This window comes from Budorcas taxicolor, chromosome 21 (assembly GCF_023091745.1).
Source record: "Budorcas taxicolor isolate Tak-1 chromosome 21, Takin1.1, whole genome shotgun sequence".
NCBI lineage: Eukaryota > Metazoa > Chordata > Mammalia > Artiodactyla > Bovidae > Budorcas > Budorcas taxicolor.
This window is the reverse complement of record NC_068930.1, coordinates 31608917-31679842: the sequence shown is the minus strand read 5'-3', so window position 1 is coordinate 31679842 and position 70926 is coordinate 31608917. Positions and strand designations below refer to the sequence as shown.

The following is a 70926-nucleotide window of genomic DNA, read 5'->3' as shown; positions in this document are numbered from 1 at the left end:
ACACAAGTGGTAGTATCTTATAGGTACTATTTGACATTTTACCTTAAAAAAAAACATACACACACACACACACACAAAACTTAGACCCTCTAAGGCTAGCTATTCCCATCTGTGCCCTGTTTTTTTTTTTTTTAAATTGTTTATTTTTTTGGCCACACCGCAAGGCATATGGGGTCTTAGTTCCCTGACCAGGGATTGAACCTTCGCCCCCCTGCATTGGAAGGCAGCATCTTAGCCACTGGACCACTGGGGAAGTCCCTGTGCCCTGCTTTTTGATGAGTGCACATACTCCCTGGTGGGGGCGAACACCCAGGCTTGCCTGTGGCTTGATTCCCCAGGGAAGGTGCCCTGATCTGAGAGTGTACTCTCCCCACTGTGGCCACGGAACAGGCTTGCTCTCCTTTCAGCCATGCAGATGGTGTTTGTCCAAAGACAACTGTTTCTTCTCATTTGTAAACCGGCTATTGTGGGAATCAAGCTTGTTGGCACAGGTCAGGGGTGTAGAACAGTGTCTGGGACATAATGAACATGATTTGAGTGGGATTCCAGAGGGTAAAAGTAAAATGTTCGCTGCAAAGGAGCAAGAATCACAGTGGGACCAGACTTCCCATCAAAAGCACTGGGTGTAAGAAGATAGTATTTTGAACCCAGTTTTCAGTATAGGCAGATTTCAGAAAGACTGAGTGTTCAGACCCAACCACCACAGTAAATACTGCAATAAAGCGAGTCACATGAATTTGTGGATTTCCCAGTGTATATAAAATTTATATTTATACTTTAGGAAGTGCGCAATAGTATTGTCTAACATTGTACACACATAATTAAAAATTGTTTGTTGTTTAGTTGCTCAATCGTGTCCAACTCTGTGCAACCCTATGGACAGACTGTAGCTTGCCAGGATCCTCTGTCCATGGGATTTTCCCAGTAAGAATACTGCAGTGGGTTGACATTTCCTCTTCCATAATTAAAAATACTTTATTGCTAAAAAAAAATGCTGTCATCTGACAATGCAGCATTGCCACAGACCTTCAACTTGTGAAAATCAAAATATCTTTGAGATGCAATAAAACGAGGTCTGCTTGTACTCGGCCAAATTACCAGTCACGTATGTGGCAGAACGTCAGTATCGTCACACCTTCAAGGATTCAGAAACACCTTCAAAGGATTCACATCCTTTATTGGACAGTTACTAGAGGATGTTTTTCAGCAAAGCGATAAAGAAAACAGAAAAACATGGTATTTGGACTCCAAAATTACTGTCCTGGGGCAGGAAAGAAAGTCCCGGAGTTGACAGCTCAGCACAGCCAGGTAGGGGCGAGAGTAGGGAAAGGGCTGGGGAGGAGGTCTTAAAACTGAGGCTCAGGCCAAGGCACCTTTATTAGTTTGCTAACAAGAAGGAAGAAAGGCATTAAACACTACAGAGAGGGACTACCCTGGTGGTCCAGTGGTTAAGAATCTGCCTGCCAATGCAGGGGATATGAGTTTGATCCCTGGTTCAGGAAGATTCCACAAGCCACAGAGCAACTAAGCCTGTGCACCATAACTACTGAGCAGTAGCTCCCACTCTCAGAGAGTGAGACTGCATGAGCAACAAAGACCCAGCACAGCCCAAAATTAAGTAAAAAGTTAATTAAAAAAAATGAAAACTACAGAGAAAAACAGGTATACTACAAAATTAAGTTCCAGATACAAGGCAAACTAAAATGAGATATGATTTTTAACTACTGTTTGTGTGTAAAATGTGCTCACCCAATTTGCCCTGGGTGCTAAAAATATCTTCCTGGAATGGTCCAAGATGAGGATGACTGTAGGTTCACAGAGAAGACTCTGCCTTCATATCAGGAAGCCCATTAATCACAAAAACCTGAGGACAGATAAATGTTCCCCTGAGGCTTTAGGGAATAACCAACAAGATATTTAAAAACAGAAATTATATAAAAGGCTTATCCCTGGAGTGGTGAACTTTCCGGGGGAGGGTCAGGGGTGAGTGGGGAAGAGAGAAACATTTTATCACTACGTTTTGGGAGGGTATTCTTTGGTTGTTTAGGTGGCTCAGTGGTTAAGAATCTGCCTGCCAATGCAGGAGACACAGGAGATGTTAGATTTGATTGGTTGAGAAGATCCCCTGGAAAAGGGAATGGCAACCCACTCCAGCATTCTTGCCTGGGGAATCACATGGACAGAGGAACCTGGAGGGGTAGAGTCCATGGGCTCACAAAGTGTCAGACATGACAGCATTCATGCACATGCGTGAGTGCATACACACACACATGCACATTTGGTTATTTAATCTTGTTCATATGTATTACTTTGATTAAAATTCATAACTGTTAAATAGGAAAGCTATGATCACATGACTCCCAAAGATCACCATGCCATGATCCACAGAGTAAATACATTTTGCTGTTTTACTTTGTAAAGCATTTTCACTGGCACTTTTGCAATTAGTTTTATAGCCCATGTGTAAGGAGCATGCATCCTGTATACCCTATTGTATACGAGAAGGGGAAAAAAGACCAGTTTCAAATATTTACCTAACAGCACAGTGCCAGAGGGGCTGGGGGTGGGGTGGGTGAAGAAGAAGAATAATGATAAGTATAACAGCTCCCCCCACCCCCCAGGTGGATGCTTCAAGGTACCAGAGCAGGTAACAGGACCCCTTCCTGACCTCAGGGCCGCATCTCCCATAGTTTCATATCAATGAATCTTTCTTTTGTTTCTGAGGATCCCAGTGCCTGCCTCCTTTTCTCACAGTTTTATTTTTACTTTTGGTCACTGCTTATGGCTTGTGTCCCAGCCAGTGGCTATGCTCCCGGTGCCAGACCCCCTGGTAGCACCCATATTTCAGGAGCAGAGCTCCTCCTGGAACAGGCACAGCCTGTTGACCTGCTGGAGGAGCCCAAATGACACACATGGGCCCCATCCGTGGACAATGTAAAATTGTCCAACATTTCACACCTGAAGCAAATATGGAGAAGCTGACAACCCCAGAGCTCCCACCACCCAGCTCAACTCCTAAATACATGCTGTGTTGAAGGTACTCGTGAAAGCCCTTTGGGCCCTTCTAAGCCACCTGAGCCTGCTCTCCCCACGTCCTCTGGACTCCAGGATATGGGTACCAATGCTGATGCTCGAGGAACAGGGTCATGGCTTCAGGTGCTCTCCAGATTTCACAAGTTGGCCGCTACAGCAGTCTTCCAGTTTGCAGCTCGCCTTCTTTGTGCAGCAGTGTTTTCGGATATCATAAGGTTAATGTCCTTGATTCTGCATTGGTCACAGCACAGATGCGCAGACAGCCAGTGGACGTGTCCCTCCTTATGTGGATGCATGAGGGGGCCTTTGAGTGTGTCCAAATTTTGCTCTCCTGGAAGGCACTGCTATGAAAGCTGGTGGACATCTCCTGGCGGTGGAGTAGGTGCTCCCAAGTTAGCTTGGGCAAGTTTTTAGCCACACAAAACTGCTATTGAAATATTTTTAATTATGGTTTTAATTGGAGGATAATTGCTTTATAATATCCTATTAGTTTCTGCCATACATCAACACGAATCAGCCATCGGTATTTATATGTCTTTCATTCTAAACATCAGTTCAGTTCAGTTCAGTCGCTCAGTTGTGTCAGACTCTTTGAGACCCCATGAATCGCAGCATGCCAGGCCTCCCTGTCCATCACCAACTCCCGGAGTCTATCCAAACCCATGTCCATCGAGTCAGTGATGTCATCCAGCCATCTCATCCTCTGGCATCCCCTTCTCCTCCTGCCCCCAATCCCTCCCAGCATCAGAGTCTTCTCCAATGAGTCAACTCTTCACATGAGGTGGCCAAAGTACTGGAGTTTCAGCTTCAACATCAGTCCTTCCAATGAACACCCAGGACTGATCTCCTTTAGGATGGACTGGTTGGATCTCCTTGCAGTCAAAGGGACTCTCAAGAGTCTTCTCCAACACCACAGTTCAAACGTATCAATTCTTTGGCACTCAGCTTTCTTCACCATCCAACTCTCACATTCATACATGACCACAAGAAAAACCATAGCCTTGACTAGACGGACCTTAGTTGGCAAAGTAATGTCTCTGCTTTTGAATATGCTATCTAGGTTGGTCATAACTTTTCTTCCAAGGAGTAAGCGTCTTTTAATTTCATGGCTGCAATCACCATCTGCAGTGATTTTGGAGCCCCCAAAAATAAGGTCTGACACTGTTTCCACTGTTTCCCCATCTATTTCCCATGAAGTGATGGGACCGGATGCCATGATCTTAGTTTTCTGAATGTTGAGCTTCAAGTCAACTTTTTCACTCTCCTCTTTCACTTTCATCAAGAGACTTTTTAGTTCCTCTTCACTTTCTGCCATAAGGGTGGTGTCATCTGCATATCTGAGGTTATTGATATTTCTCCCAGCAATCTTGATGCCGGCTTGTGCTTCTTCCAGCCCAGCGTTTCTCATGATGTACTCTGCATGTAAGTTAAATAAGCAGGGTGACAATATACATCCTTGACATACTCCTTTTCCTATTTGGAACCAGTCCGTTGTTCCATGTCCAGTTCTAACTGTTGCTTCCTGACTTGCATATAGGTTTCTCAAGAGACAGGTCAGATGGCCTGGTATTCCCATCTCTTTCAGAATTTTCCACAGTTTATTGTGATCCACACAGTCAAAGGCTTTGGCAGTCAATAAAGCAGCAATAGATGTTTTTCTGGCACTCTCTTGCTTATTCGATGATCCAGCAGATGTTGGCAATTTGATCTCTGGTTCCTCTGCCTTTTCTAAAACCAGCTTGAACGTCTGGAAGTTCACAGTTCACGTATTGCTGAAGCCTGGTTTGGAGAATTTTGAGCATTACTTTACTAGCATGTGAGATAAGTGCAATTGTGTAGTAGTTTGAGCCTTCTTTGGCATTGCCTTTCTTTGGGATTGGAATGAAAACTGACCTTTTCCAGTCCTGTGGCCACTGCCGAGTTTTCCAAATTTGCTGGCATATTGAGTGCAGCACTTTCACAGCATCATCTTTCGGGATTTGAAATAGCTCAACTGGAATGCCATCACCTCCACTAGCTTTGTTTGTAGTGATGCTTTCTAAGGCCCTCTTGACTTCACATTCCAGGATGTCTGGCTCCAGGTGAGTGATCACACCATCGTGATTATCTGGGTTGTGAAGATCTTTTTTGTACAGTTCTTCTGTGTATTCTTGCCACCTCTTCTTAATATCTTCTGCTTCTGTTAGGTCCATACCATTTCTATCCTTTATCAAGCCCATCTTTGCATGAAATGTTCCCTTGGTATCTCTAATTTTCTTGAAGAAAAGAAAATTTTCTGACAGAATGCGGTCCACTGGAGAAGGGAATGGCAAACCACTTCAGTATTCTTGCCTTGAGAACCCCATGAACAGTGTGAAAAGGCAAAAAGATAGGACACTGAAAGATGAACTCCGCAGGTTGGTAGCCCAATATACTACTAGGGATCAGTGGAGAAATAACTCCAGAAAGAATGAAGGGCTGGAGCTAAAGCAAAAACAATACCCAGTTGTGGATGTGACTGGTGATAGAAGCAAGGTCCGATGCTATAAAGAGCAGTATTGCATAGGAACCTGGAATGTTAGGTCCATGAATCAAGGCAAACTGGAAGTGGTCAAACGAGATGGCAAGAGTGAACTTAGACATTCTAGGAATCAGTGAACTAAGATGGACTGGAATGGGTGAATTTAACAAAGATGACCATTATATCTACTACTGTGGGCTGGAATCCCTTAGAAGAAATGGAGTAGCCATCATGGTCAACAAAAGAGTCTGAAATGCAGTACTGGATGCAATCTCAAAAATGACAGAATGATCTCTGTTTGTTTCCAAGGCAAACCATTCAATATCATGGTAATCCAAGCCTATGCCCCAACCAGTAACACTGAAGAAGCTGAAGTTGAACTGTTCTATGAAGACCTACAAGACCTTTTAGAACTAACACATAAAAAAGATGTCCTTTTCATTATAGGGGACTGGAATGCAAAAGTAGGTAGTCAGGAAACACCTGGAATAACAGGCAAATTTGGCTTTGGAACATAGAATGAAGCAGGACAAAGGCTAATAGAGTTTTGCCAAGAGAACCCACTGGTCATAGCAAACACCCTCTTCCAACAATACAAGAGAAGACTCTACACATGGACATCACCAGATGGTCAACACTGAAATCAGATTGATTATATTCTTTGCAGCCAAAGATGGAGAAGGTCTATACAGTCAGCAAAAACAAGACCAGGAGCTGACTGTGGCTCAGATCATGAGCTCCTTGTTGCCAAATTCAGACTTAAACTGAAGAAAGTAGGGAAAACCACTAGACCATTCAGGTATGACCTAAATCAAATCCCTTATGATTATACAGTGGAAGTGAGAAATAGATTTAAGGGACTAGATCTGATAGACAGAGTGCCTGGTGAACTACGGATGGAGGTTCATGACATTGTACAGGAGACAGGGATCAAGACCATCCCCATGGAAAAGAAATGCAAAAAAGCAAAATGGCTGTCTGAGGAGGCCTTACAAACAGCTGTGAAAAGAAGAGAAAGGAAAAGCAAAGGAGAAAAGGAAAGATATTTCCATCTGAATACAGAGTTCCAAAGAATAGCAAGGAGATAAGAAAGCCTTCCTCAGTGATCAATACAAAGAAATAGAGGAAAACAACAGAATTGGAAAGACTAGAGATCTCTCCAAACATTATACCTGAGTAGTTTCGAAATTTAGAGAATTAGCCAAATAAGTAAGCAAAAGTAACCTATGCTTTCCAGTACTTAAAGATAGCAAATGCTTGAGCTTTTTCTTTTACGAGTATTTTTTTTCTGTGATTATAAATATTTAATCACAATTACATAGCTATAAAAAACATTAAAAAAAAAATGTGGGTACTTCCCTGATGGTCCAAGAGCTAAGACTCTGCTTTCACTGTTGGGGTCTAGGTTCAGTCTCTGGTTGGGGAACTAAGATCCCACAAGCTACATGGCATGGCCAAAAAGAAAAATGTGATTATACGTTGCATGTTGCTTTATAACCTGCCTTTTGACTTAATAATATAGTGGATATGGAACATACTGGATGTTACATGGTTTGTTTAACTACCCCTATTCCTATTTATGCTATTTAAAACGTTTTGGTAATTTTAACAAATAACTTTAACTTTTTTATTATTTAACATTTGCTGCGTTCATAAGAGTATGTGTAGTAGAAGGGGCTTTCCTGGCAGTCCAGTGGTTAAGAATCTGCCCACCAATGCAGGGGATATCAGTGTGATCCCTAGTCCGGGAAGATCCCACACATCTTGGAGCAACTAAGCCTGTGCACTACAACTACTGAGCCTGTGCTCTAGATCCCATCCTCCACAAGAGAAGAGAAGAGGAGCCACGGCAATGAGAAGCCTGAGCACCACTGCTGGAGAGTAGCTCCTGCTCACCACAACTAGAGAAAGCCCATGTAGCAGTGAAGATTTATCACAGCCAAAAAAAAAAAAAAAAAAAAGGAATATATATATATATATAATGGAAGTTTCGACCCCCCACCCCAGCGAGATCTCATCTCTGACACTTGCTGGGTGCGCCTCCCTACCCCGTGTCCCCCGCCACAGAGGATTTGGGGTGTGTGCTTCCACTGCCATCAAAGTGGAACACTAGCAGCTGTGTTCCCAAATGGAAAGTTCACAGAAGAAATCCCCCAGACCATGGCTTGGAGAGAGTGGCGGAGTCCTGGATGAGCCACCCTCCCAGATCTGGGTCCAGGCAGTTAACCCTCTGGAATGTGCTTATGGTTGCAAAGAGCAGGAGATGAATGGCCAGCATAAAAAATCTACAAATAATAAATACTGGAGGCTGTGTGGAGGAAAGGGAACCCTCCTACACTGTTGGTGGGAATGTAAATTGGTATAGCCACTATGTAGAGAAGTATGGAGGTTCCTCAAAAAACTAGAAATAGAGGCCATATGTCCCAGGAATCCCACTCGTGGGTATATAACTGGAGAAAACCATAATTCAAAAAGATACACATACCCCACCATTTATTGCAGCACTGTCTACAGTAGCCCAGGACATGGAAGCAACCTAAATGTCCCTCAGCAGAGGAATGGATAAAGAAGATGTGGCACATAAACAATGGACTATTACTCAGCCATAAAAAATGATTAAATAATGCCATTTGCAGCATCATGGATGGACCTAGAGACTGTCATCAAATGTTAAGTAAGTCAGACAGAGAAAGACAAATATATGCTATCATTTGTATGTGGAGTCTTAAAAAGTAGATCAAATGAACTTATTTATAAAATAGAATCAGAGTCACAGATGTAAAAAACAAACATGGTTATTAAAGGGGGGAGGGATAAATTAGGAGATTGGGATTGACATATATATAGTACTATACATAAGATGGGGCTTCCCAGGTGGTTCAGCAGGTAAATATGCCTGCCAATGCAGAAGATGCAGGACACTCGGGTTCGATCCCTGGGTCAGGAAGATCCCCTGGAATACGAAATGACAACCCACTTCACTATTCTTGCCTGGAGAATTCCATGGACAGAAGACCCTGGAGGGCTACAGTCCATGGGGTTGCAGAGTCAGACACGACTGAGGACTCATGCATTATATATAAAACAGATAACCAACAAGGACACACTGCATAGCACAGGGAACTATACTCAATACTTTGTAATGACCTATATGGAAAAGAATCTAAAACAGAGTGGATATATGTATATGTATAACTGAATCACTTTGCTGTATAGCAGAAACTAACAACATTGTAAAATAACTATACATCAATAAAAAATTAATAAAAAGGAAAGAAAGGAAGAGCAGGAGACAGACAGAGAGGGGAGTAGCTTATATCTATCAGGGCCAGAGTTTGATACTCATTTTCCCAGAGCAATAATGGATCACCAAGCGGCAGCCCTTGTGTGGCTGGTGTGTGTGCTGATGACTCTTCCTGGGAGGTCCAAGGAGAAGCCTATTGACTGTGTAAACCATATTGATAATTATTGCTGGTACTCACGCAGGACTCCTGTGGAATTCACAGATAGCTCGTTGCCACGTTGTATTAATAGGTGTCGGGAATGGAAGACACCCTGACCGGGGCAGGGGTAAAGGACTCACCTCAGGGGCCACTCACTCCTGTGGAGCTGCGTTCCTAAATGAGGGTGACCACGATGTAAAACTACAATGGTCCCCATGCTTCTCAGTCAACACCTGCTTTTCTCGGGGCCACTACTACAGGATCTCTGACCCTGGCTGTCACCAGGTCGATATGCTTTCCTCCTGGAAGGCCCTAGGAGTGGTGCTAATGGCAGAAAGTTCCCCAGAGGACAGAAGAGGCTTGACTGGGGAGCTGCTTGAGCCACTCATGTGCCTGGAATAAGTTGCACAGTCTAGCCTGCATCTCAAGGCCCTCTGCCTTGAGCCCAGCTCAGCAAAGGCCAGTCCACATCCCATCAGGATTGCCAAGGCCACGAGGAGATAGTTTTGGATTTTCTCCGAAATACAGTGTCCTCATTTTGCCTCCCGGTCAGGCTCCCCTGCAGAATCCAGATCCCTATCTGGCAGTCCTGGCAGGCTCTGCCTATGCTGGGAACCCCTCCCCCCGACAGTGGGCCACTGGCAGGCCAGTGCTAGGAGATGGGAAATGCTTGGCCAGCCTCTGTCCTCCCAGTCAACACTCCCTCCACCAGACAGCACCCCCCACCCCCCCACTCAAAGACAGCTCTCTGGTCAACTCCCTGCACCAGAGATCCGCTGCAGGCCAGGCTGTCCAGGCTGTGTCCCCCCAGTATTTGGTTGGCTAAGATGGGTCTGTCCCAGTCTGGAGTGGCACATGCTGGTGGCTCCGCTGCGGTCACATTCTCGTTGACATCCTGTTAGCCTGCTGGTGCTAGAATTCTCACTCTGGTAACCAAGTCATTTTCCCAGTGCACACCTATATGCACTTTCCCCACACCCTCAGCACTGCACCTGACTGCCTTCAGTTTGAGCTTTTTACCTGATAAAAATGCAGAGGGAGCGGGACCCGGTGCTGAGGCCCCATCTGTACAGCCCCTTTCCCCATGGTTGATGTGCTGTGTTTGTGGACACAGGCTAGTACATTTGCTTTTCAAGCAACTGGGAAAACCTATTGGTTCCCCCTGACCTCTTGGGGGTCTCCAGGGATCCCAGGTTCCTGAGATGGGGGCTATCTGAATGCCAGGCCCTGCTTGGAAAGGACCGATGTCACAACCTATGGCTGCTTTTTTCCCATCGATATTTTTGAAGCTTTCAGGCTCTTAGCACACGATTGTTTATGGAAGTGGCTCCATCTTGCTTGCTGCTGTCTAGGGAGTTGTGAGCAACCAGGAACTATCTCTGTAAGGCACAACCACAGTCGTCTAGGGAACATGTTCCTTCCCACCGAGACTGGGCTCCAGACTTTTGTTTGAAAATGCGTGCATGTTTTCCTGACAGTTCAGTGTATGCAGGGGGCTTCCCTCCCCACCCCTCCTCCTCCTTTATGACACAGAAAACAAGCTCTCATCAGGAAATGCCTGGAGAGTGTGGATGGAGCTTTAGGAAAAGGCATCTTTGGTCACCTGCAAGGCCTTCCTTTGTTATTGCTACCGTTTGTTCACGGTTTGCATGTAGCCTATGGAGAACAAGAGGTGATCACGGAAAAACCCGTTCTGCATCTGCACCTGATGGGCTGTGACCGTGGGTTGGAAGCACAACTGCAGTCCAGGACCCTCCCCCATCCCTGCCTGGCACAGACCAGGCCTGCTGCAGGGAGCAGCTGGTCAGTTCATGACTGCAAATTCAAGTGGGCTCTGGCATCAACTGGACATCAGGGCTTCCCTGATAGCTGTTAGTAAAGAATTCGTCTACAATGCAGGAGACCCTGGTTCAATTCCTGGGTCAGGAAGATCCCCTGGAGAAGGGATAGGCTACCCCCTCCAGTACACTGGCATGGAAGATTCCATGGGGTCACCAAGAGTCGGACATGACTAAGTGACTTTCACAGGCATCAACAGACATCACCCTGCACCCCATATTCTGGGATCCCTGTCCCTGTGTCCATGGTCCTAGGTTGGCTCCCTCGGTGTACTTCAGGGTCGTCTTCCAGGCTGACCTAGGGGCCGAGCTGGCTGCATACAGAGCATTTTCTGGAACAAGCACTGCACCCTGCACAGGAACCTGCCTTCTCAGAGCTCCTGGGGACTGGATTGGTGAGGCTGAGCTTTCTGGGGTGTGCGCAAAGTGATGAGCCAAGGGCATCAGGGTAGTGGGCCACCAGAACAATTTGTGCTTGTTGTTCAGTCACTCAGTCATGTCTGACTCTTTGTGATGCCATGGATTGCAGCACACCAGGCTTCCCTGTCCTTGACCATCTCCCAGAGTTTGCTCAAATTAATGTCCATTGAGTTGGTGATGCCATCCAACCATCTCATCCTCTGTTGCCCTCTTCTTCTCTTGGCTTCAATCTTTCCCAGCGTTAGAGTCTTTTCCAATGAGTCGGCTCTTCGCATCAGGTAGCCAAAGTACTCGTCCCCTGCAAAGCCTTCTCCCTCTCCCCCATGTAAGGCCTGCCAGTTCTGAGCTGGTGTCTACCCCTTGGGCCAGTTATATCCAACTTCTTAAACTGGGCCATTTCAGTTCCCTCCCCTTCCAGGGCCTCGCCCATCAGAGAAGCAGTTCTGGCAAATAATGAATCATAAATTTTATTTCAAAATGTAAACGTCACTAAACATGCATACACGTTAAAACAATAAAATTTACAGTTTCGTTAATTTTTTTTTCTTTTTGCATAGGACATCATTACAATATAGAATCTATGCCTTACAAAATACATACAAAGTTTTATCCGAGCAAGCCAAGGCCAGATTGGGAACTGTACAACTGTAATACTTCACTGTAGTGATCCGGGAAAGACGAGACGTGGCCTTCGGAAGCATGGTGTGGTGCTGGTTAAAAAAAAAAAAACCAAACAAAACCAAAAGTTCCTACAGAAAAGTGTGCTCGATGGAAATGGTCTTGGACCCTTGGAGTCTACCATGGGGTTTGGCAAACAATCCCAGAGAAGCTCCATCAATGGCTTTGGGAAGAGGAGGCGCCGTCTGTGAAGTCTAGGGTGGCTGAGACCACTAGTGCACCCAGCACACAGAGACTCCCGGGCGGATTCCTGGCCTGTGGGAGCTATAAACGGCCCTGCCCCCAACAATGCACAGCTGCTAAGCTACCCTCCAGCCCTCACGGTCCTCAGTGCTTGGCACAAGGACTCTCCAAGGTGAGCCTCCTGCCCACAGGCCCAGAGACAGGCACCCTGACCCAGGACCCTGGGAGGTGGCCCCCTGCTCCAGGGATGGCAAGGTGGCCTGGGACAGGCAGTCCTGGGCTGAGTAGGGGAGACAGCCTTCACCCAGACCTCTGGTTGCCTGGCAGGCATTCGGCTTGGTTTCCAAACAAATATGTGCAGCAGCCTGTCATCATATCACCAGGAAGACATCCTGGAGCCCTGGGAGAAGGCTGTTCTTGCACCCCTCCTCCACCCCCCATGTCTCCTGTGTCCCCCACAGGGAATGCAAGGTGTTCAGGGCAGGGGAAGCAATTTGCTCTCCTTTGTCCCTCATAAAAGTAGTAAGGTTTTAAAGCTGCACGAGAAGGGGAGAGGCTGGGCGGGGCCAGGGGGCACACTGCAAGCCCCATATGGCAAGAAGGGTTCAGTAGAAACCAAGCACAGCCCTGGGCTCCTGCCTCCTACCACATCCAACTCTTCTAACTGATGAGACAGAGTAGCGGGCAGGAGGAAGGTCTTCTCCCTGAACGGTGTTCAGGCATTTATCAGTAGTAAGCTGGACGGTGCATCTGAGTTCTGATACAATTCTCTGGAATGTGTCTGGGACAAACCTTTGAAGCTCAAGTCTTGGAGTCAGGATAATCAGTTACAGGACCTGGCTTTCCCCAGGGCAATCCTGAATTCAAGAAAAGTCTCGGCCCATACCCTTGGTTTTAGCTTTGGAAGATATACGGTCACCAGAATTAAATGTGGGATCTTTGGACAGCAAAGATGTGGGTGACCTGCAGAGCATTTCTTACAGGCTGCAGTGTGACCAACCCATCAATCTTCAAACCCTTCAGCACTGAGTCTTTGAATGACTTTGTAAAAGGGTTAAGAAAATTAAAAAGAAGAGAAAGTGACAGCTGTTAGAAAAAAAAAATCAGGTAGCCTTGTAAACACAGCCGAAACCAGGAGCTGAGCATCAAGGGGATGCTATTGCTCAGGTCATGCTTCCCTGCTGGGTGGTCCTTCGCTCGCTGAACTCAAGGAGTGAGTCCCTTGGGGTGCTCTGACCCTGCAGCCACCTTAGTCCTGCTTCTGGCAAGAAAAGCGGCCTGATCTTCTGGGGACAGTGGGCTGGGGGGCAGGAGACTTGAATGGAGACCCTGCTTCTGCCACACTTCACTTGGACCCCAGAAAGCCACCAGCCTTGTCCGTATGTCCCAACAAACAGGCTGGGGGCCACTGGTGGCCTGCTGTCTGTCCCTGCCTCTAAGTTGCCTCCCACCCTGCCACCCCGGTCTAAGCTGTGACCAAGAGCGTGGGGAGATCTGGGGACCCCAGTGCTGCTGCTGAAGTGTGCACCTGGAGGCCGCACCCTGGCGAATCCTGCACCTGCCTGGATGCCTAGCCTCAGAGTAAAGGGGTCGCCCTGCACCTCAAGTGCGGTGCATGGGCTGCCGCAGGGTGCAAGGCAGACACCTGCAGGATCACATTCCCATCAAGGGCACCACTACAGCACCCCATGGCCTACTGTGGAAGGGGCTCATCTTTCTTCATGGCTATAGTACAGGGTAGGCGTTTAGCGTGCTGACAACCCTAATATGGCTGATGCTGAGGGCTTCCTTGTTTGGGACAAGGGCCAAACACCAGCCCCCAGGTTGAGCCCAAGGTCACTTGTAGGCCTTCTTGGAGGGGAACCTCGGGCAACCTTCATTTTGAGATCTCTGCCCCCTTGGCCGACAAGAGTCAGCACACAAAGGTTGGAGTTTTCACTACTGTTTTCTAGGAGTTGTCACACTGAAGCCAGCAAGCATGGCCATAAACCAGAAAAATGAAAGACCCTGAAACAGACCTGGGCCGGGAAGACATTCTACTTCTTAGAAAAAAAATGCAGGCTGTTCAGCAGGGTCCTCCACCCACCCCTACCATGGTGCAACCACTTCCCACGGGGGTCTGAGGGAAGGAGGCCCCGCACTCCCTCCTTCCACATGTGATGATGAGATGCTAGCAAAAGCCCAACTGAACCTAGCCTGAGATGCATGGATTTTCCCCACCCTTCAAGTGAGATGAATTTTAGCCTCAGATGAGCCAGTATGGCCTGCTGGCTGGAGCTCCAGGCCAAGTGCTCCGAGTGCCAGCCAGTTCTCTCCAGATGCCCGAAGGCAGAGAAGCAGCAGCCCGTGTCCTGAGCCAGGCCCACTTTGGAAGGTCCGCACCCTGCCATTAGACCAAAACTGCTTTGGGAACGAGGACACACTCATCTGCCAAAAATAGCCCGTGCCTGCATATTTCTGTTTTAAGGCAATGTTACCCTTCCATCTAGCAGACGGAACAGCCCTGGGTCACTTAGAGGAAAAATTAAATTAAGTGCTCTCTTTGGGAACAGCAAACGCCCACTTTCCCTCCCTCCCCCACCCCCCTCCCCCCTCCAAAACAAACCAGCTCTTCTTTTATTCCAAGATGACTGGGTTTAGAGTCCTTTCCCCTCTTCCTATGTGCAGAGAGACGTGGGCTCTGAAACCCTCTTTCCTCGGCAATGCCACAGCCAGGTCGCGAGAAGACACCAGGCTCCCGCAGGGCACGTGGCCCCCCTCCCTGACTTTGGGGACCGCGTGGGCAGTGAGCGCACCAAAGAACTTTGGAATAAAATTCCTGAACCTGGAATGTGAGTTCCTGAGACATGAAATGTATTCAGAGTGTGGCTTTCTCGGCCCCACACAGAAACGGCTTTGGGAGGGACCTCCAAGGGCCCTGCCGGCCTCACTTGGGGACTGGGCGTGAAAAGCTCTCACCCCTGGTGCTCAGGGCACTGCTCTGTTCAGGTGTCCAGCACATTCTGTTCTCTGTCCTGGACCAAATGCGAGCAGGGCTGTCACCCAGCCCCAACAGAGGCCAGGGTGGGGCCTCACCCCCATGCCGCTTCTGCCCGACTTCCATGCACAGCAAGAGCGATACACCTGCCCACCTCGTACCTGCCATGCTCTCAGAAGCCCCTATCACACCACTGACTGACCCCAGCTGACATAGCAGAGTTAGAAATGGGCACCTGGAGTGCAGAGGACGGCAGTTGCTAAAGACATGGGGCGCCCATGTACTCTGGAGCCGCCCAGGGCCCATGAGCACCAGCTGGGGCTGGGTCTCCGGGGCTCCTCCATGCTGTACCCCTCATTGTGATCGGGTGGGGGCAGAAGCAAGATGGCCACAACCAAGGCACTCTGGGCTCAGGGAAGCCCTGCTACGGCCCTCTGAGGTCCCAAGGGTCATTCCTCCTCATTGAAATGAACAGAGGTCTCTGCAAGATACCCCAAGTCCTTCCCAAACCCACACTCCTGCCCCAACACACACACACACATACACACACACACATACACACACTATCCTGGGGACTTGTATTTACAGGCCCTGACACCCTGGAGGAAGGCCAGGGAGGTGCCTGGGCGGGGGCTGCCCCAGCCCTCCACAGGGGAGCATGATGGAGCCTGCCTGACCCACCTGCCCGGGTCGGGGCTCCCGGAGAGATGTCCCCAGCTCTCTGCTCGGGAAGGCTGGCAATGGGGACCCTATACCCCAGTGCCCCAAGGCTGGGGGTGGGCTGGGGCCTCCCAGGTGGGAGGGGGAGACCAGGGAGGGAGGAGTCCAGGGGACACAGCTCACGGAGAAGGTGAGTGTTCACTGAGTCTCAGCTGGGGACACGGTGGGTCTGAAAAAAAGTACTTCCCACAACTTCTGTCCGGTGCTCCCCGGGGAGGAAAGAGAATGTATGTTCTCCGACTGCATTTCCCATAGCGTCCACCTTGCTACCCCCCAAAGTTCCAAGTCACAATGTTCCGGTCTCTTGCTACCGAACAGTCTCCGTGGAGTGCTACGCAAGGCCACCACAGGCCACACGCACAGAGCCCCGCTTTACCCACCGTGTCAAACAAAGGCGTCTCACGAGCAGGGTCAGTTGGGAAAAATGTAGGAACTGGTTGCACTGGTGACACCTTTGGACATCCTTGTAGGAGGCCAGTCAGAGGACGTGGTATAATAGTGGAAGGTCCTGGCGCCTTCTGCGGGGACACAGCATCGCAAAGCCGTGTGGACATCAGACGGTGCATTGGTCTGCCCAACCCAGGATTGCATCTCTGCTTCCAGCGCTTGAGAGGGACCTGGGCAGGGTCCCCGAGGTGAGAACTGCTCCCCTTGCCCATCACGGCTTGAGGTGTTCCTTGGAGACCTCTGCATTCTTAGCCCACTGCCGCTGGGGCCAGCCTGAGGCTGGGCAGGGGGCAGGAAGAGGGAGCCGTGGGCCCTGCTCAGGGGTCTGCCCTGAAAGCACAAGGCTGGTGACCACCGCTCCATCTGCCGCCCGTGGGGAGCTCCACCTGCACTGCTCCGCCCCCAGTGTGTGCCCACACCTTGAAGGAAACTCCAGAGTGGAAATCTATGTACAGAATAAGGCGGCAGGAAGGGGGCATCCTCACTGACCTCATGGAACATGTCCATCCCTGAGAAAGTCGGGGGGGGGGGGGGCGGGGCGGGCTCAACACCACTGAATCTCACCTGCGTGGGTATGTCTCTTGTGCAATTGTGGATGGTGTTTTTTGGAATTTTTTTCATTGTGGGTTTTTTTTTTGTTTTTGTTTTTTACAAATTTGACACCTGAGGTGAAGAAAATTGTTTTTTTTCTTGTTGTTGTTGTTGTCGTCGACTTCATAAAGTTCTCTTTTTTTCCCTCTCTTCTTATTACAAAAGGAAAAGACACGGAATCACGAGAAGTGAGAGCATCTGCTCATGGCTGTGGAAAGGAGGCGGGGCCTCAGGGCGTGGCGTGGCCTGGTGGGGGCGTGGCTTGCCACGGGCCCCGCCCCACGTGCAAGCGCTCAGGGCGAGCTGGCTGGGCTGATGGTGGGGCTGCTGGCGTCCGAGCGGCTGTAGTCGCTAAGCGAGCCGGTTCTCGAGCCCCCGCCGCGCCGCTGCAGCATCCCCGGGTGGAAGTTGGCGTGGCGGCGCGCGTGCTTGGTCAGGTGGTCGCTGCGCATGAAGCGCTTGTCGCAGATGGGGCAGCTGAACTTCTTTTCCCCCGTGTGTGTGCGGTAGTGCCGCGCCAGCTCGTCGGAGCGCGCGAACTTCTTGTTGCAGTCCTGCCAGCTGCAGGCGAAGGGGCGCTCTCCTGCGGGCGAGAGGGCTTAGGGTCAGTCTCAGCGCACACCCTCGGCTGCCCCGCCCTCCCTGCGCCCCTTCCTTGGCGCCCCATCTCCGGCAACCTCCATGTGGGCGCCAGCACCCTCCTGTCCCGTCCCATCTGCTTCCATCCGACCCCTCCCGGGAGTAAATGACAGGATCCCAGGTGCTGCGGCCCCCTCAAGTGCGTGCTACCCAGCAGCCTGTGTTGGGTCAGCTGTGCCTGAGCGGCGGGAAGCACAGGCTGGTCCCTGGGCTCTAAGAATGGGAGCTGGGATCGGGGAAGGCTCCGGGAGAGCTCGCAAGCCAGCAAGTTTGGCCACATCACCCTGACCCCAAAGATCACCCTAACCCCACGGAAGCCCTAACTCCAGAGCCTCAAATCCTGCAGGATCTGCAGACAGTTTGCCGACCTCAGCACCCAGCCATTCAGACCCTCTGCAATCTCCTCATCTGTATTATGAACAGGTCAGGACAGACAGTTTTCTGGGACTAAGAGTCTGTTTATGGGCTTCCCAGGTGGTGCAGTGGTAAAAAGAGTGTGCCTGCCAATGGAGGAGATGCAGGTTAGATCCCTGGGTCAGGAGGATCCCTTGAAGGAGGAAATGACAACCCACTCCAGTATTCTTGCCTGGAACATTCCATGGACAGAGGAGCCTGGTGGGCTACAGTCCATGAGGTTGCAAAGAGTCGGACATGGCTGAGCATGCAGGCACTGGCCAAGAGACTGACTGCAGCTCCAGCTAGAGTCTGCTGCTGTTCCTCTCTGAGAAGTTCCAACCTGGCTAACAGTCAGCAGAGGAGACTGGGGGTGACACCCAAGAGAGGAAGCGGAGGACAGCTTAGAGCAAGAGGCAGGCCAGCCTTCACCCAGGCAAACTCTGAACCACACACAAAATAGGCATTAGTTGCACAGGGAGAACCAGCAGGGAGTTCCTGCACCCTAGAGGGCAGCCTCTGGCACTGGCGGTGGCCATAGAATTCCCCTTCCTGCTATATTTCTCTCCCTCCTTCCCAGACTCTGGCCCTCAAGCTGAGAGCTGGTCTTTAAAGCCCTTCCATCAGGGCTCAACGGAGGAAATTGACACTGCCCACCCCCAATGAGGCCATCAACCTTAAATACAAACAGACACCCAAAGATGGCCAGGCAGCCAAGGAAAACCAGTGGCACGAAAGGGCAAGGCCAACAGCAACAAAACCACTGACTCCAGAGGAAAAAGAGTGAAGCCAGGAAACAGAAGAGAATATTAACCTAAAAATTCTGACTAGCATTCTCAAGATATTTCAGACAAAATTTTATGCGTAAACAGGATACCATAAAAAGGAAGTTCAGAGTACAGAGAATAAGTGTTTTAAAATTGAGAGTATTGTTGCACAAACAAAAATCCCATAGGAAAACTAGAAACATACTCAAGGAAATATCCCAGGAAAATAGAAAAAAACAAACAAAAAAACAGAAACAGCTCTAGAAAATATGGGAATGTTGCGGTGTTCTCTGTCTCCTAGCAGTGCTGAAGCTAAGCTCTGTATGGCTCTGTATGCTCTCCTTACTGACTTTGTTTTGGGTAGAAGGGTGTGTGGGCAGGGGGTTCACAATCAAGCAGGCAAGCAAACCACTTCCCATCTGATAGTTACAAAGAGCAGGAGGTCACAGTTCAGAGTCACAGGGAATTGATCCTGTGGGTGCAACATCTAACAGAAGACATTATTGAGTAAAAGAACAGAAAAAAATGGAGGAGAGGAAATTACCAAAGAAACAATAGAATAGGATCTGTCAGCTGTTGCGAAGAGCCAACTCACTGGAAAAGACCCTGATGCTGGGAAAGACTGAGGGCAGGAGGAAAACGGGGCAACAGAGGATGAGATGGTTGGATGGCATCATCAACTCAACGGACATGAGTTTGAGCAAACTCCGGGAGATGGTGAAGGACAGGGAAGCCTACTGTGCTCCAGTTCATGGGGTTGTAAAGAGTCGGACACTAATGAGTGACTGAACAACCACAGCAATCTGTTACAGTAAAAGAAGGAGACAGGAAACTAACATGGAAAGGGTTATCATAGAGGTGGGCGGAATAGTGAACAAAGGGTCCTGCCAAGAGTATCTGCAATGTTAGAACACTAGAAGAGACTGCAGAACTTACTTGAGAGAAAGGGGAGAAGCAGGTCACCTGAGAGGGAAAGAGGCTGGGACAGACAGCAGCTGTCTTATAAGCCGCACTAGATGACAGACCAACAGATCCTCCCAAGAGTACCTCTCACACACTAGCAAAAATAAGAAGAAAAAGAGAAGCCAGGGAAGTGAGTGAACAATGAAGGGTCATCTCCGGACAGGAGTGAAGAGACCTGATGGGGCACTGGAGCTGTGGGCCAGGAATCACACAAGGAAGTTTACAAGAAAGGGAGTTCCACACACCAGAGAGTATAGTTAAGAGGCTGAATGAATTTCAGGATGCAGTGAAAGCACATAGTATTCTTTGGTTAAAAGAAAAAAGAGGCAATTAGAAACTCCAGGAAAAAGAGAAGGCATACAAGAAAATTGTCTAAATTAGAAGTAAACTAAAATGCCAAACAAGGTGACTTCCCTGGTGGTCTAGTGGTTAAGACTCAGTGCTTCCACTGCAGGGGACACAGGTTCGATCCCTGGTCAGGGAACTAAAATCCCACATGACGAAAACATTTTTAACTTAAAAAAAAAAAAAAAAGTTCAAATTCTATCCTAGCAGAATTACAGCACACAGTTGTTATAAAGTACTTGGAAAGGTCCAGCACAGGATATGGTGGTGTCCTTCACATGAGCAGTGCTGAGCCTCAAGGTGAGGCTCGGCCCCTCTCTCCACTATGTACTGTCTTAAGGCCTCAGACAAGTCCCTCACTGCCCGCCATGGGGTAAAGAGTGCCCCCACCACAAATATATCCAAGTGCTTACCCCTGGAAGATGGCAATGTGACCTTATTTGGGAAAAATGTCTTTCCAGATACGATAAGGTACAGATCATGGGAAGAGATCACAAAGACCAGAAGAGAAGGAAAAGGACTCCAAAGAATGATGGGCCCATAAGCCAAGGGACTCGGTATCTGGGGTGGCCACCAGACACTGGGGGAGAGAACTGACACTGCCGACACCTTGATTTCAGACTGCTGCCCTCCACAGTGAGAGAGCACACTTCTGTTGTGGGTGTTCAAGCCACCCAGCTTGTGGTAACTGGTTACAACAGCCACAGGAAATGAACACAGTGCCCCATCTTCATAGTGAGGTGGTGATTCTACAGGACTGAACTCAAGCAGCCCTTGGCACTGGGCCTGGTACATGCCCAGTGATGACTCCTGAGATGCTATTGTCACTTTTATCTTTTTATCAACTAGTCTTCTCAGATTTGGGCCTGCTTGGAGGAGCCAGGGGTTGGGGGCACAGAACCAACCCAAAGTCACACTCAGCCTTGCTTCCTAATAAGCCGCTCTGTCCTCGTTGGGACCTTGTCCTTTTCAGGGTCCTTCTGCTTGCAACTCTGAGAGGCTCCTTAGGTGGATATAATTAGAGAGGGTTTCATGATCCCAGGGCAGCAGGGAGGGGCGACATTCAGCAGGACAGAGTGCTGGTGCCTGGCAGCCTGGTGGCAGCAGGTGGGAGGGTCCAGCATCACCACTCAGCCAGCCAGCAGCCCTCAGCCTGCCCAGGTATCAGCAGCACGATGGAGTACAAACATAATGCCTGGCCCTGGGGATGTGGGTGTGATGCCCACAGACACAGCTCTCCCTGCTCCCTTCTCTATTCCTCCAGCAGCCTGTTCCCAGAGGCCAATAAGCCGGTCCATAGACAGACAGATAAACCATTCAGAAGTTATGATTCATGCTGGCTTCGAGCGGCACTGGGTCTGGCTCAGCTGGCCTCTGAGTGGTGACATTCAAGCGGCACCCAGGAGGTGGACCAGAAGCGTGGGGCAAAGGCAGCATGGACGGGAGTCCTCCCCAACAGCGCTGCTCACCCTTTTAGGAAGGGTGAGAGGGAGCTTCCCTCCCAGGGAGGGAGCTTTTGTTCACCTGGGTTATGTCCATCGACATTTATCACAGAAATTAAAACAAAATATTTAAACTCAAGCACACATTCCAGTAGCTGTCAGAGGGGTGATGTCACCATACATCACACAGCCTCTGGGATATTCCACTGTATTCTTTTGAGAGAATAAAGAACAAATAATGTTACTGTTATGAAAATAGTTCTGACCTTACAGCTCCCTGGAAGGGTCTGCAGTACCTGCAGGTGTCTCTGGGCCTCACTTTGAAAACCTCTGGAGGGTGGGGCTCCGGAGACTGGCCCCAGGTGGCATGGTGGCTGAGCTGAATGTGTGTGTATGTGAGGGGTGTACCCAGAGTCGGGCGGGAGGCCAGCAGACCCAGGTCGGGCCGGGGGGGGACGGTCCACCCATGCACTAAGTAAAGCCGAGAGGAAACCAAGCTCAAGTTCTGCACCTGCCTCCTCCTAGGATGTAATCAGGACACAGGAGCGCTACCGCGAGCTACCACCGGAGGGCGCTCAGCCCAGCGCAGAAAGGACTCAGACCCCAGACCCCTGAAGGGAGTCCAGGTCTCCTGCAGCCTCTCTGCCCACCACCCCCAACTTCAGAAGCCAGGAGGGCGGCAGGTATGTGGGCCGAGGGGGCCATAGGACAGGAGGACGAGAGACCTTGTGAAGAGAGGCAGGGTGACAGCAAAGGGACTGGATGCTCAGGGAGGAGAGAGGTAAACTGGAGGAGGGCCAGGGTGATAGTGAAGGGCCTTCGAGATCCACGGACTGGGGTAGAGGCCTACCACGATAGAGGGGTGGGTACCCGCCAGTGAATGCTAGGCCCCAAGGAGCCAGGACCGAGGGACGAGGGTAACGGTGGAGGCAGGTTGAGGACCTGCGGATGCTGATCCTTGGGGATGTAGTGTGGGGACGAGGTGGGGGGCCGAGCCTGGCGGTGTGCAGTTGCGGGGAACACGGTCCCGCAGTGAGCGGGTCGTGGGGGTGGGGTAGGGGCACGCAGGGCGGGGGTTACATAAATGTTCCCTGGCGCCCTGCGAGGCAGCCGAAAGCGGTTGCCTCATCTTATCAGGGAACAGGGCGTCCCACACTCTTGCCCAAGCCGCAGGCCTGGGCGGGGACAGCGTGTTCTTTCTGAGAAGCCACAAGAGGCCGGGCGGGAGCCCAGGGCTCTCCTCGCCCAACCCCCGCAACGGCGCCCCGCCCCGGGGCCCGTCTTGCGCAGGTGCAGCCGCGCTCACTAGTGCGCATGCTCCGCTCGGATGGGTCCAGAGACCGCCTCCCGTTTGCCCTCCGTCAAGGGCGTGTGCGCCCCGTGACCTCACTCGGCCCATCCTACCTCGGCCAAACTTGCCAGCCTCCACAGAGTGAGGGAGGTGCTGGCTCCAAGAGCAACTACGTCGTGGTTCTTTTCTGTGTGTGAGCCCCTGGTGGGCAGTCGAGGCAGTGGTGGTGCCCTGAGCCAGGACCAGCGCCGCGCCTGCAGACCAGGGCCCCTTCTGGGCAGTGAGTGCTGGGCTCTACCGGCCCCAGCTTCGGGGAGCCTGGGGAAGGGAGAAGGGAAGAGAAGTCTGACCTGGGGCCCCGGGACAGAAAAGCAGGTGGTCCAGGGGTGCCTAGATCCACAAGAGCACACCTCGGTGAGCACACGGCATCTGTGCGGGTATGTGGAGGATGATGGGGGAGGGGCAGGGCTGGTCCAGTCAGAGGGAGGCAGGGGCAGAGGCCTCCATAGAGAAACAGCTGCTCCCAGGCTCCAGTTACTGGCTGCCAGCAAGCGGCCTGTCATTCATCAATAGATCGCTCCAATCTGTGGTCTCCGGCATGTGTCCGCTTCCAGTTCCTAACCTCAAAACGGCCACGTTCTTCACTCCTGGGAGGCCTGCTTTCCCTCCCACTCTGGGCATCTCAGCAGATGGCTGACCACTGGGGCCGATCAATTGCCAGCCTCCGAAGAAAGCCAGACCGGCAGCCTCGGGGTCAACAGAAAGGCCTGTTCTCTGAGGGGGGAGCTGACTTCTATCTTCTTTAGGAGACCATTCGGCTCCTCTGCTGGTGTCTTACAAACCCACATGGAGCTGACACTTGGATGCCTGTGTCCTGGGGAGTCCAGGCTGGAAGCTCTTACCCACCAATGTACAGGTGAGGGAGGTGAGGCCCAGGAGAGAGAACTGCCACCTGGTGGGATCCCCCTTGCTCTGGGACTCAGCAGGCAGAAGCAGTGATTTCTGCCTGGAAGCTGCCCCTGCAGAGGTCAGCGCCTGCCCCTCTCCAGCACCTGCACTCCTGCTCATTTGTCTGGGCTGCATCTCACAGTAACTGTGAAGGTTTAGTGTGAGAACACACATGTGTTCTGAGAAGATAGGCGGTTATCATGGGCGGAGCTCCTGGGAGCGTCCCTGGCTAGACAACCAGCCAGTGCTCATTTCTGCCGAAACTGCCTGGCCCTGCCTGGGGTGCTGCTCTCCTTCAGCAATGCTGTGGTGCATGCATGTGGCTCATCACACGCTCCTGTGCACTCTTGCACATGCCAGGGCTGGCAGGACATGAAGGGAGGTGGTACCTGGCTGGAGACTGCTACACACAGCCTGGGGGCTCGAGTTAAACAAGCAAATCTGCCTTCTGCAGACCCGTGTGTCTCCACGTTTGTACAGTGGGTGCAGGTGTATTTTTTAAAAATATGTATTTGGCTGCGTTGGGTCTTAGCTGCAGCTCAAGGGCTTGGCATGTGGGATCTTAGTTCCCTGACCAGGAATCAAACCTGTGTCCCCTGCATTGGAGAGTGGATTCTTTTTTGGGGGGGGGGGGTGGTTTCACAGGTATGTTTATTCAGGACCGAGGGCAACGGCACCACGGCACGTCAACACGGGGTCCCACGTTCCCAGAGCACAGCCAGGGCGATGTCCCGTCCGCGGAAAGCTGGTTAATGATGACCATGAGTTGGCGCAGGGCTGGGAAGCTTTCAAGGCTTTACTTCTTTTATCAGCACTCCTGATTTTATAAACGATATAGGCCATCAACCCCGTTCCTACCCAAATCTCCTGGTAAACTTGGGTGTAGTAGGGTTTCATGGGGATCCAAACTTTCTTAATAAGACTCTGAAGCATCTCGGCCAAGGACCAGAGGCTCAGGAAGCCCCAACTCAGAACTGCAGGCTCGGAAAGGTCTGGACAGTGGATTCTTAACCACTAGACTCCCAAGGAACTCCCGATGCAGGTGTACTTTTAAAGTAGGCATTCTGGGTTGTTGTTTGCCTTGCTTTGTTTTGGAATAGGGTAACTTGGTCCTAAAATTCATGTAGAAAAATAGAAATAGCAAAAAAAAAAGAAAAAAACCCTCTGAAAAATAATATTGAAGTGGGGGGAATGACCACATCTACCATGCCATTCGTTGTACAGGCTGCTGACTAGCAGTAGAGCACAGCAGAAATGCCTGGACAAGATTCTAGGACCATGGAAATTATGGAGCAGAAAATGACATCTAAGGCAGGGTTCAAGGGATAGGGTCCAAAAATGTCTTACTCAGGATAACTAAGTAACAATTACCTCTTGCTTCATACCTTAGATCAGGATAAACTCTGAAAGGGTCAAAGATTTAAATGGGAAAAGTAAAACCACAGATGTTTTAGGGGAAAACATGAGAGAACATTCCTTTTAAATGCTAGAAGTTCTTTCTATGAATCAAAATCTAGATGCCATAAATGAAAAGACTGATAAATTTGACTACAAAAGTATAAAATACATCTCCATAAACAAAGTCACAAGGAAAGGCAAAAAATAAGTAACTGAGAAAAATGTATCTGCAGCTCTTGTTACAAAGGACTAATTTCCAATACTGGAAGAGATGACAGAAATTAAAAGGAAAACATAACACCCAATAGAAAAATGAGGAGGGCACTAACTGACAGTTCATCAACAGGAGGTACAATGACTCCTGATCATCCAAAAAGATGCTCAATACTGCCCATCAGGAGACAGATACAAGCGAAACCCCAGACACTCCCCTTCTTACCTATGACGGTGCTGAGACGGTGGGAGCTGGCATGCCCACTCTTTATTGATAGAAGTACATACTGCCACCAGCTCTGCAGAGGACAGCCTGGCAATGACTACTCAAATGACAGACCTGTGTATCCTTTGAACTCACAATGCAACTTGGGGGAACTATCCTGCAGACTACACCCGCACACCTACAAAATGGGATGTGAACTTGCTCATGCAGTGTGGCGAATGCCTCAAAACAACTCATGCTCTTCTAGGCTTTGTTACATACACTTAACAGACCCTCACACCACAGACTCCTATGAAGAAGGAGCTGAATGGGTTCTTTCTGAACTGAGATGGAAATCTCTGGGGGATGGCACTGAGTGAGAAATGCAAGCTCCCAAGCAGGACACTCAGTCTGGAGGCCAAGTTTCACGTGCGTGCAGGTCTGCCTGGATCTCAGATGCTCTGGGTGGGCACCTGAGGACGCAGGACCAGCATTCTGTGGGGGCAGAAAGCTGGGCGCCAGGAGGGCAAAGACTCGGAGAACTTTCCTTGAAAAGGGACTTAAATGCCCTGGATTTTGAAACATATGGCGTGTTTACCTAAAAATAAAAACAGAAATCCGTAGCAAACTCAGAAATGGCAGCCACAAATTCTACCTTTCTACAAGTTCCCAGGGCAGGACTGGGACTCCACCCAGACTCCACAGCCCGGCTGGATGGAGAACTCTCCCTGATAAACAGTGTGACAGACCTGGTATGGCTTAAAACACAGCAGAGACGCATTCCAACAGCAGCAGACCCGGGGTTGTAATCATGCCTGGAGGCCCCCCAGGTTCCTGCCATAAAAGTCGCTCTGTCCACTCTCCCACAGCTGACCATTTAGCACGAGCCTGGGTGGATGGGGCAGACACCAGCTGCCACCCATCCTCCTCCTGCAACCCAGGAGAGTTCATCCCACTGCCAGGATGAAAACCCCAAGTTCAAGGCAGGAGAATGGGAGTCCTTTGCCAGGGCAGGAAAGAGGGAGGGACTGGGTGTCCTGTGCAGGCTCCTGGGAAAGGTTTTCCTCCTGGACCAAAAAAGACAGGATGAGGGCAGGGCGTGTGCGGGATGGGGGAGCAGGAATAGCAATGGAAAAACCTGAGGTGGGGGAGACCTTGGGGTGACAACAGTCAGCAGTAGCTGCACAGAAGTCCTCGGAGACTCCCACGGGGACCAGACTGCTCCTTGATACAGATGAGCCAACCTGGGGCCCCACACTACCCACCAGGGCCCCAGGGGGTGGGGCACACCACACCCTTCTCTCAGGCAGAGGCTATGCAAGCACTCTGGCCCTACTTCCTCTTCCTGTGTCCCCTCCCCCAGCCCTCAGCCCTCAGGTTCCTCCCCGTGTGCCTCCTGGGTGGGCCTCGCAGGCAGGGAACCAGTCCCTAAGGTGCATGGGCGTCGGTACACCATTCAGGACCGCACCCACCCCAAGAGGCAGGTGGGGGGTCAGGATGAACCATCTGTAAAATGGGGCCTGAGGTCAAATGTCAGAATGGCCTCACCCAACTCACAGGAGGGGATGGCATGTCAGGATTGCCTCCCTCCCCACCATGGACCAGGCTTGGCTATGGCCAGCCGCCCATGCTGACCCTGGCCACTAACATCCGGGTTGACAGCAGAAGAGGAACCCTGGAAGCCACTGCCCATCATCCAGACAGCCTGGGGAGCCGCACCTGACCCAGCACAACCACCTTTCCCACAGAGCCACAAAGCTCCCCTTCGGCTCCTCAGGGTAGGGCCGGCAGACCCCCAATCCTGGGCAAGGGCATCCCTGTTGGCACCCACCATGTGGAAGGAGTCAGGCTGCTCTCTTCCCTGAGAGGCTGGCCTGTCTGTCTGCAAGGCCTGAGCGCCCAGAAGCTGCACCCTCAAAACCTGAGCCTGGGCTATGCCTCCAGGCCTGGTGCCTACAGCCAGCCTATTCCAGGGACAAGAAGTAGGCCGTTTCCCTTAGAGAAAAACAGTCACGAGGCTCGAACAGAACAGAGCCAAATGGTGGACTTTTCAGAGCTGACTTCATAAAACAAGTAAATCAGAATAAAAACAAGTAAGCCATTTTACTATCATCTGAAAATGCTTTTGGTTTTTGAGGGAGCAGATGCAAAAAAAAAAAAAAAAAAAAATCCTGTCACTGACCTACTTCTGCTACGACAGTTGGGAGACTCAGAGGACCTACCCAAGATGCTCAGGAAGGAGCCCAGGTCACCAGACTCGCCAGTGTCTGGCCAGCCTCGGTCACATGGGGTAGTTACACCCGATTCTGTTTGCTGGAGCAGAAGCCATAGCAGGAATTCAGGGGCATTGCCCTGCCGCAAGCCTGGGTGCTAGTCAGCACATCAGGCTGCACACACGGAGTGGGAGGCCACCCGTTGCCCGCCCCCCCAACTCTCCTGGTCTTCTCCCTTCCTGAAGATATACATGCTGTCTGGGGAGAAGTGCCCTCCTGGGAGCCTACCAGATCCAGGGAGAAAGTCTGGCCCTTCTCCACACACCCTGCCTGGCCCTCTGCCTTTCTCTGGCCCATCCTGGAGCAGGTTTCCAAGGGACCTGGGCCAGGAAGGAGAGCAGAAGCCACTCTGCAGCCCCCACTCCCGGCAGTGTCCTCAGAAGCCTTGGGCTGGGGTGCCCCCTTCCTCTATGGCTTGGCAAGGGACTGACGCTGAGGATGGCCAGTGAAAGCTGCCCCAAGGTGGCGCTCCTTGGAGTCACCCCCCAAGGTCACCACAGCCAGGATTCATGTGTTGGGTGGGGTGGGTGGGTATGGAGCCAGCCCAGTTATCTCTCTGGACCCCCCCAGACAAGGATCAACTCAAGCACTTCTGTCCCCACCGGCTAACCAGGAACACAGACCCGAGCAGTCAAGCCCCACTGTCCTGTGCAGGGGGAAGACGTACATGCCCCAGAGCTGTCACTGCATGGAGGACCCACTGCTATCTGGGGTGACCTCATCATGCCATCACTATGGTTTTCAGCTGCACTGCTTTCTACAGTCAGAATGCAACACAATGGTGATGTACACACACATTTACACTTATCTACATGTGTGTCTATGCTCAGCCGCTCAGTCGTGTCTGACTCTTTGCCACTCTATGGACTGTAGCCAGCCAGGCTCCTCTATCCACGAAATTCTCCAGGCTAGAATACTGGAGTGGGTTGCCATTTCCTCCTCCAGGGGATCTTCCTGACCCAGGGATCCAACCCAGGTCTTCTGCATTTCCTGTATTGCAGGCAGATTCTTAACCCACTGAACCATGGGGGATCGACAAACTTAACAGATATTTCAGACTTGGGCCTGTCTCCGTGGAAGCCAGCACCCAGGCCTCTGCCGAGGGAGTAGTACTCACCGACACGCGTGGGTGCACATGCCTGTGAAGGTCAGAAGGACTACACACCAGGCATTTCAGAAAGGTCTTTTTCCTGCTTTTGCTAAGGGTTACAAAACACATTTGAAAATTTCTGTACCCAAGGTCCCCTTTCTAACAGCGAGAATAAAATACCAATGGTTCCTACCAGCAGGCAGCCAGCAGCCACTCCAGACAAGGGCTTGAGTCCATCTCCGTGTGTCACACACATACTCGACTCACATCCCTGTACTTTTCCTGAAGGGGCAGGCTGGGTGAGGTGTGTCACCTCCCCCGCTCCCCCAAATGCTTCCAGAGCCTAGCCTGCTACACACAGGGGATCTCCTCCGGGGGACGTAATGCCATGAACAACTCATGTGAGCTGAACCCCAAGAACAGATGATTCCATCTCTTTCCTCTCTGTTCTGGTGGTCATGTCACTAACTGCCTCCAAAGGGAACCCACCAGTGTCTTCCCTGAGCTGAGGGGAGCAGCTCCGTCAAGGCCCAGCCCTCTCCCTGCCGTCTCAGAAGGAGAATCCTCCCGCCTTAGGAGCAGTGTGCTGTCAACAGCCTGTCTGGGAGTCTGTGATTGGTGGCACCCCAGCCCGAGCCCAGGAATCACATTTCAGTCAGTTTCATTGGAGTTCTTCTCAAACATCCCAGAAAGGTGAGGACATGTGTTTAGGATCCACAAGTAAAGACCCAGCTTTACTCACTTGATAAAAATATTCTTCATGTAAGGCTAATCAAAAGTAAAGTGGGACTGAGGCTTCCCTGGTAGTCCAGTGGTTAAGAGTCTGCCTGCCAATACAGGGGACACGTGCTCAATCCTGGGTCCAGGAAGATCCCACATGCTGTGGTGCAACTAAGCTGGTGAGTCACTACTGCTGAGCCCGTGTGCCTATAGCCTGTGCTCCACAACAAAAGAAGCTTCCGCTTGCCGCAACTAGAGAAAACCCACTCGCAGCAATGAAGACCCAGTGCACCCCCTGAAAGTAAATAAAAAGTAAGTAAAGGGAACTCATATCCAAAATATATAAAGAATGTTAAAATCCCAACAATAAGCGAACACTTGATTGTATAATAATACTGATGAGAGACCCAAACTCAACTATCAAAGATGCACAAATGGCAAATGCTATGTGAAAAGTGCTCAATATCATTTGTCATCAAGGAAACCAAAGGAAAACAAGAGGATGGCACCCTACACAAGTGTGTGTGTGTTCAGTCGTGTCCTACTCTTTGCAACCCCTATGGACTGTAGCCCTCCAGGCTCCTCTGTCCATGGTGATTCTCCACGCAAGAATACTGGAGTGGGTTGCCATACCCTTCTCCAGGGGATCTTCCCGCATCTCTTATGCCTCCTGCATTGGTAGGTAGGTTCTTTACCACTGGCCCCACCTGGGAAGCCCATACACAAATGAGAGCAGCTAAAATCCAGAAAAACTGACCCTGCTGGTGGAGCAGCTGAAACTTGTTTGCTACTGGTGACAATGCAACGTGGGATGGTCATTTTACAAGATGGCTGGGAAGTTTCTTAAGAAGTTAAACACAGACTCACTAGACAAGGCAGCAGTCCCACTCCTAGGCATTCATCAAGGGAATTCACCATCAGCCAACACTGGCAGTCAGCACTTTCAGTGGGTGAGGGGGTTAACATAAGCTGCATCCACACAGTGGAGCACCATTCAGTCACAAAACAGAAGGAACTACTGGTTAAGTGGATGCAGCTGAAATGCAACTTGCTACGAAGAAGCAGCTAGACCCCTAAGTCTATACATTGTATGATTACTCATATGACATTCCGCCAAAGGCAAAACTGTAAGGACAGAAAATGTACCAGGGGTTGGAGGGCTGTGGCCGACCACAGAGCGGAATTTTTAGGGCGATGGGACTTTTCTGCCTGGTACTGGGAGGGTGGCTACAGACTCTCCGCTTTGCCAAAACCTATAGACTGGACTTCAACAAGAATGTACTGGAATGTTTGTAAATGTTTAGCCTGGAGAGAAGGCTGGAGATCCCAGGATGGGGGCTGGCTGGGACAATAGACACCAGCCATATTAACAAACACATGGTGTCTGGGTGGGTGGGGAGACAGGGACAAGGAAGGAGGCCACACTTCAACAGAGCTCCAGTCTCTTCGAGGAGAATCCAGGGCAGACCATCCCAAAGTGCTTCACATGTGCTCCAGGGCTGAACAAACAGGTGGATGCAAGGCAGGGGGAGGGAGCCTGGGTCTTGCTGTCAGAGAGGCAACAGCCTCTGGACCAGGGGAGGCAGTGAGTCCTTCCTGGGGGATGGGGGAGGGATACCCCCAAATCTGAGATGGTGTGAACTCATGCTCAGTCCTGTGTTGACACAGAGAGCTAAGTGAGTGAAGACTGTGGGCGAGGACACATCCTGGCTCTGTCCACCAGGAAGAGCAAGAAGCAGTGACACCCCCGGGAACAAGGAACACCCGTGGCACCTAGATCTTGGTCTCTAAATACCACTTTACAACAAACATAAATGGGGATCCTTGGAGACATGGCTCATTCTGGGACTGGAGTGATAAACATACAAGATGAGCCAGAAGCAGCTTGTAATGCCAGACAGTGAAGAAGTGCACGGAAGTCAGCATGACAGGGGCAAGGGACCCAGAAGCCAACCTGACCTGGCCCTGGCCAAGGCTGGAATGTTTGAGTAACAAAGTACATACCAGCTGTCGCTCTCCTACCAATATAAAGTGATTAGAAGAACCCTTCTAGGAAACGACAGCCCACTCCAGTATTCTTGCCTGTGAAATCCCACGGACAGAGTCTGAGCCTGGTGGGCTATAGTCCATGGGGTTGCAAACTGTCAGACATGAGTGACTGAGCACAGAAGAGCACTCCTCCTCTATGGTGTTTTTCCCCCAAAGCCATAAACCCAGTCTCACTCCAAGAAAAACATCAGACAAATGCAAACTGAGAGACATTCGACACAATCCCTGGCCACCACCCCTTACAATGGTCAAGGTCAAGGGAAACAAGGGAAGTCTGGGAACCTGTCCCAGTCGAGAGAAGCCCAGGAGAGCTGACTACTATAGTAGTTAGACAGTGAATTACAGAAAACTCTGCAGTCACATTGTGGGATCATGACAGCAGTGACTTCTTTCTAACTTTTTATTCTGGGTTAGACTATGGCGATTAACAACGTTATGATAGTTTCAGGTGGACAGCAAAGGGACTCAGCCATACATATACATGTATCCATTCTCACCCCCAAATTCCCCTCTCATCCAGGCTACCTGGCTTATTTCTGAGAAGTCAGTCAGTACTTCTTAGATAGTGCAAAGGGCTAATACAGCCCCACTTGTTGGGGAATAAAGTAAATGCTGGTGAAAGTGAGATTTCCAAGGTTCCTCAGATGTGTTAGGAGGACTGGCTCACACAGTGGCTACCGTTGCCAGCCAGATACTTCCCTGCTGAATGCTTGCCCATTCCAAGGATGAATGTGCAGGAACTGCCCAGTGGTGACTGTGGCAGAAACAGCCAAGTGCCCAATATCCCAGCACCTGCTATCTGGGTCTTCTTTTCTCTAGATGACATAACTTTCACTTCTGCAGCAACAATGCACCAGGGGAAAATGCTTCCAGCCTGACTCCCTTGCAGCTACAATGGGCTTTGGGAACTGATTCTGCCCAGTTTGTTGTAGTTGTTCAGTCACTAAGTCATGTCCAACTCTTTGCGACCCCACTGACTGCAGCAGGCCAGGCTTCCCTGTCCTTCACTATCTCCCTGAGTTTGCTCAAACTCATGTCCATTGAGTTAGTTATGCCATCCAACCATCTCATTCTCTGTCATCTCCTTCTCCTCCTGCCCTCAATCTTTCCTAGCATCAGGGTCTTTTCCAATGAGTTGGCTGCTTGCATCATGTGGCCAAAGTATTGGAGCTTCAGCTTCAGCATCAGTCCTTCCAATGAATATTCAGGGCTGATTTCTGGTGACTGAGTTCTAGATAAACCACTGGGTGCATTTTCATGATAGAGGGGGGTATATGCACTCTGCCTTTCATACTTGCCTGGACCATGTCCTCCCTACATGGACCGAGTCCTCCCCACCTACAATGTGGGTTCCAACGCTGGAGGACCACCAGGGTTATACCATCACTGGCCTCAGGGACAGCACTTTCCTCTTCCTGAATGACTGCCTCCTTGTGCACCCTGAGAAGACTTCTGGCTGGGGCTCTAGCTGTCCCTCCTGGATAACATCTCTGGACAAGAGTAAAAGGAGGGCCCTAGCTGACCAGCTGGACATTATGGCCCAAGGCAGCAGTGGCACCTGTGAGAGGAAGGGGTTGTCCTGCCCAGTGGTGTGGCAGGTACACCCCCAGGCAGCTCCCAGCCTCTGGGCAGAATCACCACTGGCCACCAGACACATGAGAAGAGCCTCTGACGTGCGTGGCAGGCCAGAGGAAAAAGGCAGCCTGGGGGATGCAGAGGTGAGAAGAAGCAACTCCCAGAGCTGTCACTGGTGCTCAGAGGTAAGATACGACATCTATGAAGCAAAAACAGGATGCTCCTTAAAGAGAAGAGACCCAGAAACTGAGTCTGAAAGCAAAGACACACAATATGGGGATATGGCAGAGATTAAAATCCAGTCTCAGAGTTGTCAGAGAACATGGAGACAGCACCACAGAGAAAGAGCAAAAAATGAGAAAATGGATGACGAGAGGGCAAAGGTAAGAAAATGAAAGGATCCGGGTACGGAGCCCAGAGAGCAGGAGGACAAATGGGTGAGTTGTCACCCAGGGTGGGCAAGAGTGAGGCCAAGTTCAGGAACACAGCCTACTGGGGGGGCGGTGGGGAGGAGGGTGAACCAGGTGCACCACCCCCATAGAGACCCCTGACAGAAACCACACCCACAGTTCCAAGGACAGGGGAGCGTGTCAGGTGCCAGGAGTTGAGTGGCTGCAGCCTTGCCAGCAACCACAGCAAAGGCTCAAGACTGCAAAGCAAGGCCCCCCGAACTCCAAGCTGACTAGGAGACCCAGGACCAGACATCCAGCCCAGAGGACTCAGGTGCGAGGCCAGGAGCAAAACACTGCAGATACATGAGTCTCCAGAAACAGCTGCCTGTGCCTTTCTAGGCTCCACTGAGGAGCAGAGGCTCCAAGAAACAGGGCCTAGATGGCGGCAGGTCCCAGGACAGCAGCACCACCAGTCCAGGGCCTCAGGGAGCTGGAGAGGAGTCCCCTAGAGGACAGGCTGCATGTCCCACCCTGTGCGGAGGGCCATGTGGCTGGGGGCAAGGGTTCGAAGCAGTAATATCAGCGCTGAGAAAACCAGGCAGAAGGGCAACTTTTAGTTCTCAGGAAAAGAAAGAAACGTGAGCAACACCTGGGATGCCTGCAGCATCTCTTACTCCTGAGCACCTCTGAAGGTGAGTGGGATAACACCCCAAACTGCGACTGGGCAGGGGGCAAGGTGGTCACCACCAAAGAGGCCACATGGCTGCCTTTGGATGGGTCATAGCCAGAACGTGGATGCGGGCCTTGGGTCCTGCCTGCCACCAGCCCCTCTCCCGAGTGACTCTGATAATACTGGAGGGACAGGTCCAGCATTCTTGGCAGCCCAGCCTTTTCCTCGGAGAGTTGCTGTGCTAGCCTCATCACCCGTCTGCAAAAGCCATGGAGGGCACCAGGTGGGTGGATGCGGTGCCTGCCCCACCCCACCATAGAATATCCCCACCAGCCTGCATCACCCCACGAGCTCTAGGCTGTTTCAGTCATTGCTCCTGATTTCTGTAGAACTCTGTGTGCAGAGCAGCTCTGACAGTGTGCTTGTCTTGGGAGCTGCTTGCTCCCCTCATGCAGCTCTGTCAATGGGTGCGGGGTGGGGGGCTCCCCACTCCCCAGCTCCGTGGCCACCGGAGGATGGGGGGCTTTCAGCTTCTGTGTCTTTATTCCATCTTACTGAACACTACTCTAGGCCAAGACACGCCAGACTCTGGTCTCCAAATCGGGACCCTGATATGTTAGGGGCGCCTGGAGACCTTGCAGAGAATCAAGGGCTGAAGGCTCTGTTCTCTCCTCCAGCAGGCCCGGCTCAGAGGCCAACCTGCTCACTGGACCTCGTCCCTCCTCCAATGCCTGTGGCCCACTTGCCGCTCCCTAGGCTTGGGCTTTGGTTAGCGGCTCCAGATCCGCCCTATGGAGGCCAGGGTGGCGGCCTGTAGGCTGGGCGGGAGCCCTGGTGCTGGGGCGGGGGCTGAGCCTTCCCTGCCAAGCGCCACATAGGCCCCTGGACTGTGCGAGTCCCCTCAGCCCGGAAGTGGGGAGTGCTTTGGGGAATGCTATGGAGTTGCTGTCTCCAGGGGTCCAAGAGCCAGGTCGGGCCATGGGGGAGGGGGACTTCCCAGAAAGAGCCTGGTTTCTGTTTAAAAGGAGAAACAGACTCAGAAGAGTCCTCCTCTTCCTCACATCCAAGCCCTGTGGGTGCAGGATCCCCACCAAGAGGACCTGGGGGTCCTGCTGCAGACCCCGGCCACCCCCGCTTGTGGCCAGATGGCTGTGGGAACTCTGGCCGCAGACACCGCCCCCCTTCTAGGCGCTATTCTTGGTGTGTGTCTCCCTTTGGGGGGAGGATGAGGGTGGAAATGATCAGAAGCTAAAATTAGCAAATGGCAAACAATTGAGGCCAGGGAACTGAGGTCGGCTGAGGATAACAGTTTGTTTTCTGTGGCCCTGAGGTGGTTTGAGCAATAAAGGGAATTGAAAATGAAAATAAATCTGGACGCCACCCAAGCCCTGCTGGGACCAGCCAGACAGGGGGCACCCGGGGGTGGGCGGCCAGATGGCAGGGACCAGCCTGGCCCCTCCTGGGGCTCCCCTCCTCCCGCCCACGGGGACTTCCTGCTGCTGCCGCCCTGCGAGCTGGCCTTCTCTCCCATGGCTGCAGGGACGGCCTCCCTGGCACTAGCCTCGCTGACTTCTGCTCCAGCGAGGGCTGGTATAAACCCCCGTGACTGTGCCCTGAAGCCAGGCCTACGAGCCCCTGCCCTGGTTCCATGGGGAGTGGCGGTGACACACCAGGAAACCAGGCCCAAGGGTCTGTGACATGCTGGGTCACACGGTTGGGCGGGCAGAGGCCCTGAGCACACAGGCATGGCTGGGAGGTGGGCGCTGTGACTCCTGACTGCCCTGAGAGGGGCTGGCTGCACAGTGGCTGCAGACAGAGAAGGGAGGGGGCCAGGTCTTGTTGCTGCTTGGCGGTCAGGGAGCTCTGCTCCCCTAGAGGTCACACTCAGTGCTCCTGGGAAGGGGGAAACAAAGCCCCCGTTTGCTCCTAAGGGTGCTCGGCTTGGCCTGGAACACAGAGGCCATGGGGGTGGCTGTGGCCCCAAGGATGGGGCGCCCATTCCCAAGTCAGAGCAGCTGCTGGAGGCCCTTCCCCGGGGCCAGCCCAGGGCCATGAGCTTGAGGCACCGCAAGTGACTCCACCACCACACGTGTGCACATTTCAGTCCTCGAAGCCGCCACAGGGCGAGCGCTGGCCCACACCTAGCCAGGCTGGCCTAGACCCACAGTCGCCCAGCACTGACCTCAGTGCCATTTACATCTCCAGAAACTCTGACCAGGGCTTGGCTGGCCACCACCCGGGCCACCAGGTCCATGTGTACAGAGCAGGGAGCCCGGGTAATTTGAGGAGTGGAACTGGAGTCCAGGTGGAGGGTCTCCTGTGGAGACCAATGTTGAGAAGAGATGGAGAGCTGTGGGTGTGGCCTGAGCCAATGATGAACACAGCTTCCGTGGCCGCTTCCCAGAGCCAGGAGATCTCGGCATCCGAGGCCTCACGCCCTCTAGCCCTGAGGGCCCAGAGGTACAGCAGAGCAGTCTGAGGGGCCTGGGGTAAAGAGCAAGTCTGGGGCCTTCCCTACCAGCCAGCTCAGCTCACTGTGAAGACCTTGGACATTTAAGAGCACCCTTCTTCCTGCCAGGGTGCTGGGCTGGTACTCCCATGCATCACCGGTAGTGTCACTCATTCTTCCTTTCTAGAAGGCAATCTGGCCCTAAGTGAGCATTCCTGTGCTTGCTCCCAGGATGATAACCAGGACAAGCCCACCATGGGTGACAGTCAGTCACAGGCTTTCCAGGAAAGCAAGTCACTGGAGGTATCACAGCCCCCAACCCAGAGCCTAGTAAGGACACCAGGGACGAACAGACGAGGATGCACAGGGCAACCATGAGAAGCCAGGTCCAGGGACCTGCTGGCACTTTGGAGATGTGACCACCACAGAATGTCACAGTGGGAAAGGGCCAAACGTAAAATGACTGTGTGGGATGATCCCACATTTCATGTTAAAATAGATACAGGCAGACGTGTTAACACAGTGTCTCGTGGGAGGTGGGATTAAAGTTACTGCTTTTCCTCTTTTTCTTTTAATGCTTTTCCATTTCCTAAATCCTCTTTCATGAACACACTTGGCTTTTATAATCAGAAATAAAAACAAGTGCAATGCGCTAAAATCACAGTTTCCAGTAAACCTACTTCTTACAAGAAACAGGAACACATCTGACCCGGTCCCAGAGCACTACCAGCAAGTCATAAATGGGTGGAGCACACATTCTCCAACTGTCGATGGGACCCGACTCAGAAACTGCCCTCAGGTCCACGGATGGTGGATCTGGGTCATCTGAAAAGACACGTCTTTCCGGGAGATGCTGTGGAGTTCTCCACTTGGCTGTCCAGCATCCCCAGTTTTGGAGAAGAGACCTAAAGGTGAGGACAGAGCCAGACAACTGCTCTGAAGAGGTAAAACTGGGTGTCACATAATCTCTTTTTTGAGTTTTTCTAAATTTTCCAAAATTGTTTGCAGTTAATATCATTTTCAATAAAAACGTGTGTCTGCACATGCATGTGCGCATGCCACACATGGCCCTCCTCTTCTCAGAGAGCACCAGGCTGGGCTGACACAGCCAGACCTTGGGCTCTGCTGTCACTTGAGCACAAAGCCAAGTCAGAAGTGACAGAAGGGGCTGCCGGCTGCTCCCGTATATGTTCCTCGTGTCCTTGTCTCTTCTCTAGACTGGACTCTTCCGTGGGTAGCCTGACATCCCGCCACGTCCTGTGCATTTTCCACTTTCCTCCATCAGCAGGAAACCTAGGGTTCGGGTCCTGTGTTCAGAAATAGATGAGGGGCACCCAGAAAGAGCAGGAAGAAGCTGCCAGAGCCTTCCCTCCTCCTGTGCATTCTTTCAAAGATACCCTTGGAGGGGAGGGGTATGCATGCAGCCCTGGGGCCCTGCCCTGGGGGACACGAAGGGCATCCGTGACACCCACTTTTCCTTTTTCCTTCCCTGGCCTCCAGAGTCACCCACCCCTTCCCTCAGGGCCCCCATCCACTTTGCTGATGAATACCCCCACAAGACTCCCCCTTCCCACCACCTCTTCTTGGCTCCTGGATGCCCACACCCTGAGCCTGGCTCTCATCACCAAGGTAACAGCCCTCTGGCCCAGACTTGCCTCTGGACTACCCCCCAGAGACGGGGCAGTGCCTCTCTGCTCCCACACCCCCACAGTCCAAACTCTATCCCCCTACCCACGCCTTACTGGAGACTGGTTCACAGCTTTGGAAAGACCTGCCTTTCCCCTCTCTCCACCCACAAGCGCCAGGAAGTGCACTTCCCTAACCTCTGTCAGCCCAGCAAGGTCTAGGCACAGGGGCCAGTGCCCGTGACCTTGGTCTCCCAGGTGGTCCCCAGGGTGGGCCACAGGAGCCTTCTCCTCAGGAGCCTTGGTGCCAATAGTGGAGCCCCAGGGGGGTGCCTGGGATACTGGGGAAGGGGGACACCAAACCCCAGCTCCATGCCTCCCTGGCAGGTTTCTCAGCCTCCAAGTTATCATACCTACTGAGCACGGTGCCTGTCACAGATGCCCCAGGTCAGCGGTGTTCATGACGGGAGGCACCAACCCACCCCCGCCCGGGGTCTCAGTGTGGCCTCGTGGCGGTGACACCCCCAGCCAGGCAGGTGCTGCCCAGCAGGGACATCAGCCCCACTCAGCTTCCCCACTTTCCAGACTCCATCCGCTCCTCTCCCTCCCCAGTGCCTCCTTTTGCTCCCAAGGGTCCCGTCACCACACACCTGCACAGGGCCCCACAGTCCAGGAAAGAGAAAGTTGGGGGGGGGGGGTGCAGGCTTCCCTCACCAGTGAGAGCCGGGGCCTTCGAGGCACTCAGGACAGCAAAGACACCCCTGCCCTGGCACCGTCCTGTGGGGCAACCCCACACATGTGGCTTTACACTCGGGTCCATGTGTGCCACTGGCCAGGCCAGCCCCTAGCTTCAGCCCTGGTGCCTTGATCTTGGCTACTGTGTGGCTAGGAACCCACTGCCCGAGGACGTGGCACCTCACATGACTCCTGGCCAGCCCACCCTGCTCCTCGGTGTGGTTAGGTTCTCAGTGCTACCTCCTCCAGACCCATCACCCTAGCCAAGTCTGTGAAGGCCTGGGAGGACGCAGATCCCCAGCACAGAAGCATCTTCCCAAGACCACAGGCCCCAGTCCCCGGGCTGGCCCCAAGGATCAGTGCACCCCACTCATGGCCTTGGGTGTTGGAGCCTGTCATTTGGTGCCCGCCGCCGTGTGGGGGCAGGAGCCTGCCCAGCCTTGGGGAGGCTGGCACTGTCCTCCAGGGGTGCGGAGCGCTCCTGGCCACAGCGCCCTCACCACCCCAACCCCTGCCCTGCCAGCCGTCCTTCAGGCTCTTTTCTGTCCTGTAACCCACAGAAATATTGTTGACAGAAAGGTTCTACTGCTTTTAAGGAAAAAAAATCCATAAACCTCTGAACCAGAATTCATTCTCCACAGTCTTAGGACAGATCCTGTGATGACCGGGTTTGGCCCCAGGGAGGGTTGGAAGGACATTCCAGGCCTCCCTAAGCTCTCCCTGCCGACCTCTGGAAACAAGTCCCTCAGCCTAGGCCCCCGAGTGCAGGGTGACTCCCCACAAGCTAGGCCCATGTCGGTGGGGCAGGGGTAGGCCACCCCAACAGCCGAGCACCCGGCTGTTGTCAGTTCCCGGCGCCCCGGCACCCCTGGCTGGACTCAGGGACACGTTTTGACCCTGGCCTGATAACAGGGGTGAGGGTGGTGATGAAGATGCTCAGGAGACCATTCTGCTGACCCCCCAGCCCTGCCGCAGGTGTGAGAGTGGGGACCAGAGGTCAGCACAGTCTGGTCCCGTATGCAGAGGAGGGAGGGAGTGAGGCCAGCCTCCGGACAGAAGTGATAGGCTCCAGGCATAGTGGGCTGGGCCCCCCCGCCCCGAGGGATGAATGACTCCAGCCTCCAGTGAGACGGGGAAGCAGACACCTCCCCCGTCCCCAAGTGATTCAGGAACTGGGACCAGGAGACAGCAGGCCCGGCCTGGGAGCCAAGGTGCCCTCTGGCCACCTGACCCAGGGTTTGTAAGACTCCATCCTCCATGGGGTTCACAGGGCCACCATCTGAGCCTGCAAACCAGAGTGTGTCCCAGGACCCAGCTGACCAGCTCCCAGAAGCTCTGGACTGTGTGAGCAGTAAACAGTTCTCAGTCATTTCCTGTGCTGAGAAATTGTACCCTAACACAAGAAACCTGGTTGGCATCACTGTGGCCCAGGGTGCTGCTGACACAAGGAGTGTCCCACTGTGTGCCCCGCAGAAGGCTGGACCCCACTTGGCCTCCTCACCATCTCCAAGCAGGTGAGCATCCCGAGGGCGGAGACAGGGGCGGGGCTGAGCAGGTACAGGGCTGCTGGAGGCATCTGGCTCGGGGACCTCACACACCGACGGCCTGGTCACTCAGCGTCCTCCTCTGTCCAGCGACCCCATGGAACAGCCCCTGCCCCACCTGGATGCCCACAAATGTCCTCTGAAACAACCAGATGCAGGACAGAGGAAGGACGGCCACACAGGTGCCCAGGTGTCACTCAGCACAGAGGTGCTCCTTCCACGTGGCCCCTCAGACTGCACAGGAAGCACCTCGATGCCAAATGCACTGATGCGAGGGTGAGAGCCTCGAGGAGAAGGACAGAACTGTGGTTCCGCAGCTGACGAGCTGGCCTCAACAAGGCTCCCACACTTCCCTCTAGGACACAACTCTCGAATCTGCAAACAGAGAACTGCAGCCCCAAAAGAGAGAGAAGAAAGTGGAGAAAATCCCCAGATGGCCCGGAGTCCATGAGAACAGTCACCCTGGAAAACACCCCGGGTGCTGCACAGACCCAGGGCTCAGGAAGCCCATGGTCCTAAGGATGCTCCCCTGGCCATGGGGACAGAGCCCTTCACCTGAAGGGGCCACAGTCACTGCCAACGAGACCTCTGTCCTTCCGACTGAAGAGGCTGCAGTTTACAAAGGGGCCTCCCCGAGGTGAGCCTCTCTCCCAACATGGCCGGCTTCTGGAAGCCCCACCCAGAGGGCCCATCCATCCAGGTGGAGTGCCCTGGCAGGACTGGCACTGCTGCTCATCACCATGAGATGGTCAAGACCAGTGATACCCAGTGGTGAGGAGGTGGAGGATGCCACCCCTGCTCCTACCCCTGGCCTGGGCATGTTCAGAGCTGCTCTGGGGACAGGGGCCTGGGCTTCTACCTCAAGGCTCCAGTTCGGCGGCTCCTGTCTTACAGTGTGTGGTCAGGGCTGAGTGCCTGGTAACCAGTAACCAGTGAGGCTCACCTCTGAGGGTGCCACTCCCCAGCCTGAGCACAGACTCTGGGCAGCGCATCTCCATAGCAATAGGATCTCTACCGCCTTTCTGCGGCCCAAAATGGATGGAGGGGCCCTTGACAGACCCGAGCTGAGGTTGGGACACAGCTCACCCACACAATGAGCCCCGGGGTGGTTCTGGGAGGCCCTGATGCACGAGCTGGAACCTACTTCAAAAAGTCATTCTAAGTCATCTGTTTCTCCCCAAAAGAGAAGTCAGCAAAAATGTCTGTTAATTCAGGTGCCCAAGAGCAAAGCAACAGTGGGGGGAATCCTGCTCTCATGGGGTAGACACACACACACACACATGTACAGACACATGCACTCGTGGACACAAACGCACTTGTAGACACACACACACTAGTAGACACTCAGACACACACGCACTAGTACACACACTTGTAGACACACACAAACTCACAGACACACACATACTCCCAACACCACATGCCTTGTGCACGCTCTCAGGGCCACTCTCACGGCCCAACCTGCTGCCCAGTTGAGAATGTGGAGCCAGGCTCCATCTGTTCTCCCTCCCAGGCCAACACCATACTGCACTTTGCGTCCGTTAAAATGACAGCACATAATCAGACAAAAAGCCCTTCCTCTGATGAAAACAAAGCATTGAGAGGCTCTTGACCGAGGTTACTAAGACACAGGGCATGTGCAGTCAAGCTTATGTGGGGCTGGGACCAGAGATACAGCAACAACATGGCTCCAAGTCCACAGCCCAGATGGTCAGGACTTACAGATGGCAGGACCCCCAACACACTGTCCCTGCAACCCCAACAGCCGCCTCCTCAGGGAGCTGCTTCTCATTCAGGAAAACCAGGGGTGGGGGGCCCACAAGGCAGCCCTGTCTTGTGCTGAGGGAAGGGAGCCAAGAGGCCTGCATACCCACCACAAAGACTGGCCCTGGACACAGGCCTGGCCCAACTCTGTAGACGGCCATGTTGGTCTGCTCTATGCATGATAAAACCAACAAGGTCAGCTTCCTTGCAGACTCACCTGGCACCTCCTCAGTGGGGGCGGATGGAGCAGGGCAGTGCCAGGTAAAGGGAGAGGCCTGTAGGAGAGCCTGTCACTGGGTGTCACCCAGCGAGGTGCCCCCTCCTGGCTAGACCCTGTGGAATCCAGGGATACCCAGCCCAGCCACCTCTGAGAGCAGCAAGGTTTAAGAGCAAACACCAAAGTACACCTTGTATCAAGGTGTACACAAGCTCCTATCTTGGCCTCCCAGGAGAGTCTGGCATCTGGGGGGTGGGGGGAAAGGCACTGTTTGGGCTTAGACAGACTTCTGGATGCATGTTTTGGGGCTCTGAACACCCTGAGATGAGAGAGGTATCTCCCCAAATCTCTCCAGAGAGCTTCATCAACCTCAAAGTCAACACAGTCCTTGGGCAGTGCTGAAGTAAGCACTCGAGGGCCAGGACCCTGCCATCGCACCCTCTGCCCCTTCCTCAGCCATGCCAGGGCCTCTCCACAGTTTAAAACGAAAAGCCTATGAATCATGGGAAGAAACATGCCTCCTATAAAAGGAATATAAATGTTTATTAAGAAATTCTAGGAACCAGGTCAGGCATCTTGGTATCTTAGTCACTCCAGCTAATTAAAGGAAAAAAAAAAATCAAAATAGAAGCTCATCCCAGAAACTTGAGACAATGAGAGCTTCTCTCACCACAAGCACTCTGAGCCCTGGCTCAGCCGGTTGCCAAGGCAACCCAGTGTTTACCTCTCCCTCCACTGTGTAGGAGGATGCTGACCATTGACTGGGAACAGCTAGGCTGCCACCTCCAACACCTCACAGGAAAGGCCGCCTGGGTGTCCCCAGGGGCCCAGAAGACTGAAGAGGAAGCTACAGCCCCACCCCAGCCCTCTACCACTCTCCCAGGCTGAGCCAGGCCACAGCACAAAGGAAGGGCTTCTCCAGCATCCTGGGCCTGCTCCCCAGTGCACCCACCGCCTCTGCCCAGGACTGGAAACCCTTGAGGACAGCTTGGCAGTATGCGCAGATCCCAGGTTGGGGGAGAGGAAAGGAAGGAGGAGGTGAAGGAAAGGGAGGAGAAAAAGGAGGAAATATGAGGACCAGGCTGGACTTGCTGCTTAGCTTGGGTCAGCCACAACCAGACCCCATACCAGGCTGCCAGCCCAGATCAGGGCAGAACAGCCCAGAACAAGTGACCTACTGGCACCCAGGGAGTCACACCCTCCAGCACGGCTCCAGGATCCCTGCTGCCCCTGCAGCCACTCTGGACACATTGTGCCTTCCCCAGGCTCCTGCAGGGTGATGCTGGGCGTGATGACACACCTGCTGCAGCTGGACCCACCTGGCCAGAGGCCTCCTGACAGGCCTCCTTCCAGAGAAACAACTGCCCTGAGCTTTGGCAGGAGGCTGGCCACATTCACACACATAAGCATGCACAGCACGTGCACACATGCATGTCAGTGTCTATCTCCCAAGGCCCTGTGCAGAGCTGAACACATGATGGGAGGAGCTGAACATGGAAGAAGTTAAAACAACTGGCTCACAAGTTAGGGAGATGATCAGGGGAAGGGAGATCAATACTGATGGTTCTCAAAGGCTCAAGTGAGTGAACTGAAGGCTGATGCCACCTGTCCAAAGCAGGATGAGAGCAGGTAACACCCAGTCCAGTGTTCAGGAAGGAAAGCCTATCAAAGAAATCAACCCTGAATATTCATTGGAAGGACTGATGCTGAAAGCTGAAGCTCCAATACTTCGGCCACCTGATGCGAAGAGTTGACCCTGATGCTGGGAAAGACTGAAGGCACAAGGAGAAGGGGATGAGAGGATGAGATGGCTGGATGGAATCATCAATTCAATGAACATGAGTTTAAGCAAACTCTGGGAGATGGTGTAGGACAGGGAAGCCTGGTGTGCTGCAGTCCATGGGGTCGCAGAGAGTAAAACATGACTTAGCAACTGAACAACAACAAAGAAGACAAGGCTGAATTTCCTGCAAACCCCAGAGGCCTGATGGTAACTCAGGGCAACCACCTCGATCACCAACACAACAGCTATCACCGACACAACAGCTATCACCAACACAACAGCACGACACCTGTGCAGTGAATGCTCAGGCCCCACCCGGAAGAGGGCTCAGAGGAAACACTGAATGACATTTCATGATCATAAAAGATGGCATTCTGCAAAGTCCCTCAGACTATCCCAGGGAATACCCTGGTGCCTTAGGCCACACAACAAGGCAACGTTATTATTTTTTATTTTTTAGCTGCTCCGTGAAGCTTGTAGGATCTTAGTTCCCTGATCTGGGATTGAACCTGCAACCCCTCTAGTGGAAGTGCACAGCCATAACCACTGGGCTGCCAGGGAATCTCAAAGGCCACAGGATTTTCAGGCAAGCGGCCCAAAGGGGTTCTCTAGAAAAGACAAGGAAACCTGAGTAACGGCCCTGAGCACCCAGGGCTGCAGAAGCGGGAGTCTCGAGTGGTCCTCCTGACCATACACTCCCTGTCCTCGGGGACAAAAATGACAACTGATGAACAAACATGGGGAAGTCCTTCCAGAATGGGAACTGGGCGAGACCTCAGTGATGGATGGAGATCTGCCTGAGGCCCACCTGCCTGCCCCACCGTGCTCACCCCCAGTGGGAAAGGATCACCCACGACCAGTGGGCAAACCAGAGTGGTCTGAAGTAGAAAGGAGGACAAACGGCAGAAGTCAGCGAAGCAGGCAGGGCCCCTAAGTGGCCAGACTGCCTGTCACTCACCATACAGCTTAGATTAGTATCAGTGGCAACTGTGTAATGAATCCACACTTACTATCTCTCCCTCTAGTGAAAACCTGTAAGGTTTGTTACTATAAGATGCTAACCCCCCAGCTTCCAGACCCTCCCCCATCTCAGACGAACAGCTCAGCCGGCCAAAGGCCCAGGCAAAACACCACTGTCCGCCAAGGACATGCCTGTGCCTCCCAGGCCCTGGTCGGTCCCTCCTGGCGGCTGAGTGCTGAGGTTTGTGTGTGCCTTTTATGGTTCCTCTCTGTTTCCCAACACTTTCTTGCAAAAACCTCCACTCTTGATCTGTCATTAACTTTAGCTTCTTCCTCTAGCCCCCAAACACTGTATCTTTTTTATTTAATGGAAGTGTGTTAGTTGCTCAGTTGTGTCCGACCCTTCGACCCCATGGACTGTAGCCCACCAGGCTCGTCTGTCCATGATATTTCCCAGGCGAGAATACTACAGTAGGATGCCATTTCCTTCTCCATTTTTTAAAGTGAGTGTTAATATACTAAAAGAGTTAAAAACAAATGAGCTCAGAGAAGGAATATAAGAGAAAGAAGTTCCTGTCCTGCTCCCATCGGAGGAGGATGACATCCAACTTAACCCAAGGGTATAAGGAGCCCTGTCCTGGGCCCTAGACCCCCTGCCAGGCTGCCTAGCTGTCACCCTGCTGGGGCCCCAGGTGGGGGCCAGGAAGCCCCTCCAACTCCTAAGCCCCCTCCCTCTCCCACACCTGTGCTTCCTTCCAGCTGGCCGTGTCTGCAGGACACGGGCCTTGCCAGAAGCTCCTTCTGAGACAGGACCCAGCACAGGCCAAACGTCATACTCCCCGGTGAGTGACCACCAATTTGGGCCCCAAACTATTTCTTGCAAGCTCTTTCTCCGGCTCCAGGAGGCAGGCCTGTGCTCAGGGACCATGGGCCACCCACCTGTGCAGGACAGGCCACGGCACAGGGACGCTTAATCCAAGGCCTCAAGTCTCAGCACTTTTCCAAACAGGTCACCTTGGGACAGACTGGCTGATGGCCATGGAGGGCGGCCAAGTTCCTGGTTAGCAAGTGTTTTTGCATGATGAACTTGAGAAAAGGAGAACAATCAACAGATCACTCCCACCCCCACCCCCTCTGCATACAGTAAAAACCTGGAGTGTGGCTCCCCAATCCATGCTGCAGGTTCAGAATGATGTCATGCAGATGCCACACTGGGCCAGGCTGCCCTCACGGTACACACAAGGCCCATGGTGAACAGGGAAGACACCCACCCCATCTGCCGCACTGGGCCAGGCCTCCCCCACACTGCACACACAAGGCCCATGGTGAATGGGGAGGATGCCCTGCCGCACCTGACTCAGTGGGGACAGGGAGCAGGTGGAGGACACGGGACAGCCAGGCCACTGGAGGACCAAGGAGTGCTGTCTCCCCTCCAGGGCCCACTCGCCCACTGCAGAGCCTCCTTGCTGGAAAAGGGCTGGGGGCGGGTGTGGGCCCCGACGTGTGAAACAGACAACCGGGACCAGAAGTCATGGGTTCCATAGAAACAGGTTCCATGGAAACACACTGCAGGCTGAGATACTCAGGCCAGCTACAAGGGACAGAATACCTTGTAAATGGCAGAACTCGGGGTTGGGTGAGGGGTTCTCCTGTCCTAAACTAAGTACCTCATGTTAGATCACTGCCCTCAGAGTAAAAACTCAGAGGTCCAGCCTCCATTGTCTTGGCCCAGGGCAGGGACACAGGCCTCTGAGCCCAGGGCTTGGCTCCAGGGGACTCTGTCCTCTCCAACCGCTTCCAGTCACACAGGAGCAGGTGCTCCTGACTTAACTAACAAGTTTATTCCCATCTTGACAGGACACTGACTTCCAACTTGGGGCTGTGAAAGGAACAGAAAGCAGGCTCAGGAGTGTGGACTTAGATTCAGATTTGGTTTTTTTCTGGATAGTATGTTGAGATCCACTAGGACATTAAGGGTGCCATGGGCTGCAGGACCTGCCCACCCAGGTCTGGGAGACGGGTCACTTTGGGCACAGAGCCGGGTGTGGGTGCGCTGACTGTGAAGAACACACCCACGGCCACCTCCTAAACCGTGACGAAGACTATCTAGAAACATCTGATTCAACCTAACATTAGGGGACTCCCGAGTTGTCCTCTGACTTTAAAAAAGACTTCCAACAACAAACCTGAAAAACCAGCACTGGTCCAGGCAAGGAGGCTGGGGGATGCACAGAAGCCAGGCAGGTGGACCGGGCAGCAGGGGCTGAGTGCAGGTGAGCAGACGGTGCCCCAGCATGGCACCTGGCTCCACGCAGGACCAGCGGGACCCTCTGGCAAGCCACGGTCTCAGAGTGGTATTTATTGTTGAGAGCAGGACATTCCTGTAGAGTGGGGCAGCCTGGCAAACACCCCTTCATTTGCAATACAGCACCGCATGTCCCCCTCTGGGGCACCAGCACTACCTGCGCTGTAGTTTTGACCAAAGATGGTTTACATGGTATCTGATCATGAGAAAAACGATGAGACAAGTGCAGATGGAGGGATTTTTCTGCAAGGCAACTGGCCTGGGTCCTAAAATGCCAATGACCCAAAGACCCAGTGATGCAGAGAGACGGGGTGCTTTCAGACCCAGGGATGCTAAAGAATGAGGACAACCAAATGCAATGTGTGATTAACCACATCCTGGCTCTTGTGTGGGCCACCTGGGGGTGGGTGATGGTTATCAGGGAAACTGAATATGGACTGTATGTTACATAGTAAATAGTATTTTGAGAGGTAAAGAAGGCAGAAAATATAATATTTAGAGAGAGGAGGCAGGAAGGAGGGAAGAAAGACTTTTTTTAAACCGGGAGAGAATATTAACCTGGGAGAGAATATTAACTACCGACTAGGAGAATATATGCAAGTACACTGTACCATCTCCTAATGTTTCAGAAGTAATAAGGACTTGCGGGGGAAGCAGTGTGCGAGGGGCACATGGGCTTCTGACACCCTGAGGCCCTGCTCACCCGTCATCCCCAGGTTCACATGGGCGCAGCTGTCACACACGCAGACATACTCTGGAGCGGGGCTGCCTGGTATAGGTCCCAGCTCCACCCTCACCTGCTCTGCAACCTCCGGCATATTTCTTAACCAGTCTGAGTCTGGCTGTCCTTTAAAAAGGAGTAGCAATAGCAATGCCTGTTCCATAGGGTCCTATTGCAAATGGAAGCCCTGGCCCCTGGCGAGCAGTGTGGATATGCTGGACACAACCTAAGAGCTGAGTGTGTCATTCTACAGGTTTTTTATTTTTAAAACTCTTTTCACTGCCTTCTTTCAGCCCAAACCAGACACACCTTAACTATGCCCTGAAAGCTCCAGACCTCTGTTGGGAAGATCAGGTGTCACGGGGCACAGGCCCTGGGGATGGTGGGGAGGATGGCATGGCTTCTGCAGACACCCCAGGTCTGTCTGCTCTAGTGCTGTGGGGTTTGTGGGGTTTCTCAAGTTATGCATTTAAACACATTACTACCACATGTGAATAAGCCTTTGGTTTAATTTCTCCCAGACTTTTAGCCACCAGCAGTGCATCTCACCCTTGCCCTTCTGATGCACTACATCCAGGAGTTAGACAACCACCGACATTCAAAGTCATGTTGGGGCAGACAGGCCCTGAGAGCCAGGAGTCCCCACGAGCCCCCTTCAATGAGTGGACTTGGCAGTAGCACCTGCTCTGAAGAGGGGACTCCCCCAACCCTGTTGGTTCCAGAGGCCACACACAGACAGGGCCTCTGATTAAGCGAAACCTGGTCCTACCAGCTGCTCACATGGAAGCAGGTATGTGTGTATGTGTGTGTGTGTGGGGGGGGGGGTTCCAGTCTGCTTTCAGGCAGGGGAGTGGGGAGCAAATAGCTCACATGACACTCCTCCACTAGTGCAGGCTGTGCCGGGTGGCCCACGGGGCATACCTCACTGCAGCGGTGGCTGAGCACCAGCGGGTAAGCCATGTCAGGATAGCAGGATGGCTGGTCGTGAGGCATGGCTAACACGGCTTTGTTGAGGTTGCTTCAAAAAATGTTCTCGGTGTGGTGCTTTCACATGTACAAAAGGAGAAATGGAAGATTTTTTTTTTTTTTTTAGAAAAAAAGAAAGGACAGCCAGCAATATAGCAGGACCCTTAGCCCTGGGGAGACCAATATCTTTTGGTCTGTTTCCTTTCAAAACATAACCTGTCCTTTAAGTCAACAGACTAGCTGCACCACGCACGCGCCACCTATGCTGTCACTAATACCGCTAGGTCTCGATCCCCCACAAATGCCAGGTGGACACCAAGACACACACAGGAGTGCCCTGCTAAATCGTTTCCAACAGCAAACAAATGAGAAAAGCAGCACAGCTGTGCCTGCAGCAGGTAAGAGGCTGGGTGACTGACAGTACCGCCACAGAGCTGCACGCTGGAGTATGAGGCAGCCAGGAAAAAGAATGAAGCTGCCTCCCTAAGCAAACACACAGGACAAAAGCCTTGACTGGATGTGTTCTGTGGATCCTACATGTGTGTTTTTAAATCACCTACTCCGTGGATAAACATGCATGTGTATATACACAAAAATGCATTAAAAGAATCTGGAAAGAGATGTATCTATAACATAGAGAAACAGTGGCTAGCTGGGGGAGGGGAGAGCTCGTGAATTCTGCCTGCACACTTCTGCATTGTTTGAAGAGTTTCACAACCAGGCCGACTGGCTGGCTAGGACTGTGGGGGAGCAGGGGCGGGAGATACTGGCCTGGCTGTGGCCCAGACAAAGTGCTGGCCCTCTGCCAGCGTGGCTTGCTCTGGGTGAAGGAGATCCTGGCAGCCACCCTCCACGCTGATGGGCTGCCTTCCCAACACAGCTGCCTGGGGAGCACCTGCCAGGGGTCTAGGCTGGCAGTGTGCTTGGAATACCACGTTCTAACGCCAGAGCTCAAGTCAGGGGAGAGTTAGGAATAAATCCTGGCCCCCGTAATGGCCCTGGGAATCAAATGCCCTGTTCAGGGGGTCAAGATAAATTTTAAACAAACCCTGCCCCAAGTGATCACAGGAAATGGCTGAGACAATGCAACCTTCTCTACTTTCCATCCCACACAGGCCAGGTGAGCAGGAGCAACTAACTCTGGGACCACAGGAGGTGGGGCTAGATCCACCTTTCTAGCTAGGCCCCCAGACCTGCTGAGATGGCCCAGTCCAGGGTGCAAGGAGAGGTTCTGGCTGCTGGAGCTGGAGGGCGAATAGGGTACAAAGGTTATCTGAAAACAATTGTTTGTGAGAACCCACAGGGAAGAATGGATCCAGGATGTGTCTGGCAAGAAAGTCCGGGCCCACTCTGCCTGAGCTCCACTAAGCCCAGCAGGCAGGAACCCTCACATGTGTGACATTGCCAGGTAGGAGGGCTTGGGGGTGTCCTCAGAGGGATCCAGTGCTTCCCTTCTCCAAGTCCTTGAATTTTCAAATCAAAGCCCTTCAGACTCCAAGAAAATCTGCTCCTGGTTTAGGGAGTCCCCAGAGTGAGGTTAAGCAAACTTCCCAGGTCTGAGCTGGGAAGTTATGATCAACCAAACAGTAAGGGGATTCAGTTGCAAAGATGATCGTGTGTTTTGTTCTAGCATGTGCATGCTCTAACACCAGTTACCTAAAAGTGACAGAGGGTCATCAGTCCTGAGGATGACCAGTGGGGGATGTAACAGGGGACCACACTGCCACACAGCTAACCAGGACAGGTGGCTCTTTGCATGTAGTTGGTCTGGGTGGTGGTGGGAGATCGAAGTCAAAGCTGACCTTAGGACCTCCCAGAGGATTTTCACATATGCACACCCGTTTCCTGCAGACCTTCCAGGTGGTCAAGGGAGTAATGGGAATCAGTCCCTGGTCACAGAGCTAAGCAAAGCAAGCTTCCAACTGCCTCCTTTGCTAAAGTCATATTGGTATTCATGCCCCCCCATCATACAATCACTATTGTTAGGGGGTCCCTAACAGTTTGAAAGGCCTAGCGTGACCTGAGTCACTGCCTGCAGAGACACTCCCCACCAGAACACTCTGGGAGCCCACAAACCAGGGTCTGCCTCCTGAGTCTTCCCAAATCGCCTCTGGGTCAGCCCCTGCAGCTAGCTTGCCTAGCCTCTCCCTTCTGTGGGCTGCCCCTATGCCCTCTATGATCACCAGTTACTTATGCTCTGCACACCTGGGCTCAGGCTTCCTGAAGGTGCCCTGAGCCATAGGTAGGTCCTTAGTTCATAAGCAGATGCACCTGGAGGGACCCCTTAAACTTCAGTCAGCATCTGGGACCTAGGAACTTACATTTCCAAAGGCCCCAAGGGACCCTGTGCACTCCTGACTTGGAGATCTGCTCTGGAGGCAGAGATTCGAGTTTCTGCACACCTGGAAGGCGGAGCCGGCTCCCTGCTCTAAGAATGAACAGACTAGCACACTGCAGGCCAAAGAACGGATTCATCCTGTTCTGGCTTCCAGGCACCCCGGAGAGGCTGGCTTCCGCCCCTAGCGCCCCTGCCCTAAACATCTAGCCATCTTGCCCCGTGCCGCGCAGGGCACAGGCAGCCTGGACCAGGGGGCTGAGGCAATCCGGAAGGCAGCCCCAGCCGGAGGCCCGGGCGAGCCCCGCCCCGGGGCCGATCCCTCCGCAATTCGCGAATCTGGCTACCGGGTGCTGCCGGGTTGGGAAAGAAAGAGAAGTCGCTCAGTCGTATCCGACTGTTTGCGAACCCATGGACTGTAACTGACCAGGCTCCTCTGTCCATGGGATTTTCCAGACAAGAATACTGGAGTGGGTTGCCATTTTCTTCTCCAGGGGATCTTCCCGATCCGGGGATCGAACCCGGGTCTCCCGCACTGCAGGCAGACTCTTTACCGGGTTGGGAAGCCACAGTAACACAGGATTCAGAAAGCTTTTCCAATACACTCCTGTTCGGTACTGGCCTGGCTCTCAACCGAGTGCTCAACTCCAGCCACAAACCAAACGCGGCCCGGCTACCAGGTGATCGGGTCCACCTCGCTCAGAATCCAGAGTGGCCCCTCCCCCACGACCACACCCACTCTTGCAACAACGTCCCCACCTCCGAGTCCACACAGCCCGAATTCTGACTCAGCCTAGAAATGGCCCCGCCTTCACCCGAGACCCCACCAAGCTGTTTGAGCGGTCATAGCGCGGGACCAGAAATGCGGGGCCGGCGTGGGAGGTGCAGTTCGTGAGATACGCGGTTCCTGACACCTGCAGCCCGTGGGGCGGTTCATTTGCAAATTTATCGGGAGAAAAAGCTTTTCAGCTCTAGATTCTTGAAAACTGCGGCTTTTAAATCAGTCATTTAATCAGCTTATTAACTGTTTGACAAATGAGACGCCTCAACTTTTGAAACAAGGTTAACGGTATGAGAGTTTTGAACCGGTCCCCAAAGTGGAAGACTTGTGTCCAGAAGAGTTCGCGTGGGCTCAGAGGAAATACACAATTCTTTAAACCAAACTGGGAGAGAAAGCATGCCATCCATTGAAAGGTTGTTTCCACTTTTGTGTTAAAAGACAAAAAACCACAGAGCAATCTACGACAAAGTCCTGGGCCCGCGAGAGGAAAATGTTGCCCTGGGGTGGGGGGCGGGCGGCGGTCTGGGGCTCCTAGAATGTCAGCTCCCGCCACCCGCCCCCGTGCAGGTGCTGCCCGCCCGCATCCGGCCCCGGCAGGTGAGAGCGAGGCCGGGAGGAAGGCGGCGCAGATCCGCGGCCAGAAGGCAGTGCGCTCCTTTCGGGAGACAGCGCCCCGGCCCCAAGGAGCCCCTCGGGTTTGGCGCGCCCCCGCCGGCCGGATGGGCGGGGCTCCCACAAAGAGCCCCGGACGAGGACCCAGGACCGCCCCCCGCGTCGGCAGCCTCTGGCTCCGGTTTCGACAAATTAAACCTTAGAGCGCTGGAAAAATTACAGGAAGAGGAGAGCGAAGAATGTGCCGAGTGGCTGGAGAAAGCCCTGTCCCCGCGTGAACTTCGCCCGCCGCGCGCCCGGGCCGGGCCCGCCCCTGCTGAGCGCGCGCCCGACCGACGGGGGAGGGGCCAGGAGAGGACACCCGCTCCCCGCGGCTCCCGGGCGTCCGGGCGGCCAATCTCCCCGGGTGCCACTTGCGACCCCCATCCAGCTCGCCCGCACCTGCCCGCGCGCCCCCGGGCCTGGGCGGGGTCCCCGCCCCCGGGCCCGATGACGACACTCGCCCCCGCGGCCCCGCCCGAGCGCGCCGGAGGAGGGGGCGTGCCCGGCGGGGGCGCGGTCGCCGGGCGGGTGCCGGCTCCCAGCGCACCGACCCGCTTCGCGCGGCGCGCAGGGTCGCCCGCAGCCCAGAGCCACGGGGAAAGGGGCGAGGCCCCGACCGTTCCCGGCCCGATCGCCCTCGCACCCAGCTGGTGGCTCCGAGGGCGTGGCTGGGCGACTAGCACTGGCCCCGGATCGCTTGCTCGGGGCTCCCGGCCGCCCCACTGACCTGTGTGAGTTCTCAGGTGCGCCTTGAGGTGCGAGGATTTCCCGTAAACTTTCTCGCAGCCCGCGTAGTGGCACTTGTGCTTTCTCTGCGGGGACTCGAGGTCGGTGCGACTTCGGCCCCGCCGGCCCCTTTGTCTGAGGCCGGGCTCGCCGCTCCCCGCGGGCCCCGGCTCTCGCTCGGGCTCCAGCCCCGCCTCGGGTTCGGGCTCGGGCTCGCTCCACGCCGGGCTGAGGGGCGCGGCCGCCGCGCCACTGGCGCCGGGGAAGGCGGGCTCGGGGGCGGGTGGCGGCGCCGGTGGTAGGCGGCAGGGGGTCCTCGCCTTCCGGGCCGCGGCGCCTTCTCTGCGCTCCGCCGGGGCGGGCGCCGGCGCTTGCTGGTTAAGGTCCGCTAGGATCCGCGCCACTACGAAGAGCGAGGCACTGTCCTTGCCGTCGCGGCGTTCTTCGACGCGGGGCAGCGTGGCGGCGACAGTGGCCGCGCCCTCGGGTCCGGGCTCCGGCCCCTCCCGCGGCCCGTGCACGACCGCGCGGTTCGACATGGACACGAGGCACTCGGCGGCGAAGTGGTCCACATAGGCGGCGGCTGCCATGCTGCGGGATCCAGCCGGCGGACGGGCGGCACTGCTGGTTGCTGCGAGTCGTCAGCGGCGCATCCGCACCCACGGCCTCCGGAGAGCGGGCGGGGGGCGGGGGCGAGGCGCGCCCTCTCCGCGGGCTGGGCTGGGCGCGCAGCCGCCTCTGCCGTCACCCGCGCGGCTCCGCGTCTACTAGGCGCCCGCCCGGCTGGGCTCCGAAGAGTGAACGCATGGGGGGCGCGGGCGAGTGGGATCCCCACGCGACGTCAGGGGCGGCCTGTCCTAAGGATGCCGAGCGGCGACGTTAGGGACGACCGCGCCAAGTCGCGGCCGCAGCCTCGCCGCGCATTGTGGCAGGCGGGACAGCAGCCGTGCGCGCCGCGGCTCGGTGTGGGCGGCCCGGCTCCGGGGGTGGGCGGGGCCGGGGCCACATCTGGACCCGACGTCAGCCCCCAGCCACATCCTGGCGGCGCAGGTTACAGGCGGCGGCGGCGGCCGCGGGGAGCCGCGCACGCGGAGGGGGCGGGGATCCTGGAGCGCGCACCGGCGGGATGGAGCGGTCGCGCGCCCGCCTCTGGGGAAGGGGCGTGGTCGAGGACAAGGACTGGCGCCATTGGCTCGCGGGTATGCGGCCCGGCCAATCCTCACAGTGAGAGACTCCCACTCGGCCTAGGGGCCTGCGCGTGCCAATGGGCGTGCCCCCTTGGCGGCGGGAGGAGGGGCGGAAATTAGAGCCGTGAGCCGGGCACGCTGACGCACCACGTCCGAGGGCGGCAGGCTGGGGCGTGGCCGCGCGGGTCGCTCCCCCACCCCTCAGCGGCTGGGACCCTGCGGGGTATTTTCCTGCTGGAGCTTTTGTACGGTGACAGCCTTGAACCCCGGCGCGGAGGTGAGCGCTCAGGAGGGCGCCCCTTTGTCCCTCCCGCCCCGCCTCTGCCGTGCGCCGGGTGGGCGCGCCCTGCGGGGCTCGCCTCCGCTTCTCCCTTTCCCCTCCCGAGCGAGGTGCCCAGCGAGGAGGCGTGTCCGCTCTGGCCAGCTCGGAACAACCCCGCCGCACCCGGCCGAAGCTGGGTTCCTGGGCGGCCGCGCCCCGAGATTCGGGCCGCTCGCCCGCTGCAAGCTCCTCCCCTGCGGAGCCCGGTGTTCGGCGCGGCCCAGCAGGGAGCGGGGTCTCGGGTGGGGCAGTGGATGCACTGACGGGAGGGACCTGGAGCTCCCGATCGTCCCGGGCAGCCTGGAACTGGGACCGGCCGCACCGCCCTTGAGCCTGGGTCAACCGGAGGCGGACTGGCACCAGGCTGGTGGTTAGCCTGGCAGCGTGGGTGACGTGCCCACCGCGTCCCATGGTCGCAGGAGTGAACTACGTGCCGGGGCGCTGGCGCCGCTGCTCATGGAACGCGGGGCCCCTTCCTCTGCCTCCCCTCCCCAGGCCCGCTGCCAACTTCTCCCGGCTGCCCCTCTCCCTCGCCGCCGGGGAGGCTTCCGACGCCACCGACTGCGCGGGCCCCGCCCACAGCGCCCCGCCCACCCGCTGCCTGGCCCCGCAGAGGAAATGCTCCCTGCCCTGCCCCGCCCACTTGCCCTTGGCTCTCGCCCGCGCCCTCACCCTCGCTGTCTCCGAGACCACCCCACCGCCCTTCTCCAGGCCTAGGCCATCAGCCTAGAGGTTAGAGGCTGAAGCCGAGGGCAGCAAGCCCCTGGCCGGAGAGACCGGCCGGGGTCTGCAGCCCTTAATGGACATTCAAACGTGTTAGCTGCCCGCTCGGGGAGAGTGGAAGGAGGGCAGCCCAGGCACTGGATCCCTTGGACCAGAGAAGAGGGGTGGGTGGGACAGAGTCGTTCTGCGCACAAAATTAAGAGCAGCCATTTCACACCAAATTATCTTGGGGCCTGGGTAGAAAAAACTTTCCAGGTCACCAAGGACAAACGCGTTTTGGGTTGCATGTTGTGGTGACCTGTAAACTGGTGTGGACGTCTGGGCTCCCTGGGAATCTGTGACTAAAACCCTAAAGTTCCAGCTCACTGGTGGGCGCCCCCTGCGAAGACCACACAGTGTGCTCTGCAGCGGTGGGGCTCTGTACTGGGCCATTGGGTCAGACTCCTCCTCTAAGAGGGTCTCCTACTGGCAGGAAGTAATCTCTCTTTTCCCAGGCAACTTGTGTTGATGACATTTAAGAGATTTGTGTTCTGACCAAATAATGATTCAGACTGTTCCTGCAGTCTCACCACATGTCACAATCAGTCACTTCATTAAGGATGGAGCTGGCCCTGTGCTGACTTACCAGCCATCCACCACCCCCACCCCCCACTCTCTCCAGCAAGCAGGATTCTGCTCAATCTCCAAGGTACCACTAGCTCCATGACCCCCCCCTCCCCCCCCAGCCCCCCGCCCTTGACACACTCCAGCCTGGTCACACCCTGGCAGGCCTCTTAGGAGTAGGCGCCCTTCTAGGCGTTGGGCTGCAAGTGACCATCCTCTGTTCTGGGTGAGAGACATAGGCCTGGGTCCTCCGCAGGCGCACACCCCCCCACCCCCATCCACAGCCCAGAACAGTCCCAGGTCTCTGCATGGATGCAGCCTCCCTGAGTGTTTTGGCTGCACTCTCAGAGCATCCTGGGGGGCAAAACTCACACCCTAGGCCTGCTTCTCCGGCCTTTAACAGTTGTTCATAGAAGGAGGTCCTGGGGCCCAGTAACCCTCATCCCAGCCCCACATGGGAGTGTCTTTCAGATACATACATTCTCTTCCTGAGGGGAAAATCTCACCATAACCGCTGGCCTGTTTTATTTTTGCTTCATCAGATTTTGACAGATGTGGCTTCTGTATGTCTGAGGGTGGGTGGGGATCAAGTGTCAGGTGGAAGGAATGGAATAAACAAAAACAGGAGCTGCAGGAGACCCAGGTTTAGTCTCTGGGTGGGAAGATCCCCTGGAGGAGGAAATGGCAACCCACTCCAGTATTCTTGCCTGGAAAATCTCATGGACAGAGGAGCCTGGTGGGGCATATGGTCCGTGGGGTCGCAAAGAGTCAGACACGACTGAGCACACAATTCAGGGTGGGAAAGATCAGCCCAGAGCAAGTGAATGGGGATGTGTCTGGAGAGTGGAGAGGCTGGGCTGGAAAGGGGGCTGAGGTTTCCACTGGAGATGGCGGATGGATGGTGTGTGTTGACTCTGACTTGTGGAACCTCCTTTCACAGCAGTGTTTGCCTGTTGTCAGAAAAAAACTGGCAAGAATAGGGCAAGCAAGGGAACAAGTAACTGCAACACAGTTGTTGAAGCTGAAATACTATACAGATCTGAGACAATGAAGTCTTGAAATGGTAGCGGAGTGGCATAGGGTGTGGGGAGCCAAGAAAAAAAACTCTGGAGTCCCCAAAAGGTCCACCAATGGATGGCACTAGGCACCTCTGGATGGGGGTTTGAATGGGGGCTAAGATAATAATTGGCTGAAAGTCTGCGGGAGTTGGTTATGGACAGGAAGGCCTGCCGTGATGCGGTTCATGGGGTCGCAACGAGTCGGACACGACTGAGTGACTGAACTGAATTGCTTAAGAAGCACCCAGACTGTCTCAGCAGATCTGTGCTGCCTTCTCCATTCTGACCAAAGATGGGATGTCTGTCATCTAAAGAAGGTTAAAGGGTACTTCCTTGGTGGTACAGCAGTTAAAACTCTGTGCTTCCAATATTGGGGTCATGGGTTCATTCCCTGTTCAGGGAACTAAGATTTCACATGTTGCCCAGCATGGTCAAATTAAAATAATAATAATAATATAAATAAGGTAAATGGAAGCAACTTGGGATGAGAGATACCATGCACAGTGAAGGGCAGAGATGGCATAATAGGAACAGAGGAGTTAAATGAACCTGTAGATATTAGATGCTGAGGCCATGTTCCAGCTTCCCTTCTGGGTTTTCAGAACACGGGCAGCCAAGAGGCTAGAAGGGTCTTTCCTGGGGCATTAAAACAGGCCAAGGGGAACACCCTAGTTTCCTTACATCTGCAGCTGCCCAGTGGAACCACCCACCAGACCACACTCCAGGGAAGGCTGCACTTCCCGAGCCCCTACGATACTGAGCCTCTAATCCAGCTTTCACAGGTGGCCAGAGCTGATCCAGCATCTCAGGAAATCCTGTGTCATGAAATCTAAAGCCCCAGTAGATTTTTTAACAGCAACTTGGAGGAAACAGACTGTGCAGAGAGAAGTACACGGCAATGTAATCATCAATCGAAGTCATGTCGTCAGAGTAACTAAAGAAAATACAACAACCCATGAAGGGAGGCCATGTATAAAGAAATTTTCGGTGAACAAACAAAAAGTGTTCATAGAAATTTGAAGTAGTGGTAATAAAGGGCTTCCAGGTGGCTCAGTGATAAAGAATCTGCCTGCCAGTGCAGGAGACATAGGTTTGATCCCTGGATCAGGAGGATTCCCTGGAAGAAGAAATGGCAGTATTCTTGCCTGGAGAATCCTATGGAGAGAGGAGTCTGGTGGGCTACAGTCTGTGAAGTCTCAAAAGAGTCAGACATGACTTAGTGACTGCACATGCAAAATTTAAAAAAAAAAAAATACTGCCAGGAGGGATTGGAAGATAAAGTTGAAGAAATCTCTGTGAGAGCAAAACAAAAAGAAACCTCCAAAATGGGAAACAGGAAAGAAAAAACAAAGGCGGACCGTCCAGAAAGTACATTAATGAAATAATAGGAACCCTAAAAGAGCGATCAGAGAAACACGGGGGTGGGGGTGGAAGGGAGGAAATCATCAATGAATTCAACCTTTAAAAAAATCTCCCAAACTCGAGAGAATGTGTTGAAAGACCAACAAGAAGCTTAACAGGGAAAAAATAGTTCTCCCCAAAGGCATTTCACTGTTGGAGTGCAGAATAATGGGGACAGAAGTGTCCTGACATTAGAAGCAGGTCACAGATAGATGGTCAGGAGTCAGAAGGTGAGGGGCAAAGCCTTGGGGATCTAAAGGAAAATTATTCTCCAGTCATCACCCAGCAAAAGTATAAATGAAGTACTTTGAGATGAATGCGGTCTCAAAATTTTATTTCACCAAAATAAAGAAGCCAGCTGAGAAAGAGGGAGGCGTGTGATACAGGAAAGAGGCATTCAACACAGGAGGAAAGGGAGGGGCATAGAGGCACCAGGCCAGGCTGGAGCAGGGCAGAAGCTCCACAGACACTTCTTCAGGAGATGAAGTAGACAAGATCCGTGTACCTGTCAGGAGAAGCTGGGCCATGCTGCAGGAAAGACTGCCTGTAAATCTCAAATGTTAATTTTTGGCAATGCTACACTTCCTTTGTGAGTTGCCTGGGGACACCCAAGTTGATGGAGCAGACTCTGTTTAGAACATGCTGGTTGCCATGGCAGAGGGACCCAGAGTGTCCATCATGCCTTCTTTTCCGTACACAAAATACACTGTCCCCCTCCCTTGGCGGGAAACCTTATAAATCCTGACCTAGAGATCAGAGACAGGCAGGAAGACAGAGATTCAAGCATCGACTTGGAGATCCATTACCTCTGTAGGCTGCTGCACCCAACCCCCAGCCCCAATACACAACCCCAATGTGCAGTGATGGGAAGGGACAGAATACACAACAAACAGACCAATTCAGAAAGGGGAGGCGGGGGCAACCCCAGCAGACAGTGTTCACAGGGATTCTGAACACTGCTGGGCAAATTTTGCCCTTCATCCTGGAGTGAGTGTGTGAACAATCCAGCCCCGCTCCCTGGGAGGCCAGGTCACCATGGGGTGCTCCTCCACTTTGAGGGGATCACCCTCCACCATCATTCTCCTTGGCTGTCCTGGGAGTGAGGGTGGTGGTGGTGGGCAATGGGAGTCTGCCTCCCTTAGGGGGCTGAGCACTTTCCCCATCGTGCTTCCAGCCTGCAGGAGGTTAGAGATGAAGGGTTATCTTAAGTTCCAGACACAAACTCTTTTAATGCTTGGACATGGTTTCTTTGGTTTTATTAGTTCCTCAAAAATCTAGTTAATAGACATTGAATATGCTGATAACCTTGATCTTGGACTTGCAGCCTCCAGAACTATGAGAAATAAATATTTGTTGTTTATAAGACACCAGATATTGTGTTTCAGCAGCCCAACTGGCCTAAGATATCCACAAAATCCATCCCCTCTTTCTACAGCAGTGAGCAACCATACTTTCCACACACCTGTGCAGTGAAGTGTGACCAGGTGACTAAGTCCCCAGGGTGGGACTGTGAGCAGAGGGGCTGCGGGCTTTTAGAGAGTGGATCTCTCCTCCTGTATCTTCTCTTCTCCCTCTGCCCAGTGGATGCTTACGTCAACGAAGCCCTAGGGGATGAGGGATGATGGAGTCACAAAATAGAGCAGCCTGGAACCCAGAAATCTAGCCAAGGGTGCTCACAGATGGTCACTGTGTTTGAGCCATAATCATCCAGGGGCTACCTATTACTGCAACTTAGCCCACCTTCATGAATACAAAAGTAGGAGGAAGTGACCGAAGGGAAACAACAGAACATGGTTTATAGAGAGAAGCTTGGTGTCAGGTGGAGTGAGGTCTGTGCTTTGTTCTATAGCATTCTCCTCTGAGGCTGGCTTCCTGGTGGCAGCCAGGGTGTGGGGTGACAACTCTGGGCATCGTCCTTCCTCTTTCCCAGGGAGTCACTGATGGCTTGCCGTGCTAGTAGGGGAACAAACCATTCTCTGCTGTATGACATGGGGGTGGAACAGAAAACTTTCTTCACGTCCAGTCTCCCAGTGGTGCTGGAGGGAAGAATAATCCATTGGGGCCTGAACAATGAGAGCTATCCTCACATCTGGTACAGGTTTACATGGGGGAGAGATGAAAATGGGAAATGCTTCTGAGACTCTGCCATCCAAAGACTTAAGAGATGTCTACAAGATCAGCAACAATGTGTGAGGAAGGCACGTTAAAATGATGGATGGTCTCTTCCAGGCTTCCTGGAGCAGATGGCTTCCACAACTGAGCACAAGCAACATGGGACCTGCCTGCCTTCAGGATGATCTGGGAGGGTCTCTGATCTCAGTGGAGATTGTCTGTTCTTTCAGGGACTGTCCATCCCCACCCTCAACACACACCTGAATGGCCATTCATAACTTGTAATCCCCTCCCCCAGGAGAAGGAAATGGCAACCCACTTCAGTATTCTTGCCTAGAGAATCCCGTGGACAGAGGAGCCTGGTGGGCTTCTGTCCATAGTGTCGCACAGAGTTGGACATGACTGAAGCGACTTAGCATGCATGCTTGTATTGGAGAAGGAAATGGCAACCCACTCCAGTGTTCTTGCCTGGAGAATCCAAGGGACAGGGGAGCCTGGTGGGCTGCCGTCTATGGGGTCGCACAGAGTCGGACACGTCTGAAGTGACTTAGCAGCAGCAGCAGCAGCAATCCCCCCCTGGTGGATGTTCTGAGCCAAATGCTGCATTTAATCCTTTTGAGTTGATTCTGAGGTTCTTACTCAGGACCCATCAAGGTCAGTAAGTCCTAGCCTCTGGGGAATGCTTCAGAGCTCCCCTGACATGTTGGCTTATTGTCTTGCTTGGAGATGGCACAAGAAAGGGGCCAGGCCTTCCCACCCTACAGGTAAGAAAACTAAGCCTCAGTCAGGTCCAGAGACTTCCCCGAGGTCACATCTAGCGAAAGGCAGAGCCCAGGTTCTCTGGCCTTGTCCTGGTGCCTGCATCCCCAGCCTCTGAGAAGCTAGCTAATTAATATGAGAATTTATCAGATCAATTAAATAAGAGCCAGGTTAGTCCATTCTGGGCTCTCAGGGGAATCCTGTCTAATGAGTATTCCTGTTAAGAGGGTTGGGCGGATTTGCAGTGAACAATGTAGGATAAAGACTTCTTAATTCTTGGCTGTTTGCTTGTAGGTCTTAGGGAAGGACTGAAGGATGGTTGACAGGATACAGGGAAGCAGTATTTTTTTTTTGGCTAGTGCAGAAGGGAGTTAGAAAGTGGGGTGGGGTCATGCCCAGTCTCTTTAGTATGGGCACCAGGGTTGTGTGGTCACCTTTAATATCCATCCATCATTCACATCCTCACATGCATACCTAGTTTCCTGGATTGTGGGCTTCCTGTGTAGGACAGTACATTGAGAAGTTGTTCAGTCTCTCAGTCATGTCTGACTCTTTTGCGACCCCATGGAATGTAGTCCACCAGTCTCCTCTGCCTATGGGGTCCTTCAGGCAAGAATATCCAAATGGGTCGCCATTTCCTTCTCTGAGGGATCTTCCCATACCAGGGATCGAACCCACATCTCCTGCATTGCCAGGCAGATTCTTTATCACTGAGCCATCAGGGAAGCCATACATTGAGAGAGTCAGTAGCTATTAGACCTGATTTTATAATTAAACTGGTTGGTTTAAAATATTCCAAACGTAGTATGGGCTGATTGTTTTTATCTGAGGGTCTTTGAACCAGAGTTTTCTGGTTTGGGATTTGGATTTGGTCTTTAGTATGAAACTTCTTTCGTGTGTAAAGCAGAGAACTGCACAACTAGGGATATTGATGTTTCAGGGTGACAAGGAAATATTTTCCCCCAAGGAAAAGGAAAGGAGAAGTTGAAAATGAATTAGTTTTTTTTCTTTTTTAATGTATTGATTTTTATCTATTTGGCTGCACTGGGTCTTAGTTGCAGCATACAGGATCTAGCTCCCCTACCAGAGATTGAACCTGGGCCCTCTGCATCGGGAAGGTAGAGTCTTAACCACTGGACCACCAGGGAAGTCCTATGAATTTGTTTTAATCACATTTCAGGTAACTCAAGAGCAGCCAAGAGTTTGCCATCTCCAACCAGAAGTCGGTTCCTTGAAGAACAGAAATAATTCCCACTGGGAACAGCTGACGGAGTGATCTGCTTTGGCTCTGGCAGGTCACTGGGAGGCAGGCCCTCCAAAGATTCCTTTCCAAGGGGACACGGATGCCCACCGCTCTGGGCCAGCCACTGGACAATGCTATGTCATATGCAGTGCCTTAGGGTGTGCAGCCCCTCCCAGACGAGTCCTCAGTGAATGGCGATGGGTTGTGCTGTGTCCTTGAAGTCTCACCTTACAGACCTTTATCAGCCCACTCATTATGAAGCAGTAACTCCTGGGGTGGGAGGACCCAACTCAAGAGACTGCAGCCCAGACTGGTGGGTGGGTTGAGGGGAAGGAAGCCAGGCTCATCATCTGAACCATCCCAGTGATGCACACAGTTCTACTTACAGCAGCTTTACCCACGCCGCCTGTGGGAGCTCTCTTCAAGGGAGAAATTGTTGCAAGATCTCAAGGTGCTTTAAAATATTGTTGCAGTGTTGTTGCAGTTTTTAAAAATCGCCATGAACATTTTCAAACTGGTGACTGCTTCAATCCCCGGAGCCCAATGAAAGGGAGGTGGTGTGACTTCCCTGAGCTTCCATGTAAGACGTCCTACCACCCTGACCTGGAAGCCAACGCGTGAGTGTAGAAGGGGCTTAGCAGCCATGAGGCCAAAGCATCAGTGGTGCAGAAACAAACCATCTCTTCTCAGCCCTTTTGAAATTCCTGATCCATGGAATCAAGGGTTGTTGCTGTAAGCTGTTACATTCAGGGTTGTTATGGAGCAAAGTGTGTTAGTTGCTCAGTTGCGTCAGACTCTTTTCGACCCCATGGTCTGTCCATGAATTCTCCAGGCAAAAATACTAGAGTGAGTTGTCATTCCCTTCTCCAGAGGATCTTCCCAACCCAGGGATCAAACATGATTCTCCTGCATTGCAGGCAGCTCCTTTACCATCTGAGCCACCAGGGAAACTAAAATAAGTTAGCTGAAATAAACACAGTCCCTGTAAACCAAGAAATGTCTGACCTAATGCTCATTCAAGGAAAAGGTTTTTGTTGTTCTTGTTGTTGTAAATTTTATAAAAATTTGATCCTGTAAGCAACATAATATTCCATAATGAGAAAAATCAAATTCATTGAAGTATTTCTCTATGTGTGGTGATCTGGTTACTTTTTCATTCTCAAGGTGAATTGCATTCTTTTGTTTTAATCGAGGTAGTGTTGATGTACAATATTATATAAGTTACAAGTGCACAACATAGTGATTGACAATTTTTGAAGATACTCCATTTATAGTATTATAAAATGTTGGTTGTATTCACTGTGTTGTATAGTAAAGAGAAAGGAAGGGAGGGAGGGAGGAAAGAAGGAAGGAAAAGGTTTTCTTTCTATCTTGGTGAGGGAAAAGCCAAGATAGCAGGGTTGGGTCTGAGGTCTGGACTCTATGTGTGAGCTGTGGGATTTTCAAGGGACTTGACCTCTTCTGTGTTTGACTTAGGGACTGATTTGAGACTCCCCTCATAGGTCAGGGAGAGACCCCAGTAGTGAGCTCCCTGCCTCAGACCCTCCTCTGACAAGCCAGGTGGAGGTGATTGTGTGGACCCCCATCCATGCCACACATCTGGCACCTGACCCATTTGGGGGTATTTGCAGCCCAACTTCTTCCTCCGGAAGGTGACCAGAACTATGACTCTCCCAAGCCTGGCCCCTCGGACACACACTCTAAAATCCCAGGCTTCAGTGGCATCCTTATTATAATACTATTAAATTTGAAAAATATTCAAAAGCTTAAAAAGCTTCAGTTCAGTTCAGTTGCTCAGTTGTGTCCAACTCTTTGTGACCCCATGAATCGCAGCACGCCAGGCCTCCCTGTCCATCACCAACTCCCGGAGTTCACTCAGACTCACGTCCATCGAGTCCGTGATGCCATCCAGCCATCTCATTTTCTGTCGTCCCCTTCTCCTCCTGCCTGCAATCCCTCCCAGCATCAGAGTCTTTTCCAATGAGTCAACTCTTCGCATGAGATGGCCAAAGGACTGGAATTTCAGCTTTAGCATCATTCCTTCCAAAGAAATCCCAGGGTTGATCTCCTTCAGAATGGACTGGTTGGATCTCCTTGCAGTCCAAGGGACTCTCAAGAGTCTTCTCCAACACTACAGTTCAAAAGCATCAATTCTTCAGCGCTCAGCCTTCTTCACAGTCCAACTCTCACATCCATACATGAAGCTTAAACATTGCCAATAATCTCCATTCTCTCCATGAAAAGAATCACTTCTTTGCTCCTTTCTGCCATCTTTTCCAATGACAGACCAGTTTTCTCTACATACTCATTGTGACAGTCATTGATAATTGTTTACTCTCTTAGCTACTGCTGCATAACAAAATGCCTCACAACTCAGTTGTTCGAGATAGCAATAAACATTTATTGTTGGGACTTCCTTGGTGGTCCAGTGGTTAAGACACCACACTCCCAAAGCAGGGGTGTGTGCATGCATGCAAGCTAAGTCGCTTTAGTTGTGTCCAACTGTTTGGAATCCTGTGGACTGTAGCCTGCCAGGCTCCTCTGTCCATGGGATTCTCCAGGCAAGAACACTGGAGTGTGTTGCCATGCCCTCCTGCAAGGGATCTTCCAGACCTAGGGATCAAACCTGCATCTCCTGTGGCTCCTGCACTGCAGGCAGATTCTTTACTGCTGAGCCACCAGGGAAGCCCCAATACAGGGGACCTGAGTTCAATCCCTGGTCAGGGAACTAGTTCCCACATGCCACAACTAATACCTGCCAGAGCAACCCCCACTCAAAAAAACAACAACAACAACAACAACAAACCTGGCACCCAGAAGTCACACAGCAGTGTCTCCACAGGACTCTCTGCACCAGGGCAGTCACAAGGCATCCCTGCTTCAAGGGGAGGACATCTCTTGGTGGGTGAGTGGCAAGGTTCTCCAAGAGGTATTGCTGTGGAATTCTTCAGGAAATGAAACCTGCCATTGGGAGCAATAGTGAAGGCATTTCCATGCTGAAGCAGGATGGTGTCGCATTCTTCTGCAGCTCATAAGGACATGGCTGCTGCTAAGTTGCTTCAGTCATGTCTGACTCTGTGTGTCCCCATAGACGGCAGCCCACCAGGCTCCGCCGTCCCTGGGATTCTCCAGGCAAGAACACTGGAGTGGGTTGCCATTTCCTTCTCCAATGCATGAAAGTGAAAAGTGAAAGTGAAGTCAACCAGTCGTGTCCGACTCTTTGCGACCCCATGGACTGCAGCCTACCAGGCTCCTCTGTCAATGGGCTTCTCCAGGCAAGAGTACCAGAGTGGGTCGCCATTGCCTTTTCCAGGAAGGACATGGCAGAGGCCTGAAAAGCCACAGCCCAATTTCCCTTCCTTCCTTCCAGGAAACCAAAGTTTTTTTTTGAGAAAAAGAGGTGTTATTTCCCTTTAAAGATAAACTCTCATTTCATCAGTGTCAAGGAGAGGTAGATCTCCACGACAACCTGTGGTCCCTGTGGAATCTGAGTTTATTGGGAGAAGGAGAGAGATTTCAGCAGTTTGAGAGATGGTTCCAAGGCTACTTCCCAGAGGGTCATGCTGAGAGTGACTCTGGCAGAGACCCACTGCACCCCAGATGGGTCTCCCCAGGGCCTCTGCATTAGAGGGGAAAATGAAGTCTCTGGTCTTCCTGTCCTCCCTCAGACCTGGGCATGCCTCTGACTCCATCTGAACCAATGGGATCTAAGGGGACCACGGAGATACGGTGTCCTGCAAACCCCAGGATGGAGAGATGTGGACACTTGTTGCCTTCCACTCCCAGTGTACCACTGCCTGGAATCTAGGGCTCTGGGAACAGCCATGCCTGTCCTGCCCCAACCTCTGGGCTGCTTCCCTGGGGGAGGAATCAGTCCGGGCTGGGCTTTCTCCTGTGTACTCAGCCTGCCCCTCAGCTCATGGCCTCTCTCCCGCAATACTTGGAGTGGGCATGGTCCCTCAGCCAGGAGAGGATGCCTAAGCAGAGCCTACTGGGCCCTGGATGCTTTCTGTAGGATTGGCCTGGAGGGACCAGGCCTGGAGAAGCACTGCAGCAGGACCTTTGGACAAGAGAGCTGCCCTCTGTCCATCCTTTGGGTTCTGACTTCTGAGGACACTGTGGCCACCTCTCTCCACTTGCTGTGCACATCAGCTCTTGCACCCTGGCTTCCTCTCGCCGCTGTCTCCAGGTGGCTTGGCTTCAGCACCCTCTGCTGCCCCTCTGAGGCTCCAGGGACAGAACCACCAGGAGAAGGCCCAATGGACAGAGGGACAGCCCTGCTGGTGGGTGGCTCACACAGCAGGTGTCCCCAGGGCCCTGGCCAGCAGAGCAGCTGCCCTAGGTGAGTATATGAGAACCGCCTGCTGCAGGGGGAGGATGGGGAGAAGTGTGCAGCTGGAGCCAGGGAGTCTTAGCCCCGCCATGTCTTAGTGGGGACATGCAGCCAGCAGAGGGGAGTGGGCTCTGGGTTGGAGTCCCAGCTGGACCACCTCTACCACCTGGCGTCCTCATTCTAAAATCCTACGCATCCTTCTCCATCACACTGTAAACACCTCAGTGTTAGGAAGGGCTCTGGGTGATGCTTGGCCTATGAGAGACGTCCCTGGTAGTAGCAAAAAGGGCAAGAGGGCAAGGTGTCCCAGGCTTCCTCTAACTCAGGGGGCACTGCAGAAGGTCAAATGCCTTTTGCTTTCCTCTCTAACACTTAACTTTGAAAGTTTTCTCCCTGAAAGAGAAGTGAAATGAGCGTCTTTTATGCAGACTCACCAGTGGTTGAGTTTTTGCCATCCTTTCCTCTCTTTCTCTCTCTGTATATCTTTCTGTATCTATTTTTTCCTGAATCATTTGAAAGTACAGTGTTGACACCTTACTCCTAAATATTTTTCTTGGCTTTGAGAAGCCAAGAAGCCATAGTTGCACTCAAAATGTTCATCATCCTTTAATGATGATTACATAATATACAAACCATATTTAAATTGTTTATAATGGATTTTAATCTCTTTTCTGGCCACATATCTCTTCTTTATCAACCAAACTGAGAAAGCTTCACTCCCTCCCAAACACACCCTACTGCAGGTGTTTCTATGGAGGCTGCCCATTGGGTGGGGGGCACTGTGAGGGAGTCACCAGGGACCAGGATATCTCATTGCCCCCTGCCATCCTCATCCGGCCGTAATCGGATGGAGTTGAGTCTGGATAAAGGTGTGGGGTTTTTTGCCTTTAATTGGCTTGATCTCAAGCCCTGGGACTTTGCCCTCATCTATCTCAAGCTACAGGGCTGCCCTCAGCCCCCAGTCATCTGTACCCCTGTCCCCACCTGGTTACCATCTCATTTCTTCTTATAAAGACATGAGCTCCCCAGGTGGCACAGCGGTAAAGAATTTGCCTGCCAATGCCGGAGACACAAGAGATATGGGTTTGATTGCTGGGTCAGGAAGATCACTTGGAGAAGGAAATGGCAATCCACTCTAGTATTCTTGTTTGGGAAATCCCATGGACTGAGGATCCTGGCAGGCTACAGTCCATGGGGTCACAAAAGAGTCAGACACGACGAAGAGACTGAGCACACATGCATGCATAACGACAGGAAAGAACACGCATCCCCTTCAGAAAAAAGGGGATCATGCATGGAAGAGAGCAGTGATCACTAGCAAATGGTCCGTGTTTATCCACCCATGGATAACACCATGCACTTGTATATGGTCCCTGAAACGGCTCCATTGTACGGGCTGAATATTTCTGTCTCCTCCACATCCATCTGTTGGAGCTCCAACCTCAATGTATTCAGAGGTAACTGGGTTTAGAGGAGGTCATGGGTGGGGCTCCCAAGATGGGATTACTGCCCTTAAAAGAAGAGGAGGAGACATAAGAGATCTCTTTCTTTCCACCACGTAAGGACACAGCAAACCAGAAAGAGAATTCCCACCAGATCTTGAATCTGAGCCACCTGGGAAATCCAGCCTCCAGAACTTTGAGAAATTCATATTTGTTGTCTGAATCACCTAACCTACAGTATTTTGTTATAGCAGCTGGAGTTGACTGAAACAGCCTGTTGTTGTTCAGTTGCAACTCTTTGCAATCCCATAGACTGCCGTATCCCAGGCTTTCCTGTCCATCACCATCTCCCGGAGCTTGCTCAAACTCATGTCCATTGAGTTGATGATGCCATCCAACCATTTTATCCTCTATCGTCCCCTTCTCCTTTTGTTTTCAATCTTTCCCAGCATCAGGGTCTTTTCCAATGAGTAGGCTCTTCACATAAGGTGGCCAAAGTAGTGGAGCTTCAGCTTTAGCATCAGTCCTTCCAGTGAATATTCAGGGCTGATTTCCTTTAAGATTGACTGGTTTGATCTCATTATTGTCCAAAGGACTCTCAAGAGTCTTTTCTAGCACTACAATTTGAAAGCATCAATTCCTTTTGTTCCAAGGAGCAAGAGTCTTTTAATTTCATGGCTGCAGTCACCTGGAGGCAGGGTAACTTTCCGCTGCACAGGGAAGCCCACCCACCCAGAGAGGCACAGAGGCTCAGGAACACCCATCTCACTGTCTGGATTCCAAGCCCAACTGATCAGTTTGAGATGGTTTGAGTCATAAGTAAAAGAACCCAGGCAATTGTCACTTAAATAAACAGGGGTATCCCATGAAAAGATGACAGGGCTGGAGAACTGGCTTAGTGTGCCCATCGGTACCCAGTGCCTTCTCCCCACCCCTTCACCATCCTTAAATGCTGGCCTTCTGTTGCAGAGGCACTGGCCAAAGCTCTGGGTCTACAGTTGGAGCTAGAAGTTGGGTAAGGGGCTAGAGAAGAAGGCAGAACCTTAGGACCTGTAGGATTTCTGCTTCACCTTAGCCAGCCATGCCAATTCTAGGTAAACTGAAGAAGCAATTCTCTGCGGCACTTGTGTTGCTACCCCCACCCTCCCAGCACCTGTTTAGACCTTGCTTTCTGACTTAGGGTGTTTACCAGGTAGGACAGTCCAGGAAGTCACTGAAATTCACAGTGCGTATAAGGTTTAATTGGATCTCTAACAAATGAGCCTACTTTGATGTATGATGTTTGTTTTCCTAGTGGGAAGGGAACAGAGGATGAGGGTTTTTCATTCCATACCTCTGACCTGCCTCTAGATGTTCCAGGGTTTTCATGGTGAGAGCTGCTGGCCCTGTTTGTTGGAGGGTTTTTCAAGCTCTCCATGGACTTGGCCAAGGTGGCTGGAACCCCTCAGGGCCTCCTTGTGGGTGGAACGGGGGACTCTCTGGTCTTTCTTCCTTCAGTTAGGCATCACGGCCTGCCTTCTCCTGCTAAGATGAATGATGTTACACGGGATCACCCTGGCGAGAGTTCAGTTCTTGGCCTAGGGACTAGGCTGCTCAAAACGCTGCCTTTCCACTGTGACACTGAGGTTCGGGGTGACCAGTTCCCTCCCACTGCTCCCCAGCCCACTAGCCTTCTCCTATGCCCAACCCACCTGCACACAGGCTTGCAGCCTCCCCGCCCCCACCTCCTTTCTTGCCTCTGCTCCTCTCTGGCCCCCATTTCTCCTCCTGAGACCCCGGCTCAGCCGTGATTTCCCCAACCAATGGGCATTATCTCCTTTGTGACCGTATCTTTTTGTCATCCAGTTGGCTGTGCTGGGCTCAGGCCTCCACAGGGGGCCCTGTTCTGGGACTCCTCCAGTGGGTCTCCCACTTGCCTCCGACCCCGGGCTCCCAGGCCCCCTCCACCTTCCTTGGGCTTCTGGTCAGTTTGGGA

General features: G+C 52.8%; 1 protein-coding gene across 2 annotated transcripts; it reads right to left on the bottom strand.

Annotated features, from left to right (window-relative positions):
* Positions 1-14708: 14708 nt before the first annotated feature.
* On the bottom strand, positions 14709-54700 carry LOC128066546 (Krueppel-like factor 13). 2 transcript variants are annotated; one of them, XR_008201224.1, is made up of 3 exons: positions 53770-54700; positions 16804-17413; positions 14709-16310 (listed from the first exon to the last, which is right to left on the bottom strand). XR_008201224.1 is itself a non-coding variant. In XM_052659577.1 (2 exons), exons 1-2 carry the CDS (start codon positions 54356-54358, stop codon positions 17124-17126), a joined length of 879 nt encoding a protein of 292 aa, XP_052515537.1. In that variant the 5' UTR covers positions 54359-54700; the 3' UTR covers positions 14709-17123. The 2 variants fall into 2 exon arrangements, 1 of the variants encoding a protein (XP_052515537.1); XM_052659577.1 differs by having other exon boundaries at positions 14709-17413.
* Positions 54701-70926: the final 16226 nt, after the last annotated feature.

What these genes read in the sequence shown, in the direction of transcription:
- LOC128066546 (XM_052659577.1), bottom strand. Translation starts at nt 54,358, where the DNA reads ATGGCAGCCGCCGCCTATGTGGACCACTTCGCCGCCGAGTGCCTCGTG. An exon ending in GCACCTGAGAACTCACACAG is followed by an intron (nt 17,414 to 53,769) that starts GTCAGTGGGGCG and finishes TCTCGCCCGCAG; the next exon opens with GAGAGCGCCCCTTCGCCTGC.